The sequence below is a fragment of the Arachis stenosperma genome, chromosome 3 (genome assembly GCF_014773155.1).
Source record: "Arachis stenosperma cultivar V10309 chromosome 3, arast.V10309.gnm1.PFL2, whole genome shotgun sequence".
Taxonomy (NCBI): domain Eukaryota; kingdom Viridiplantae; phylum Streptophyta; class Magnoliopsida; order Fabales; family Fabaceae; genus Arachis; species Arachis stenosperma.
Genome location: NC_080379.1, coordinates 42,696,135 through 42,768,223, shown reverse-complemented (window position 1 = coordinate 42,768,223; position 72,089 = coordinate 42,696,135). Strand labels below are relative to the sequence as shown.

The window sequence follows — 72,089 nt, the reverse complement described above, 5'->3', positions numbered from 1 at the left end:
ACGATCACCAAGCAATGTCGCAAAGAGAAGACGCGAAAGGGCAGAACACAGGTAAAAACAGAAAAGTGAGAAAGAAAAAGGGAAGTTACAGAAAAGAGAAAAAACTGTTTTTGTGTGTAAAAGTTCAAAATAAAAGAAAAGAAACGGGGCATTGAAAACCAATTAATGAGGGCATTAAAACCCTCGTGCATTCCCAAGGCAAGGACGCTAAAAAGCGTGCACTCTCAGAGGAAACAAAACGTTCTGCATTCAAAAAACTCTACAAGGATAAAATTGATAAAATGCTCGAGTTCGGCTTCACCTGAGAAGGTTCGAAGTCCTAAAACTAAGACTCAACCTAAAGACCAAGCTCGAGCAGGGGCACTGTTCATACCCTGGGTCAAAGCTGTCTGACCCGGGATGTTCCACAGACAAAGCGACCGACCTCTTCAGGTCAGGATGACCCGACCTATCCTTCAAGAGCTCGGCCAAGTCATAGAAAAGCCCAATAAAGGGCCCAAACAGAGGAACACGTCTCGAATCCAAGGGCAGCCCAAGCCCGTAGAGATAAAGGCGGTTCCCTTGAAGATAAGAAGACCTCATTCAAAGATAAGATAAGATAAGATAAGATAACTATCTTATCTCCGGAAAGGTCACTCCCCACCATTATAAATACACTGGGGCACCCAGGTATAACTCATACTCTAATTTTACTAAATACCTACTTAATACCCTTGCTAACTTAAGCATCGGAGTCCCTTGTAGGTACCCCCACCCTCCGGGGGCGAAGGAATTAGCATCACCATCAAGTCCAACAAATTGGATACAACCGTTCCGACCAGCACGGAAGATCTCATCCGAGATCAACCTATAGTTTTAGGTAACCCTCGGAACAACGGCCCTCAAGTGTTCTGCATGCTCTTCTTCAGTCTTGGAATACATCAGTATGTCATCAATGAAGACAACCACGAATTTATCCAGAAACGGATGGAAAACTCTATTCATATAGTCCATAAATACTGCAGGAGTGTTTGTCAACCCAAAAGATATTACAGTGTACTCGTAATGACCGTAACGAGTTCGGAAAGCGGTCTTAGGGATGTCCTCTTCTCTTACCCTTATTTGGTGATAACCGAATCGTAAATCAATCTTCGAGAAAACTCTAGCTCTTTGTAACTGATCCATGAGGTCGTCAATCCTTGACAGTGGGTACTTATTCTTTATTGTGACCTTGTTCAGTTGTCTGTAATCCACACAAAGCCGCATACTCCCATCTTTCTTCTTCACCAATAACACCGGTGCTCCTCATGGAGAAACACTTGGTCGGATAAAGTTCTTATCCAATAGATCCTCTAATTGAGATTTTAGCTCGGTCATCTCTAGCGGTGACATCCTATAAGGAGCAATCGAGATTGGCCCTGTTCTCGGCACCAACTCAATCGCAAATTCAACCTCTCGCCTAGAAGGGAATTCCTCTATGTCATCAGGAAATACTTCAGGAAACTCACATACAACCGGGATTTGTTCCAAGTTTTGATCATCACCCGAGACACCCGCGGTTAACAACATAATACCCTGACATTCGGCCCCAAAACAATTCACCATCACAGAATTCAAGTAATAGTTACTCACCACAACCAGCCCTTCTGTATCTTCCAGCATAAGGTACGCTAATTTCGCAGAACAGTCGAGTAGAACATGGTTCTTAGATAACCAGTCCAACCCTAAGATAAGATCAAGACCGATCATCGACAAACAAATTAAATCGTGTACAAAGTCACGCTTCTTGAACCTAAATGAAACTTGCGGACATCCTAGCCTAGTTATCATGGCTTCATGGGTCGCATTATACACCTCAAATTGTAGCCCAAAACCATAATCTTTAATCCTAACTCACTAGCCTTTTCAAATACAATGAATGAATGTGATGCTCCAGAATCAAATAAGGCATTTAAAATCTGACCAGCCATTTCACATTTACCTCGGATAAGTGCCTCTGATCCCTCGGCACCCACAGCTGAAGTAGTAAACAGAGAGTTGGAGGTTTTATGCCCCGACTTGCCACATGAGTAGCACAAACCCAATCCAGCCTTGTACGGAACACCAGGATGGTAACTCCCACATCTAGTGCAAGCCTGCTCATTCAGAGGTTGCTTCCCAAATCTTCTCCCTGAAGCATTGTTATTGTTGTTGTTGTTGTTATTGGGCCTTCTGAAGCTATTCTAACCCTGAGTCCTCTGTGGTGCAAAACCTCCCCGCTTGAAGGGTAGGCCTCTAGGAGCAAAACGCTTTCCTCGGTTCAGTGGGAATGATCCCCTTTGGCTTCCTCTTTCTACAGCTGTCTTCTACACACACTCTTCGGCGACTCTGCTCTTGTTTACTAACTCAGAGAAAGTCCTGATCTCCATAGGCCATACTGAGCTGTAGATATCGCTTCGGAGCCCTCCTTCATATTTGATGCATTTCCACTCCTCGAAGTTCTTCGAAGCTCCTTGACACATGCGGGAGAATCTGAACAGCTCCTCAAACTTGTCTGTGTACTCAGATACAGACATAGTTCCCTGCTTCAGCTGCAGCAGCTCAAGTTCCGTTGCTGTCAGGGCGGAGTTTGGAAAGTACTTCTTGTAGAATTCCTCCTGGAAGGCATCCCAGGTGATAGGGTCATCACCCTGTTGTATGAGACGTCGGGTTCCCTACCACCAATGCGACGCTTCTCCAGTGAGCAGATAAGTAGCAAACTCGACGCACTACTCTTTAGGTACCAATTGTGCTTGCAGTGCTCGTTCCATAGCTTGAAACTAAGTATCGGCCTCAATCGGATTGGTGGTTCCCTTGAATTTTGGCAGATTAACCTTTAAGAAGGTTCCCAACATCATCTAACCTTGAGTCCAGTTTCTGCCATTTTCCCCATTATTATGGTTGTTCATTTGCTGTCCAAGTGCCTCAGCAGTGGCCTGCATAGCAGCAGCCATGTTTTGTAGTGCAGCCATGAAGTTCACCGGATCATTCGGATTGGTTTTCGGCCCATGGGTGCCGGTACGTCCTCTCCTACGGCCTCGATCGAGTACACAAGGCGCCATCTGGTTCCTATACACACCAAACAATCGATATCAAGTTGACCAGTCTCAATATCGGAAGTCTAGTGCTTAAAGTTCCAAATGCATGATCATAAACGTTTATGCCAGTTATATCAATTAGATATCCTAATAGCACATAAACACAAACACAGAGAATGCACAGAAGCATAATCAGTCTATCCCTCAGGCTTTACTGGAACGAACTACTCTGATACCATAACGTAACACCCTACCACACAGAGTCTTATGCTTAAGTCATAAAACAGAGGTGGCGAGGTATTACGACCTCTAAAAGCAAAATTTAGTATGTATAGTAGTGTGAAAAATGTTTATAACTAGAAGCCTTTGAAGAAAAAGGGGTAAATCAAAACCGATAAATCGAAAAGTGCAACATTCCGATTGATAACGTAAACGAACAGTTAAAGAGTAAGCTAAAGCGAATAGATATACAAAAGAGTGCCAAAATACATATATCAAGACTCGGGACTCGACTTGCGAAGATAACTGGTCCGAGCATACAGTATATAACATATATAGTAAGGAAATCCCAAAAGACAACCAGAAAGACAATATACAAATTCTGTTTCTCCAAAATAACCTCTAAGAGGAATCAATACAAAATATATATATAGTGGAGAATGTGAGTATCTAAGCAAAATCCATCAATCAAAATAAAATCCCAAGATACTAAGGATCTTCGCCATAATAGAAACCTCCAGAGTGCCTCAGCGAGGAGCCTCACTTCCTGCATCTGAAAATCACAAAATTCACATGGGTGAGAACTAGAGGTTCTCAGCATGGTAATAGTGCCCAAATATCTAACACGTAATGTCCTGGAAAAGCCGAAGACAATCCTAGAACTTCCAGATATAATTAAAGCGTATAAACAGGCTAAACCATGAGAAATGTAAATAGGCAACTATCTTATGGATCTTCAGACTAACTAAGTATCCCCTTTCCAAATCCTGCAAACCTCCCAACTGCCAACAGTAATTAAGATGCAAACACAAGTATAACAAATAAAGAAATGCACAAGTAGGAAGCAGATAAGGCAATTAGGCAATTAGCAAGTAATGATGCAATCAATTAGGCATTCCAAACAAATCACATATAATGCATATGATACATGCCTGTCCTAGTCGTTGATGAGTCTCATCTGTCGGTTATAAAGCCAACCCGACAAGTCCTGGTAGCTAACCATTGGACTGTCCCTCTGTCGTGCATCCCCAACTTGAGTTATCCACAACATAACATCATATATACATATATATACAACATCCTCACTGGTGTATATTTACGGGGGCGAGCTCATCCGGAACTTTCACAATGTCCGACCACACTTACGACATAGGGTCAGCAGAGTATCGAGTCTCCACCAAGAGCACGTGGTGGCTAGCCACTGCTTTCACCCAGGGAGACTCGTATCTCAGATAAGTGGAGTACAACAATCACAATAATCAACAGTTTAGCATATATGCATATAAATCACATCCATATATTATCATTCATCTCAGCCATCCGGCTTACAATTCATAATTCGTAATCAGCCATAATCATCATTACACACCACCATTCGGCTCATTTTCATACTCAGCCATTTGGCTCATATCATATACAGCACTCCACCATCCTCCTCAACAACTCGTATCATCATCATTCATCATATTCATCATAACATCTCCTTTCTTCACCCACAAGTTACCCTCTCCCCTAGCTTACTCTCATTCGCTAAGCATTCTATATCAATTTAAGATCTAAGGGATAAAACTGGAGGTTTATAAGTGTGAAATAACACCTCAGAAGGTTACGAGCTTGTTGGGAATGTGAAAGAATTGAAAACAAAAGCTTTAGAAAAGAACTGGGTCTCGTGCGTACGCACAGGGGTGTGCATGCGCATGCACAGGAGCATTTTTAAAAGTGTGCGTACGCACAAGTCTGTGCGTACACACAGAAAGCAAAATCTCCATAGTTGAGTGTGCGCACAAGGTGTGCTAGCGCCACCAACAGCATGCCATTCCCAACGTGTGCGTGCGCACAAGCCTATGCGTACGCACAGCTCGAAATCCTTCATTGGTTGTGTGTGCGCACAGGGCGTGCTTGCGCTCCCATCAATAGCCCTGCCCCTGCATGTGCGTACGCACAAGACCGTGCTTGCACATAGGTCCAATTTTCCGCGGGGTGTGCGTGCGCACACAAACCAGAAATCACAAATTCGGCAGAATTTGCAGAATTTAGATTTCTGGCCCAAACTTCCAATGATCATATCTCCTTCCACAAAATTCAAATTTCAACCAAATTTAAACCATTTTAAAGCTTATGAAATTATCTTTCAATTGATTATAAAAATTATCAAATTCCGAAAACAATAGCTCAAGATATGATCCGTTGAAGTTCATCAAAATTCTATTTTTACCACAACTCATAAACTTCCCGTTTTCAAACCATACTCTTACCATTCCTTACCAAATCAACCCAAAACTCAACCATTTCAATCATCAATCATTTCCAAACCTTTTTCAATCATCAATCCCTAATTCCATCATATTTAGCAAAATTCTCAATTTAACAAGTTTCATATCATAATCAACATTTCACATCTCAATCTCCAACAAATATTCAATTCATCAATCACCTTATATACATATATACGCATATCAATATTACACTTCTGTCATGATCATCAACAAGAGCCTTAACCCATATCATCAACTAAGCATATAATTCCTATCACACACAATATTACATGCTTTACTAACTATTACAACCACTCACAATCATTTCCACCATCATTCATATATTTTCAACTCAACCAAATTATCCAACAACCACATCAACAATTCCAAAGCACTATCCTAGGGTTACTAGCCTATGTTTTCACAACCACATTACATTTTAGATGCAAAAAACCAAAATCATACCTTGGCCGATTCCCGCTCAACTCGGAACACTCTCAAATTCAACTTCCAAAGTTTCCAAACTCCACCAACAGATTTCCAAGCTTGGGGTTCCACACCAAAGCTTTCCAAAATCACCAATCAAACTCCAAAACACACATATATAATGCCTAAGCCACAATATCACATCAAAATTCAACACTTTCACTAGGATTTGAATTCTCTTACCTTACCCATGGATCAAGGGAGCAAGAACAAGCCTTCCCTTCAAATTAATTTGATCCTATAACACAAAGAAGTTCAAAATCTCAATATTTGTGTCCATGAAACTCGAAACTAAGGGCTGAGAATTGAAGGATAAAACTCAAAATCTCAACATTTTAATTTTATGGATTAATTAGCCATTAATTAACCGAATTTTACATGGCGCATCGATCCAAAATCAAAGAGAAGAAATTTCAGTATCACAATATGCACCACAAGCTGAGAATGTCATTTTTTTCTATTTTAAAAGAAATAAAAACCTATTTCATACAAGAATTTATTACATCTCAATCCCTCAAACTTTTCATTCATATAACTGTTAAAGTAACCTTGTTACAGGTCGTAGAAGAAAACTCCAATGGAAACACTACACCATTTAGGGAGAAGCATCAGATTATTAGGCAACCAGCTCCATGTTTCATACCTCCACCCATACCAGGACCGGGGCCAACCTTATAGTTCAAATCTCAACCTTTCCAAGCACCGAACCTGATGCTTCACACCTCACAGCTCCAACCAAATGACTCAATAACTGGGAAGGCAACTCCAGGAACCACTCATGATGCGATTTCTCAAGAGACATTGGCTGCTGCAACTTCAACTACTGCATCAAAACTTTTGAAATTTGTGCCAACACCTGGCTTCAGGCCTCCTAAACAAGAGTGACAGTGCTAATAGGGATTTAGAAACAAATTACTGTTGTTTTGGTGTTTTGACACTTTAGTTGGAAGTGATTCAATGATTCCAAGAAATGTCTTACTGTTGTTTTGGTATTTTGGTATTTACAAATGTGTAACTGTTATTTAGGGCCATGTTACCTCTGCAATGATATTATGACTGTGAACAAATGAATTACATGTTTGTTGACAATATGAATATAATGGTATGAATTGCTATGCTTGTAAGGTTTACTTAAATCCATGTTACATGTACAAATATTTGCTGCACTAATTTGCATTAAATTCAGGTAACAAACTTTAAACAGTGATAATAATAATTCATCTTCATTTAATTTTCACAATGTTTACATATGCAATTTCATCCTGTCACACAATTCTTGGATACCCTAAAATTATTCATTAAGTTGCATATATAGTTGTCCTAAATAAACAGGCAACCATAATCCCACCAAAAACTGCAAAAATATTACAACCTAACCCAACTTTCACCCATTTTTTTCTTGCTCTTTTCCAATTGATTTTCTAATCCAATCAACCTAATTTCTAGCTCTTCCACTTTTTCATCCACCGCATCACTTAGGCCTTCAAATCGATGCTGGCTATGCGGTAATACCTCCTTTGATATTGTCTTCAAAGCATACTCATTAAACGAAGAAACATAATCATCTAGCCATACAAAGAATAAGCAATGAACTTCTGCAGTCTACATTTAAACAAATTCAAAAGGTTAAAATCATGAACATACTTTGAAGTAAGTATAGAACTTAACACAATCAACACATAACTGTCTATGAACATACCTTGAAGTTAGAGCAATGTAAGAATAACCTATCTGAATTATTTTTGGTCCCAGACATGAACAGAATAGCATGAGACCCGCAATAGCATTTTGGGGAGAGCCATCTCTTCTTCCTTCTACCTCCAACGCTCTCATTAGAGTTCATGCTACAACTCAAACTATCGCCTCCAGCTCGCAGGTTGGAGGATGAGTAACGTTCTCTACTCCCAACCATGGTACTCTAGGATTTCGTTATTATTGTTCAGAATACGAATAGTTTATGGAGAGGTTGGGGAACCAGAGGATGAAGTTAACGTTTCCTCCCTCTTTAACCCAAAAACGACGCCGTTTTTGAATGTGACAGGGGGACAAATCGACCCCTGTCCATTAACCCTAATCCACGCTGGAATTTAACTCTGGACTAACTGCCAGATCAGCATCGATAAGTGCCACATCAGACTTTTTCGTCAATTATGAACGGAGGATACAAGGGAGGGGGCGTGATGGATTATTTTATGTAGGGACAGAGACTGGTGTGGGTGACTTTTTTGGTGAGGGGTCGCCTTGTCATAATTTAAAATGGACAGAAACCAAATTGAGTATTTACTCTCCGTAATTATATTGAGCTAAAATTGTGAGCTTCAAAATTCAGCTCTTGTTCTTGTGCATGCAGAGCTTAATACTTTAGAATAATTCACTACATTATTAGACAATATTATTCATTAATCGAGGTATATTTTAAGATGATTTATGCAATTATAGTAACTCCATCCTTAAAAGAGTGTTATCATTTATGGTTGTTCTGAGAGCTTGTAACCTTTTTCGCTTAGTGATATTATTATACTCATTAGTGTGTGGATAAATTATAGGATTCAATTTCACTTCTTTTCACGCTCAAAAGAAAATGATGAGAAAATGTGAAATGGTCAATCCTAAAACAAATACCGGATTTTCTGATGTGAGTATGTGACCAAGAAACGGAAGCATCCACAGGATCTTTGTATTCAATCAATTTCATTATGATCGGCATTGACAAGGGTTGTTTGAAACATTTGCAATGGGATACTCAAAAAATGTAAAGATAAAACAAAGTTTGATTGATCTACACTCAACCATTTTCAACTCCATCATCTAAATATAACGTACATATTTATAAGATTTTCAGGTACAAATGAGTACTACAAAATAAGCATCTCATTCTATTATTCTGTATACTACATGATATACAGAATCAAAGTCACACCAAGAAAACCTGTAGCTTTTAGTTTTATTAGCAACATCTTTTGTTGTTGGAAACATTGAAACAACAACACATGCAACTTGTGCAGCACAGAAACGTTGGATTTATCAACAACTATCCCCTGATAATGATGCAGTGGAAAAGTCTGTTGTGGATCTTGGAGGAGATGACATGGTTGGTTTTGGTGGCATTTCCATAGAATCCATGCTACCTTCCAACATGTCAATCACTCTGCTTATGGTTGGCCTTTGAGAGGGAATTGTCTGAATGCACCACAAACCCACCATAATCATTTTCTTCGCCAACTCATTTTCTTCTGTGCTCATCACCCCATCAAGCCCCAAGTCACTCCCAACCTCAAGCTTCTTGTAAATCACCAATTGTGGAAAGTATATCTCGCTCGACCGACTCGCTTCAACATTCGCATTCTTCTGCCCTCCAACCATTTCTAGCAGCATCATTCCGTAGCTATAAACATCAGATTTATGAGACACACCTCCGAAACTCTTGTTGCACATCTCCGGAGCCACATATCCAACTGTGCCTCTAGCATATGACATTGACATAAGGCTCTCATCCTTTGTGCCGAGCTTAGCTAGTCCAAAATCTGATATCTTTGGACGATAATTTTCGTCCAAGAGAATATTATGAGGCTTAATATCAAAATGCACAATCTTAGTGTTGCATCCTTTGTGCAAGTACTCCAATCCTTTAGCTATCCCGATTGCAATCTGGTACAACTTGTCCCAACTCAGGGCCGGAGTGCTTTGATCGGCCTTTTTGTGAACAAATTTTTCGAGAGAACCATTAGGCATGAATTCATAAATAAGAGCTTTTCTGCTTCCTTCGAGGCAAAATCCGACAAGAGTGACAACATTAACATGAGATGTTTTGCTAATGCTGGCAACTTCATTGACGAATTCTTCGCCGTTATTCCTTTTGGAGTCATTGAGCATCTTTACAGCCACAGAGGAACCATTGGGTAATTTTCCCTTGTAAACAGAACCATAACCTCCTTCTCCGAGTTTGACTTTGAAGGAGTTGGTCATTTTCTTCACGTCAGAGAAATTATATCTTTTAATACCAAGTGGACCTTGGCTTTCTAGAAAGGCTTCTATATTTCGATCATGCTTATTCATCAATCCTAATTGATTCTTTATGAACTTCCACACCTTAGCTTTATTGCGGCATATGATCACAGCAATCAGAGGTAGTCCAATTCCAGTTCCTAGGAAACCTGTCAGTATAATTCAGCATCAGCAAATCTAATTACAAACTTGATTCATATTATTAGGTAACAAATTTGTTTGAAAAAAATTGTACCTAAAACTAGCTTCAAGACTTTGTGCTTCGAACTACCTGCCAAGAGGGGGGAAAATTAATCATAATTAGATGAGTAGTGTGGAGAAGTGATTGTCAAATGGGAAAATATTTCACTTTTTGAGTTTTACAAGTTTAGATATAAAAAAGTAGAGAATGTTACAGCTACTTTCCTTAAAAAGAAATATTCAATGCCAAATAATGCATGCGTTACACGATATCTGCTTATAGTATCCGTCACACCACAGCATCATGTAGGATGCATTAAATTACGGAGAAAGGTAGAAACAAGTCAACAAATGTGGGGAACTAGGAGACAATTTAGACATGTTAAATTTGTTCCTATGTGACAATGTCAATCATCTTTATTATTTTAATATCTCTTTCACTAATTAAACTAATTGGCAATGTTTACCCCATCAGATTTATTATTTCACAGCTGCAGAGAGTATGCATTTTTATAAACACGGCAAATAGGGGCATTGTTAGGTGGGAACGTCTTTAAGTCAACTTTAATACGCTAGAAAAAAGGTATGTGCTATAATTTAAGAGTATCTTAAGGAGCAATCATTGCAATGGAGAATTGGAGATCCCATTTATATGTAACCAAATCCATTCTGTTCTCATGACACACATGCTATATTAATTTAATTAGTACAGTAGAGAGGTTAGACACCTAAGTCAATGTGAACACAAGAAAATTAGTCATAGTTGGTTTTTCGATTCTAGTAGTGATGATGCTCTTTTGTTTTTAGCTTTTGGTATAAAATAAGATTATAATATAGGGAATAAAAAGACCATTTGATAATTGGATTTTATTTATTATTATTGTTAGTTAGATGAATTTTGACTCTCTTTCTGTTGTTTTTGGACTACGATTGGCATAACTCCGATCCCATTGCATTCCTCTTCACACATTTGAACTTAATCCAAAGGCTAATTGAGAAGTCCCTTAAAAATAATTATTATTAAAAATCAAGATAATTATACATTTGTGTTGTAGAGTTTAGATAAATGTTTTTTTTTTAATTTTTATAATATTTTTAATCAAATAAATTAAGTTCTAATTTGCTATGAATTTGTATTTTATTTAAGAATTTATTAATGGTTAATAAATTATTTTTATAATTCATATACAAGACTAAAATTATTTAAATTTCTAATATTTATTTAAGCTGATAAGTAAACTCATTGCTAATTCATCCAAACTTAGATAAACTTAAATGGTAAATTTGCAAGAGAAAATTAAAAGACAACATACTTTTATGAGAAGAACAAGCAGAAGCATGAGTTCCAGTGGGGCAATAACATGAAAACTGAGAGGAATCAGTTTCGTTATTGGTGCCACATACTCCTCCAGATTCCGTGCATGTTTTGCACTTTGAAGACAAGTCTGCATCATATTGCACATCAAACCCTTCATCCAATGCTCCCTTGAGATTATTCCCTACAGAACCTGAAACTTGCACTTGAACACTAACCCCACAGTTCCGAAACTGCTGAGCCTGAGTTCCATTGACAGCATAGAAACCACGTTTGCTGCTATCATTCTGGCACGTAAAATTGTTGGTGTAATGATCCCCAGATGGACAATCGTAGAATATAGTGATATTGTGAAGAGTGTTTGGGAGAAAATGAAAGGGACTTCCATTGAGAGAAGTGTTGGTGAGGTTGGAAGAACAGCGATCATAGACAAAGTCTGTTCTGACGAGTCTCATGGTACTCTGAGTTTGGTTTATGGCAAGTACATGGAACTTTTGCAAACCAATTTGAAGTGAAGTAGTGTTGTTGGTGCAAGTGAGTTTGAAACCATTGGTTCCACAAAACTGGGGTCTGTTCCCTCCCCAGAAAGGGTAGGATGCGTTGGTGATGCGTGTTCCGCAGCTGAATGGTTTGCTGCAAATGGAGTATGAGGTGTCATTGTTTTCAGAGTAGGATTGCTGCAGAGTTGTAAAGAAGAAGAAAAAGAAAACAAGAATGGTGTTACTCATGATTCTAGGCAGAGAATGAAACAAGGTTATGGAGATGGAGGAGCTCTTATTAGTTATTATTACTGTTGAGGAGCTCTTATTAATAATAATGACTCGGAGAAGCTAATAAAGAGAGTTTCTTAGTTGTTTCAGGGAATAGAGGAAAACAACAAATTAATCACGCGAAAATTTTGGACTTGGACTTTGGCTAGACTTTTCTTGGAAGCGGCGGGGCTACTACATAATATTTTATAGAAAAATCATTAAAAATTTTATTAGTTTAAAATTTCTTTAGTCCATACCGTTTAAATTTTATTCATTTAAATATCTAAAATATATAAGTAAATTGGGTTGAATTAATAATTAGTTTATTAATTTATTTAAATAAGTATCAAAAATTTAAATTCTATTTTATATATAAAATAATTAATTACGACGATTAACAATAAATTTTTAAATAAAATTTTAATTCTCGATAAATTAATTTTTCACACGTTAGATTGGGGAGATATTGTGAAAAAAAAAATCTAAAGCATGTATAATATTATATATTGTGTAGACTAAAGTGATTAGTGATAAGCATGTTCATTTGAAAATTCTAGGAGGAAAGATAAGAGAGCGATAGATTCAAGTTTGGTTAAACAAGATCGATGGCATAGTGCTGAAATGAAACCCATGATTCAAGACTTTTTGGACGTAAAAGGAGTAACTTGAAAGTGAAATTTCATGGGAGCCAGGTTTACCAAGACTATTATACTAAACGTTTTTATATTTTTAAATATTAATAATTAAAAATAATAAATTCTGATAATTTTTTGACATTTCTCTCCTTAAATTAAAATAGTAGAATAATTTATGTATAATAAAAAAAATCTAATGATGATTAAATTCTCTTTCTATTACTTTATTAAATTTTTTTTATTTTAAAAGATTTAAATTCATTAAAAAATAATAAAAATAATATAAATTAACAATTTAGTATTATTTCAAAATTTAAAATTATTTTAATATTTAAATTATTTGTAGAATATGACTAACATAATTTATTTATTAATCTGTTTGTGACATATATATATATAAAATAAAGATTGCTATTTATATTTTGATAATGTCATTCTATTTTTAAAAAAAACTTATGTAAACATATAATATGTAACACCCTCATTATCAGAATGCCACACTTTCGACTGCGTCACTTTGGTAGCAAGATGTATTACGACGACTTCATATACTTAATAATAAAATATGAGTCCTTAACTTAAAACCATGTTGCTGTTTTATTTGAAAAACCGGAAAAAAAAAATACTTCTACAATAAAACAAACAAGCATATACATAAACAAAACTCCTTACCCAAGTAACTTGTACATATTATATACATACAAATTATACAACTCCATCCTATCCCTCTTACATAATTATAATATTAATGGCGAGGGAAGAATAAATAATAACTGAACTAATACATCCATATCACATAAGCTAAACTTAAAAAATTTTCATAAGCTTCTTCGTCGTTTTTTGAAAAGAAAATCTGTAGAGGAGTGAGAACATCGTCTTCGAAAGAGTTCTCAGTAGAGGATTTTTAAGAATTATCGTAAGAAGATATTATAGTTAAAAACTATTTTCAAAACATAATGATTATCAATTTGTTATTCAAATCTAAAATTTGAATAACGGCGACGAAGGCGCGACAACGGCTCCAATAGTAGCTCCCTCACGAGCTCTCTCTCTCTCTCTGTCCGATCTCTCTCTCTCTCTCATCGTCGGTATTGGTGGCAGCAGCGGGACGGATTTGACGGCGAGGCATGGTGGCGCGACGGCGACACTCTTCCTCCCTCCTCCTCTCTCCTTCCGTCCTGTTCTCCCTTTTCTCCCCCTGCTCTTTCCCATTCTCTCTTCTCCCTTTCTTTCTTCAACATCTCTATGTGTGTGTGGATGGTGTTACGCGTGTGTATATGGAGAAAGATGGGATGTGGCGGTGGTGAGACGATGGCTAGGGGTTAATGGGTTCAATTTGGGGATTACGATTTTGTGTATGAAGTTGGAAATTTTGGGTAATTTAGTAATTTTAATAAAATTAAAAGGTAATATAGTAATTGAAAACTAATTTTGAATCCAATAGTAATATTTATACAATTATCATTTAATCATCAATTTACAAATTATTTTTAACTCAATATTTTAATTCAATATTTGGAGATAATCAAATTAGTTTTCTTTAAATTATAAAATAGAGCTAAAAATCTATTATTGAAATTAAAGCATATAAAATTTTTATTATCATTCAATTACTAAAACTTTAAATTATATATAAGAAATTGCTTAATTGATATATAAAATTTCTTATAAATATAATTTCAATTAATATAATAAATTATAAATAAATTTCTTATTTAATTTTTATAAATCCGAGATCTTACATCCTACTCCACTTATAAAAATTTTCGTCTTCAAGAATTGTTATAAAAAAATAAGTTCAAACTTAAATAAAAAAAAAAAAACAGAATCTATGAATAGAAGTATAGGTATTGTCAAAGATGAATATTCAAAAAGGTCAAGTAAGCAATCGAATTCACAGGCAAACAAAGGTATACAAAAACAAATAATAGGTATGGTTGGAAAACATTCAAAACAAAGAATTATAAAGAAAACAATGAAGAAAGAGACGGCACAAGTTCGCTTGGCACGAATAAAAATTACACGTCAAACCGAAACTAACTCCATAACTTCTTACGCTTCCAAATCCCGTAATTCACATTACCTATTACTTCTATTTCGTCCATGACAACCCATTAGTATTCCCATATACATAAATCATTAGTATTAAGTTGGCTATACCTAATATTATGAAGTATAGAATGATAGACTAACAGCGTTAATCATCAGACAGTCATACATATAAAACTCAAACTCTTGTTATCAGAACAAATCATAAAACATGACAGACTCTTAGAATATGTAGTGAAGCATAATCTGTCCATTTTTTAGGCTCTCAACAAATTACTCACGCAAAAGAATTTGGACTTAGACTATGGGTAGAGTTTTCTTGGAAGCGGGGGCTACTATATAATATTTTATAAAAAAATTATTAAAAATTTTATTTATTTAAAATTTTTTTAGTCTATATCGTTTAAATTTTATTCATTTAAATATCTAAAGTATATAAGTAATTTGATTTATTGGTTTAGTCTATTTAAATAAGTATTAAGAGTTTAAATTCTATTTTATATACGAAATAATTAATTAACTAACGACAAATTTTTGAATAAAATTTTAATCACAACAAATTAATTTTTTATTTATATAGAGTTGGGAAATACCGTAAAAAAAAATAAAAAATATCTAAAACATATATATTGTATGTGTAGACTAAAGTGATTAGTGATAAGCGTGTTCATTTGAAAATTCTAGGAGGAGAAGATAAGAGATAGATAGATTCATGTTTGATTAAACAAGAGCGATGGCATATTGCTGAAATGAAACCCACGATTCAAGACTTTTTGGACGTAAAAGGAGTAGCTTGAAAGTGAAATTTCATGAGAGCCAGATTTACCAAGACTATTATATATACTCATAGTTATGAGAACGGGTTACTTAACTATTGGTTCAATTAGTGCGTGATTGATTTATTTGATTAATTCAATTATAATTAAAAAAATATTAAATTATATAAATAAAATTAAAATAATAACTTAAAATTTAAAATATAAAATTTTTACAAACATTAATAATTTAATATTAATTTTTAAATATAACCAATGATTAAAAAAATAATAAAATAATCTCTATAGTATAAAATATGTTCTCAATTTAAATGATGATCAAAAAACACGGTCGATAAATTAAGTCTAAGAAATGGTTTCAAATTTAGCATCAATATCTTCAGCAACCAATTTATTTACCTAAGTGAGTTTTTAAACAACACAACAACAACTATCAAAGTATTCAATTCAACGTTATCCAACAATAAAATTCAAATATTTAACTCAAACATTATCCAACAACAAAAAATTATTTCAAGTTATCCAACAAAATATTCAACTCAAACATTATTCACTTATCCAGCAACAAAAAAATTATCTCAGGTTCAGCAACAACTCTAAACTCTAAAGATTAACCAGATTTAATAACAATTTTAACTCAAATTTTCTCAAGTTCAAGTTCAAGTGTTTAATAGCAATTCTAAGTTTTTAACTCAAATTTTTTCAAGTTCAACAACACTAAAATCAAATATAACAGCAATATTAACTAGATTTAATAACAATTCTAAGTTTCTAATTCAAATTCTCTTCAGTTTAACAACTCTAAAATCAAATACAACAGTAACAAGTCAATAACCACCAGATTTAACAACTATTTTAGTGAAAAAAATAGAATAAAATTTTATAATTTTTAACTCTTAACTTGCGTTGGTTGAATCCGAAAAAATTAAGTCTATCAGCTTTTATCATTGTGTATGCATTAACTAAAAATTATTGAAAAAACCTACGTGATTGTAACAACATAGGATAATCCTGTGCTCTCATCTAAGCATGATAACTAAAGAGTTGTTTATATTTTTAAGGTTTTATCAATCTTTCTATTTGAGATTCATGTTGAGATAAAAAGGCATTGTATGTTTTAGTTATATTTAAATTTAGTTTTATATAAGAATAAATTCGTTTTTCAAATTTTATACAAGTGGATGGATAATTTTTTTATATACTTTATGAATTTGTGCTCTTTTGGTCATTCTATTAGTAGATCTATTTTGTGATAGTTTTTTATTTTTTTATAGTGTGACCTAATTAAGTGTTACGGCCTGGCCCAAAGAACCAACGGGTCGACCCGACCCGAGCTCCATCCGGCCCGGCTCCGCATCCTTCAAACGACCCGGACACGTGTCCTGTGCGGCTCACACACGGCTACGGGACAGTGTCCTAGAGAACATGGGCCTGTCCCCATGAGGGGCCCACTACTGACAAGTATATAAAGGGAAGATTGGCTCTTCCCCCGAGGTACGTCACCTTTTCCATATCGTTTTCCCCCGCCTGCACACTAGCTGACTAGAGCGTCGGAGTGTCTTTGCAGGTGGCACCCCCCATTTTCCCTTCACAACGGGAGCTCGGCTACGTGGCAAATCCGGGCTTAGCGCAACCGCAACCGAGGCATCCTCCCCCCATCTCATAACAACCCGATCTGTCCGGTAACCGACACAGAACATTGGCGCCGTCTGTGGGGACGATCAATGGATGTTGTGCTGGGTCCCGGAGACCAAGGCCGGGGAGCCGGGGCAGAAGGGGCGGCATTTGTCGCCTCACAGAGAGGGCGACGAGGGTCCCCCCGACAACACACCGAACAACACACGAGAACCCGACCCTTCGGAGGAACGGGCGGCGATAGCGCCATAATAATGCAAGAGCTACGTTACAGGGTTCAAAACCTGGAGCGGCAATTGGCTGACCAGGAACGTGGCGAACGAGTTACCGATCCCAGCTACACCCCATCCTCCGAAAGCCAGGAAAGAGACTCTTACCGAAGCCGTCCGCGGCATGCCCCCGCATCCAGAACGGAAGCGGAGAGCACCCGGGAAGAGTCCCCGATTCCGAGGAGGCGGAATGATACGATAATATATTCCCGAGGCAAGGAGACGCGCCGCACGTCGCGAGGCCGCGAAGACGGGAGGTCCAACAGGACACGACAACCTGTGATAATGGGCACCACCCCGTTCCACCACTCCATCCTCGAGGTCCGGCTGCCGAAGCACTTCGACAAGCCGACGGACATGAGGTACGATGGGACTCAAGACCCCCTAGAACACCTCACTGCCTTTGAGGCAAGGATGAATCTAGAGGGAGTAGGGGACGAGGTGAGGTGCCGAGCTTTTCCGGTGACCCTTGCGGGACCCGCGATCAGATGGTTCAACGGCTTACCTCAGGGATCCATCCGCGGTTTCACGGACATCAGTCGTGCATTCCTCGCCCAGTTTACAACCCGAATAGCAAAGGCAAAACACCCGATAAACCTTCTGGGGGTAACCCAGAGACAGGGAGAGTCGACCAGAAAATACCTGGATCGGTTCAACGACGAGTGCCTGGAAATCGACGGCCTAACCGATTCGGTGGCCAGCCTTTGTCTGACGAACGGCCTTCTTAACGAAAACTTTCGCAAACACCTCACCACGAAACCAGTCTGGACGATGCACGAGATCCAGACGGTAGCTAAAGAATACATAAACGATGAGGAAGTCAGCCGAGTCGTGGCTGCCAATAAACGGCAGTCTGGCTACCCCCAATCTCGACAACCTGGCAATGGAGAGAGGCTGAAAGAACAAGTCAGGGAGGAGGCACCAAACAAGGCTCCCAGGTCATTTCCCCGGGTCGGGAAATTCGCCAATTACACGCCACTCACTCTCCCCATCATGGAAGTTTATCAGCAAATAGCCGAGAAGGGGATCCTGCCGAAGCCCCGACCACTCAAGGACCGTACGGGAGGAAACAAGAACCTCTATTGCGACTATCACAAAGGTTACGGTCACCAAACGCAGGACTGCTTTGACCTAAAAGATGCACTGGAACAAGCGATAAGGGAAGGCAAGCTAGCAGAATTCTCCCATCTCATCAGAGAGCCGAGGAGACGCCATCGCGACCATGACGAAGAAGCCAAAACCCGTTCAGCGAAGCGGCGACAAGAGCCAGAAGATAGGGACCACGGCCTCACGGTGATAAACGTGGTAACAGCCAAAAACACCGCGCCGAAGTCCCGATCGACGCACAAGAAAGATGCTAAGGTCTTGGCGGTTTCCTCCTCGTTGGCGCGAAACTCTAAGAAGCCTCCGTCCATTTCTTTCGACCCGGAGGACAAATGGTTCGACGACGCCCCGGAAAACCCCCCCATGGTCATCACGGCCAGAGTGGGAACCGGCCTCGTCAAACGCATCCTTGTCGACACAGGGGCTGATTCAAACATCATGTTCCGCAACGTGTTCGATGCACTAGGGCTGAGGGACGCCGATCTGACGACCCATCAACACGGGGTCATTGGGCTAGGCGACAACTTCATCAAACCTGACGGGGTAATATCCCTACCGATCTCGGTAGGACAAACCCAAGGTCGAAGGTCGACAATGGCCGAGTTCGTGATCCTCCGAGATTCCACCGCCTATAACATCATCTTGGGTAGGAAGACGATAAACGATGTTGAAGCGGTAATCAACACAAAGCTGCTAGTCATGAAGTTCGTTACCGATGAAGGATCTATAGGGTCCATAAGAAGGGATCTCGAGACGGCGGTCGCTTGCGACAATGCCAGCCTCTCCCTGAGAAAGAAATCAAAAGAGGAGTCTGGTGTGTTCCTGGCTGACCTGGACGCCAGGGTGGACGACAAACCTAGACCGGAACCAGAAGGGGACCTGGAAAAGTTCAGAATCGGTGACACGGAGGAGAAATTCACGTTCATTAACAAGAACCTCCCGCAAGAGTTAAAGGAGCCCTTGATCGAGATGATAAGGACCAACAGGGACTTGTTTGCCTGGACGCCTGCCGATATGCCGGGTATAGACCCGAAAATCATGTCGCACCACCTGGCCGTCAGGCCGGGAACACGCCCGGTAACACAACGCAGAAGGAAGATGTCGACAGAAAGGGCAGAGGAAGTGGCCAGGCAGACGGCCAGCCTCCTTGAAGCAGGTTTCATACGAGAAATAGACTACTCGACGTGGCTCTCAAATGTTGTTCTAGTGAAAAAGCACAACGGCAAATGGAGAATGTGTGTAGACTACTCTGACCTTAACAAGGCATGCCCAAAGGATTGTTTCCCCCTCCCCAACATAGACGCGCTCGTCGACGCTGCGGCGGGCTACCGTTACCTGAGCTTCATGGACGCATACTCCGGGTATAACCAGATACCGATGCACCGTCCAGACGAAGACAAAACGGCGTTCATAACGCCAGGAGGAACCTTCTGTTATAAGGTGATGCCATTCGGCCTAAAAAATGCAGGAGCGACATACCAGAGGCTGATGAGCAAAATATTCCGGGATCTTATAGGCAAAACGGTGGAAGTCTACATCGACGATGTCCTCGCGAAAACAACGCGATTAGACGACCTCCTGGAGGATCTGGAGAACGTATTCGCATCTCTCCGGCAAAACGGCATGAGGTTGAACCCCCTCAAATGTGCCTTCGCCATGGAAGCTGGCAAGTTCCTAGGATTTATGATAACTCAGAGAGGGGTAGAGGCCAACCCGGAGAAGTGCCAAGCGGTACTCCAGATGAAGAGCCCAGGTTGCATTAAGGACGTCCAAAGATTGGCGGGGCGGCTGACCTCGTTATCCCGGTTTCTCGGAGCATCGGCAGCAAAGGCCTTGCCATTCTTTAACCTCATGAAAAAGGGGATGGTGTTTGAGTGGACACCTGCATGTGAGGAAGCCTTTCAACACTTCAAGGAAATCCTGGCGGCACCACCTGTGCTGGGGAAGCCAAAGGACGGAGAGCCGCTATACCTGTACCTCGCCATAACAGGAGAAGCCCTGGCCGCAGTTCTGGTGCGGGAAGAAGGAAGGGCTCAACAGCCGGTCTATTTCATAAGCAGAGCCCTGCAAGGGGCAGAATTAAGGTACAGCAAGCTAGAAAAGCTAGCTCTGGCGCTCTTGACCTCCTCACGAAGGTTAAAGCAATACTTCCAAAGTCACCAGGTTGTCGTGAGAACGGACCAAGGGATCCGACAAGTGCTTCAAAAACCCGACCTAGCGGGGAGAATGATGACTTGGTCCATTGAACTCTCCCAATACGACATACGGTACGAACCCCGGCAAGCCATCAAGACACAGGCGATGGCAGATTTTCTGGTGGAGGTAACCGGGGACCCAACCGAAGAAGCGAGCACACGGTGGAAGCTCCATGTGGACGGAGCTTCCAACCAGACGTTTGGAGGCGTCGGGATCATCCTGGAAAGCCCGGTGAGAGTCGTATACGAACAGTCGATCAGGTTCAAATTCCCCGTTTCGAACAACCAGGCAGAATACGAAGCTCTTATAGGGGGCTTGACCCTAGCAGCAGAAGTCGGGGCAACAAGGCTAGAAATATGCAGCGACTCTCAGGTCATCACCTCCCAGGTAAACGGGAGCTACCAAGCCAAAGACCCGCTATTGCAAAAGTACTTGGAAAAAGTCAAAAGCTTAAGCCAAAAATTTGAGGAGGTCACGGTCCACCACGTGCCTAGAGAAAGGAACACACGGGCAGACCTCCTATCAAAGTTGGCCAGCACTAAACCGGGAGAAGGTAACCGATCTCTTATCCAAGGTATGGCGAGAGAGCCGGCAGTCACCCTGCACATGACAAGACTGAGCCCTTCATGGCTAGACCCCATCACTGGTTTCCTGAAAAACGGCAAACTCCCTGACGACGAGAAGGACGCGGCGAAACTGAGAAGGGAAGCAGCCAGTTACGCCGTCATCCAGGGACAGCTGTTTAGAAAAGGGCTCAACCAACCCCTATTAAAGTGCTTACACCCCGACCAAACGGACTACGTCCTCAGGGAAGTCCATGAAGGCTGTTGCGGACACCACATAGGAGGCAAGGCCCTGGCAAGAAAATTAGTTCGAGCCAGATATTATTGGCCGTCAATGATGGCAGACTCCAAAGAGTTCGTCATAAAATGCGTCAAGTGCCAAGAAAATGCCAATTTTCACAGGGCACCGGCCTCCGAGTTAAGCTTGTTAACGTCCTCCCGGCCATTCTCTCAATGGGGAATCGACCTCTTGGGACCCTTCCCTGTTGGTCCCGGGCAGGTCAAGTACCTCATAGTTGCCATTGACTACTACACCAAATGGATAGAAGCTGAACCACTAGCTAGCATATCCTCATCCAATTGCAGGAAGTTCTTGTGGAGGCAGGTAATAACGCGATTCGGGATCCCGGAAGTCGTCATCTCGAACAATGGCACGCAATTTACCGACAAAAAGTTCACGGAATTCCTCACCGGCCTGGGTATAAGACAGAGATTCTCCTCCGTGGAACACCCCCAGACAAATGGACAGGTGGAGTCCGCGAACAAGATCATCCTTTTAGGGCTGAAAAAGCGTTTGGATAATAAAAAGGGCGCTTGGGCCGACGAGCTAGCCTCGGTACTTTGGTCCTACCGAACAACCGAACAATCCTCCACTAAAGAGACCCCCTTCTGGCTAACATACGGGTTGGATGCGGTAATACCCGTAGAGATCGGGGAGCCGAGCCCCCGGCTACTTTTGAAGGGAGTAGAGGAAGCCGTGGAAAAGGACTTGATAGATGAAGTCAGAGAAATGGCCCATTTGACAGAAACCGCACTGAAACAAAGAATGGCCCTACGCTACAACACCAAAGTGCTCAAAAGGGAGTTCGGACCAAACGACCTCGTCCTGAGACGAAACGACATCGGCCCACCGACCCCTGGAGCAGGCAAGCTGGCGGCAAACTGGGAAGGCCCCTATAGAATCAAAAAAGAGATGGGTAGGGGCGCGTTCAAGTTGGAAAGGCTCGATGGTAAAGAAATCCCAAGGACATGGAACGCGAACAACTTGAGAAGGTTCTACTCCTAACATATGGAGCGACACGCCGGCCAACTAAGCTAAGTGGTTAAATTGTGGATTTGAAATTTCCAGTATAACCTATGAGTCCTTTATGCGATTACCGAATAAGATATACTTGTGCAAATTTTCTCTCGTGTATTGTTCCCTTTCCTTTTTCCCAGACAAATCACCCCATCACAACCCGACAACGATGCGCGGCCCCGGGACTGATCACCCCGGGAGCCCGTCTACTATCGCGGTAAAAAACGGCCACGCAAAGGCCACGACCTGCTAATATAAGCGACGGCTATAAACCAATAACGGTTAATAGAGACGATAACACGACCAGATGAATAAGAAAAAGTTAATTACATTAAAGCGGACAAACGACTAAGAAGTCAAATTGTTCACAAGCCAAAACAAAACGGCCACACTACAAAATTTTAATCATAAAGTTCATTTCTTGGGGACGTCAACAATCTTGCCGTCCTTAATGACCTTGAAAACACTAATTGCCGACGTGTCGAACTCGGGGGCAACAATTTTAACTTGAGCTTTGAGGGCCTCCTCGGTCGCCAAAATCGCACCCTTCCCTTGTTTGACGACGTCTTTATACTTTGCCTTCCATGTTGCCAGTTCGGCCTCCACGGCCTGCTTCTCTTTCTCGACTTCGGCCACTCGCTTCTGCGCCGCGCCGACCTGACTCTCCAAAGCCATTTCACGCTCGACCAGACGTGCAACCGTCGCGTCCGACTCCTCCAGTTTTTTCTCAGCAGTAGTGGCCTTCTGTTCGGCAGTAGTAGCCTTCTGTTCGGCAGCAGTAGCTTTCTTCTCAGCGGCGTCAAGCTTTTCCTGAGATTGGGTCAATTGCTCACGAAGGGTCTCAACTTCACTTTTTAGCCCATTATTGGCCTTCCCGGCAGACTCCAACCTCCTGCGGAGGGACTCCATCCCAGACAACTCGAACTCGGCCTTCCGGGCTATCACCGCGCCACGCAGGAGGGTACGGTACATCCACCTCGCCTGCCCGGCAAGGGATGACTCATGAAAGTACTCTTCAGTACCGGGAATTAGCTGGGAGTCTATAAAGTTCCCGGCGTCAAAGTTCCTCTCCATGACGGTAAGGACCCCCTCAGGACTAGACGACGCCTTCCTCTTCCTCTTGAAGCTGGGGACTTCCTCCACCTCTTCATCGGCATCCGGTTTAGGTGTGGAATCCCCAGTGCCGATCACCTCACGAAAAGGGGAAGCATGGACCGCCTTGTCGCCTTCAATCACGGCACCTTGAGCCGAGGTGCCGATCTCGTCGGCTGCAGCCCTCTGCTCGGGAGCAGCCTTGTCCTCCGGAGGAGCAGCAGGACCCTCAGTGGCGGACTTCTCGTTACCCTCCTCTTCATCACTACCACATAGGAAGGTTTGGAACAAGTCAGGAAGACCCGTTACTTCGGCAGACATTCCCACTGCAAAAAAGAGAAAGGGAAAGAGATGGGGAAGTCGGTTAGTCGCAACAAACTATTAATAAAAGCAAGAAAAAACAAGACGGAATGAGCAGAGGCTTCTCACAAATATAGGTACGACCGGCCTCCCGATCACCCATAAGAAGGTGAGGGTTCACATGATTCCGCCCGAAGACCGCCATCAACACGTCGGCGATCTTTCTATCCACCGCCGACATGTCCTTATAGGTTACCTTAACGAAAGCATTGGATCCCGCCCCGAAACTCCAATAGGTCGGGATAAGCCGTACCCCCTCTAATGACAACCAAAAGGGATGACGACCTTTGACAGGACGGACCTTGAAATATTTGTCCTTAAACCCATGGTAGGAGTCCTCAAACAAACCAAAAATCCTCCGACCCTGGGCAGATCGGAAGGACATGAACCCCTTTTTATGTTTCCCTTCCTTTGAAGGGTTTGTAAGGTTGAAGAAGAAAAGAAAAACACTCACGGACACCGGCAGCTCGAGGTATTCACAAACCATCTCGAAACAGCGGATCGAGGCCCAACTGTTCGGATGCAACTGTGACGGCGCCACGGAAATTCGACTTAGAAGCGCCATTTGGAAGGCCGAGAGCGGAATACGAACTCCGACTTGGGTGAACATGGACTTGTAGAACCAAATCCAGTCGGCAACTCGTGGGTGTTGGAAGTTGATCTCATACAATCGTTCGTGAGGAGCCGGGACAAAAACGTCATAATTGGCTTCCTCATCAGTCCCTCCGCACAAGTACTCGGCTTGTCGGAACTCGGTGAGCTCCTCCTCGCCCATTTGATTAGGCGAGTCCTTCACGTCGGAAACGACCCAAGCATAGGGATCGTACGCCGCAGGAGAAGGGGAAGCCCGGGAAACCGTGCGAGCCATACCTACATGGGGGGACCATCCAGTCAGTCTAAGAGATCGGTTGCTCAGGCCGAATACAAACACTACCCGCACGACTTCCCGACTAAGGCCCAAAAAGGATTAAAACACGAAAGGACCAAGAAAAACCTACCCTGGAATGGTACTTTCCCCCCTGACACATCTAACCGCCATTAAAAGGCTACGCAACAACAACGAAAAACAAACAGCAAACATGCAAGAACAATGCATAAAAGGGAGAATAGTTCGAAAATTACCTGAATTAGCAGAAGAAGGATGGAGCAGTTGGTAATGGAAGATGCGAAGGGAGAGACGCGCAGGGGTACTACAAAGAGATGTTGAGGTTTGGGAGCACGAAGAAGGTGGAAAAAGGGGGGATATGAAAGAAAGAAAGGAGTACCAAAACTGGCTGTTTAAAAAACTACCTTCTAGGAAGCGCGAAACATCAGAGGGCAGAATGGTCTTTTCAGTCAGGGTTTTTCACCCCATTATGAGCATTTAATGCTCGGCACTAGAAACGATGCGACGAAACGGTTGCTTGTGCAACCAAAGGACACACGCGTTGGGGGCATTCCCCCCCACGAACAGCCGACCAGACGAACCCGAATGAGAGGTGAGACGACGCGCCATTGATAGCTCCCACGACTACCATTGGCGCGTGGGGGCACTGTTATGGCCTGGCCCAAAGAACCAACGGGTCGACCCGACCCGAGCTCCACCCGGCCCGGCTCCGCATCCTTCAAACGACCCGGACACGTGTCCTGTGCGGCTCACACACGGCTACGGGACAGTGTCCTAGAGAATATGGGCCTGTCCCCATGAGGGGCCCACTACTGACAAGTATATAAAGGGAAGATTGGCTCTTCCCCCGAGGTACGTCACCTTTTCCATATCGTTTTCCCCCGCCTGCACACTAGCTGACTAGAGCGTCGGAGTGTCTTTGCAGGTGGCACCCCCCATTTTCCCTTCACAACGGGAGCTCGGCTACGTGGCAAATCCGGGCTTAGCGCAACCGCAATCGAGGCATCCTCCCCCCATCTCATAACAACCCGATCTGTCCGGTAACCGACACAGAACATTAAGTATCCGATGTTGTTTATATTAGGTTATTCAATTAAGTAGTTGTCATATAACTATATAACATACGTACGTTCATATTTAACATTCTCGTATTATAATTGGTCTCGACTTTTCACTAATAGAAGATTCTTCTTTAAGTTTTTAATAATTATGGTAGACAAACTAATTAAATTTAAGTTTGGTTTTAGATGGAGAAATTTTACTGCTGCCTACAAGTTGCAACCAGGGATGTTTGCATATTTTAAGGGGATATAAATTAGGAAACATTTCAAGTGCACTAGGGAGTACTGGTGCACCAGTTATTTTAACCGTTGATTTTAATTAATATATATTATATATATTTTTTATAATTCAGATCAACGGTTAAAACAACTGGTACACCGGTACTCCCGGTGCACTTGAAATGCTTCCTATAAATTAAACATATATTCATTTGAGACAAAGGTTGATATACTCAGAAATGTTATATAGTGTTCAATAACTCATCTTTTTACGTTCTTAAAAACAATGTAGGTATCTCACTCATATTCTGAAATAAAATGGAGTTAATAAAATTAGACCCTGAAAACTTCAGTACAATGTAATGGATGATACAAAAACAAAGAAATATGAAAAATAATAGATAGAAGTATAAATCATATCAAAGTTAAACTCAAGCTACAAGAATGGTATTTGAGATCGGCTAATCATAATATTCGACGAAATAACTGATACTCTAAGAGGACTAATAAATAAATGAGATGTGTGTGGGGGGTGGGGGGGAGATGAAAGGGTAGAAAGGACAAAAACTGGGTGTGCCTTAAGGATATAGGATGAATGTGTATATATAAAAGGATACATATTGCTGTATTAGTCGAAATTATATAAATATATTAAATTATATAAATTAGATAAATAAAAATTTGTTTCAGCATAATAAAATGATCAATAGCGGTATCTATATCTGCATGCTTGTAATAGTTTAAAAGATGAATAAAGACAAAAAAAAAAGCAAAATTAGAGTGTTTATAAGTCGGGTGAAACTGGATTTGTTCTGATTCAAACTCAATTCTAAATATATATTGGGTCTATTTTTTAGACCATAATTTAATTTTAAATCCAATAAAACCTAAATATTTTCGAGCCACAATTATACTAGATTTAAATTAAATCTTTAAAATTTTAACAATAATTTATAACAAAACTTATTTTATATATAAAGAAACTTAATTTATGATACACTTATTTATAAAGAAGAAATTTGTTACTGAAAAGTTGATATCTATATTCAAATTTGAATTTGTTTATAAATTCTAATTTATATGTTTTTTTATTTATTTTTTAATTCAACAAGTGTGATTAAAAATAAAATAATAAATTTATAATTAATATAACATAATATTAAAATTAATTTAAAACATATATATATATATATATATGTTTTTTAGTTTTCTTAGGGTGCACATGAACCGGGTGAAGTTGGATTTGCCTTGATCCGAACTCAATTCAAAATAATGACTGAATCTATTTTTGAGATTCTTGTCCGACTCTCGACTCGGTGAAATCACACCAAATTAATTCTTAAAATATTTGGAATTAGACCGAATTTTCGGATCGAGTCAAACCATATACACCCCTAAACAGAATCTTGTGTTTGAACAAAAAAATATATCAATATACAATACAGTAATGACGATAAATGAAGAGTGTGATTGAATCATTAGAACAAATAGAAAAAGAATAATGTTAGGGAACCAAAAGGATATTAGCCAAAAATCAGTCAAATATCTTTGGGTGAATCTAAAATCTCTACGAGTTAATATATATGAATGTTTCTTCTGTTAAGTATCAGAATGTTTCTTTTTCATACTAAATAGATGTTCTTTTATATATTTTTCGAATTTTTTTATATTGCAAATATGAATGTCTCTATTTTTTTAAGAATTTCATATTTTTTTAAATTTTATAGATATTTAATTATTTTTACTAAAATATAACTGGATATTTCTTTTGTTAAGTATTAGGATGTTTTTTTCATATTAAATGAATATTTTTTTTATATTTCTGTAATTGTGTAGTTTGCAGTCTTTTTAATCATCAAAACGGCACCTAATATCCTAAAACGCAGAGAGCAACATCCTGATGATGCTGCTACCGTGCGACTACTGTGAAAGCCATTGGCAATCCAAACTTCACATGATCACCTGCATCATAATACCCTTCAACCAAGTCCACCTTCAAAAGCAAGAACATATATACTTCAATTTTCAACTTTGGGAATTATCACAAACACCTAGAAATCTAGAACTAGAAATTGGCGTAACTAACTAACCCCTTGTTTTAGACCATAGTGATGCCGGAATGGTGACGCCAAGAGACGCACTGGTTGTAAGGAATTCTTCCTCCGTCGCCTCCTCCCTCCACGCCCGCCACCGCCTCCATGGCTTCTCCGGCTGTCCCCCCGCCTTCGAAATCGCCGCCGCCTTAGGGATTGAGCTCAAGTTCAACTCCAACTGCAACGGCGGCTCTGATAACACATCTGGTTCACGAAATGGAAGCGGTTCTTGTCGACGGTGGCAAATTCGACGAGACAGATGTCGGTGATAGAAGAAGAGTGGGTTATGTTGGAGAGGCGAAGAGGGCCTGACGGTGAGAGAAAGAGGTCTGTATGTGTGATTGTTGGAGGTATGTAGGTTAATGTGAGAGAGAAGAGGAAAGTTTTTATAGGTTTTAATTAGGTTTACTTAATCAAATTTAAATTTTTTAAATTTTGAATTTAAAAAATTTTAAAATTAATTATTAATATAAATTAATGTGATTTTGTTTAGTTTTTTGCTGATAATCTCTTGGTTCCATATACTTTTTCACAAAAAAAAATGTTAGAAGAGAGAAGATAGAATTAAATAAAAATTAATGAAGATATTGAAAGAAGAGCAAAACAAAGAGGATGGAAAAAGAAACTGAAAAAAAAAGCATATATTATCATGAGAAAAAAAGATCACTATATGAACTTTCACTGTGAATTACTCTCGTTGAAGATGAGTAGGAATTCTATTACTAAAATCTTCTTTTACACTATGTTTGGATCAATAGAAATGAGAAGAAAAAAAATATAAGGAAAAAAAATTGATGGAAAATGAAGTTTTTCTTTGATTGGATGAGCATAGAAAATGGATGGAAAAGGAAAACAAGTGAAGTCCACGTCTAAGTTTTCTTTCCAAACCTGGGAAGAAAATCACCGAAAGTTTTAAAATAAAGGTAAAATTACTACTATGCCCACTGTTAAAATGCAAAACAAAATTGATAACATTTAATTGAAAATAAAAAAAATTAATTTAAAAAAATAGTATTGTTAATAATGATAATACATTAAAATTTTAAAATACAATTAGAATCACTTTTTTTTATTAAAAAAATAATTTAAATACTTTAATATATTATAATTTACATATAATATAAATTAGGGTATTAATATAATTTTATTTGGTTATAATTTTCTCTCTCTTTACTTTTTTTTTATTCAAATAAAAAAATTTTCCTACCTTTTTTTCATCCATTTTCTCTTCATTCAAACAATATAAAAAAAATCAATTTTTTTATTTTCTTTTCTTTTATTTTTTTTCCATTTTCTTTACTCACATTTTTTATCTTGTATTCAAACAAAGTGTTAATGAATAGATATTAGATATTTAAAATCTTTCTCTTAGTGCCACTTCACATATTGAACTGCGTCCATGTCTCGCATTTTATGTTATAATCTTATTAGATTAGATTTAATTTGTTTTAAGACAATTTATTTTTTCTGTTTTGGTATACATTGAAGTTAATTTTAAAATACTCCTGGATCTCAAAATCAAAATTTAAAAATCTTAGAGCATTTTTAATATTAATTCTGATTTCAATTTTTATTTTGGATTCTATAATAATATTTGTACTAATATATGTCATAAATAATAATTTAAAATTAAAAATAAAATTTATTCTTCTAATATTTAATCTTAATTTAGTTAAAATTTTATATTATTTATAATTATTTTATCAATATAATCGTACGAATGACAAAATTTTATTAATTTTTCATTAAGATGATATTATATCTCTAAAATTATACCAATTTTATTTTATAAATCAATTTTAATATAAATTTTAATTTTAAATCAATTCACTTCTTAAAAATATCAAAAATAATACTCTAAAAATCCTCAATTGAAAATACTCTTAACTATATCTGTTATGGGTTTAAATGTTAATAAGCAATGTCATTAAAAAGATCAGGAAGAAGGACAATTGCAACATGACAAATTAAATACTGGTTCATAATCAAGAGTCAAAACTTAGACTTAGACTATCACTGATGCTGGACACAAGTCAGTTTATCCTTTTGCTTGGGCTTGGGTTAGAGAGGGAGTGCAACACTGGCCCAATAAGGGCAGGTTGAAGTGTTGAACCACCCAAGCTAGTCCAACTAAACCTAGACACTAGTTTTTTTATGGGTTTCAAAACTTCTTACTGGTTACTACTGAATTGCTAAAGAAGTTGCATATATACAGTAGGTAGGGGTCCAAAGTCAAATATCAATTGGGCCACTCAGAATCAGAAGTTGAAGCTCCAGTCTTTGAGAAGCCGTAAGCCATGGCATTCAGTTCCCAGTCTGGCAACTCATTATTATGGCTATGGCTACTGCTTGGCACATAGCCAAAATACTTGCTTTCATCATATTCAAGTGTAGCTGCTGCTGCTTCATGGTTGTTTGCAAATTGCTCCCCTCCTATTTCAGTCATATACATTGATTAAATCAGTTTGAATCCATGAAAGACTTATCTAATTGTAAAATGCCAGGTCATCAACATACCTTGTGTTAACAAAGCAACGTTATCATTCAAAACGGCTTGATCAATTTCCTCCAACTCGTTCCATCTGCTATATGCTTCGCTCACCATTTTCTCTAAATACCCCTGCAGGCGAATTATAGGATCAAATCAAAGTCCAAGAATAAATTAAAACACTTTCTTGATAATATATATAATTAATTAATTAGATAGATATGCATACCCTATTGTAGGTGTTTAGGTCTCGGCCTTGCAGGATTTGGCCATTGATATCAGCTCTAATCAACTGGCATATAGGACTCAGATAGATGGTATAATTAGCATGACTGTACATATACACTTTGTTGCCCATTTTACATGTCTTTGCATGCTTTATTGTCGCTTCCCACATTTTCTCCGACATCCCAATCCCTAATATCTGATCGTACACATAATACTACTCATTAATTCATCCATGTAAATATTAATTTGACAATAATGAATATTGTTATACCTTTCTAAGCATTTGAGGATCAACAACGGATAACTTGAGGAATTCTTGGACTGTATTAATCCCCTCCGCTGAGAGTTTTTTGTGGAAAGCTCCGTCTTTCCCGATCTTTTCTAGGCGCCACACTTGGTCCTCCAACATTGGTGGGTGATGCTTTTTGTACACTAACACAAGAATTATATTAGCACACAAATTCTTTTTGAGAAGGGAAATAGAAAGAGGATGGAGTAAGAACTCACATTCACCACGGTGATCCTTAACTATGAAGGCTTGAGTGATGCCTTCACGAATTCTGATAGCACCTTGTTGGTTGGGAGCAACCCTGACAGCAACTCTGAACTTTCTGCTACGGATCCAGCTAGAGTTATCGGTAAACTCAATCTCCCCATTCATGGGTGCAATGCCATCCCTCATGGTGAGGTTCAATTCTCCGCTAAGCAAGGGCCTCTTCCCTGTTCTCTCCTTCACTATATGCCTGTTAAACTGCTCGCTGCTCCACCACGATTCTTCGCCGGGAAAATCACCATCAAGAACCACCAGCTCTAGCTTTATGGGATAGGGAAGGCTTGTTCGAACCATTTGATCATTGTTGGTTTTGTCAACAAGAATCACTTGCATGGGGTTCCCTTGTGCGTCGAGTATTCTGCTTGAGGTGAATATGGGCAGGGAAAGTTCGTTTGTGAACATGAGTTGCAACTTCGGTGGTTGCTCCGATGATGACGATGATGCCGCTTCAATTCTCAGTGAAGGAGAACGCGTGTAGTTACTTCCATGACGGTGTCTTATTATGACTCTTTCCACCTCTTCATTTACCACTTTTCTTAGCAAAGGTTCCAACCCTGACAACAGGTTCTGCATGTTTTTCACCCTTACTGCTTCCCCTATTATCCTGTGCCAACAATTAACAATTACTAATTATTAATTAACTTCACTTCATCAAACATGTTATTCAATTCAATCTAATAAATAAATAAATAAACATACGAAGCAAGAGAAGGCCTATTCGGTCTCATGCGTTTGTCGCTTGCCTCTTCTGCATCTCTATCAGAATCATCAAACAACCGTTTAGCCGCCATTGATGACGATTATTATTATTATTTCTTCTCAACACCAGGAATATATATAAATATACTGGAGAGAATTAGAGACAGATTGCAGTGATGTATGTGGGGAAATATTGGAATGGAAGAGAATAGATGAAGCAATAAGGTGTATGTGTGGATGAGAACTGAAAGAGAGAGTTTGAGTATATTTCTATATATACCGGACAGAATTATTGTGAAATAGTAGAAGCAGGTTCTTGGAATATCGGAGGAAATAGCGAAGAAAATTAGCTACCTAGAATGCGTATCCGTCCTACCATGTAAAAAGACTTTGACTCTAACACTCGCTTCAAAAGTCAACCTCAAATATTTTCCTATTACTATATGTATGTATGTGTATATGAGAAATTAAAAATCATCAAGTAAGCTAGGCAAATCATGAAAGGTTGGTAAAAGTGTAGGACCCAGAGAGTTATAAGGATTGAAATTGAACTGGCACCAGCATTCACATAATCACATGTAATCTGATACCATCAGATTCATAGCAGATTATTGCTTGCTAAAAGTGAAAAGTGGCCGCCGATACCGTCAATAATCATCCCTTATATCTTTATGCATGGAGTGAGAGGTACCATCACCAAAAGAGGATTAATCTTTTGATTCGGAGCACTAATTGTGATCAAGTCAAGTGTACGTGTTAGTTATTTGATGTGATGACTTATAAGTTATGTTTGTTTTCTTACGAGAAAATGACATTTATTTACAAGATATTTTCTTTTTATAATCAATTCTTATAAAATTAAAATAATATATTTTTTAATTTATTCGATCAAAATATCCTTGCCTAGTTATTATAGGTATATATATAAATTAGTAGTAATTATTTGGTTGATTTAAATAATAATAATGTAAAATATATATTCATTATTGTAATAAAAGTTATTTACTTTTAATATTTCATCACATAATATAAAATATTTTAACTTGTTATAAAAGTACTTCACTTAAAATCTTTATATATTTGATGATTAATAATTGATAAAATATTAAAAACAAATATTACTGTTTAAATCAGAAAAATAATTATATGTTTTATGTTATATTTAAATCAACCAATTAATAATAATAAATATGTATTATTATTATTATTATCAAACAATTATCACTAATTTATATATAATTATATTATAATAATTATTGAAAGATATTTAGGTCAAGTAAATTAAAAGTAGGTTAGTCATTTTAATTTTGCAAAAGAAACGAACATATATTCTTTAAATAGAAAAGAGGAAATGTTGTTTAAACATCTCGTATAAAAACACAATTGTGGTCTTTTTTTATATTTATTTCACATCTAATAAAGCATACAATGATCTTTTTAGTTGCATACCATGTAAAACAAAACGATAATAAGCAGTTTATTTATTTATTTTTTAAATGTTTGATAATAAAAAATTAATAAAAAATAACAAAATCTATTTTATTTAATATTTGTTAATTATTATAATTTATATTATTTAATATTGTAATAATTAATAAATATTAAATAAAATAAATTTTGATTTTTTTTGTCATCTTAATATTATTATTATTTTTTTACTTTGTAATAACTAATAAGCAGAGAGTAGCACCAAAGTACGACGGCAAATACAAGGAGAAAGATTATAAAAATTGTTTTTACTGCCTTATGTATAATCTAGTAAATTTCCTAAAATTTGCTTTCTTTTATATATGTTTTTGCGTTTACCAGTTTAGTCAAACCACATGCTTCTAGGAAGGATCCAATGCGCGTTTGTTCTCAACAATACGCTGTTCGAGCTCATTTTACCGACGATTATTCTCGTGTTGCTATGAAGATAATTACATTGTACTAACTTAAAGGTGGATTTTTTTTAATTATTTAAGACACATTAATTAATAATGGAATATAAATAATACAGTAGATATATACTTCTATTCAAATAAAGTCTTCATTCTTTTATTCATACATTTGTCAGAGAAATAATTCAATCCGAAACAAAGTATATGTGTAAAATAAACACAATAAAAAATATTAAATTTTAAGCATTAAATTTTTATAAATTATTTTCAGTAGATATATCTATTGAATGTGTTACATTTTTACAAATTATTAAATTTTCAGTAGATATGTTTATTAAATGTGTTACATTTTTATAAATTATTAAATTTATTAAATATAAATTAAAAGTTAATATAAAAAAAGAATATTAATAGATTATAATAGATATAGAATATACTATTTTTAATATAGAATATACTAGACGTTATTAATACATAAATAAATAAGTAATTAAATATTTTTTAATATATAATATTTTAAATAAAAAATATAATATTTTATTTTTAAATAATAAATATAAAATATATAAATATAAAAAATATTTTATTTATTAAGATCAATTATCATGTAATAAAATTTTTTGAATATTAAAAATTATATTAAAATAATATTTTAAACTTCAAAATAAAAATATTTATAAACTGATTTTTCAATTTTCTTATGATTAATGATTCTTCTTGTTGATTTTTTTTATTAAATTTTTATAGCTGAAAAATTTTAATTAAGTAATTATAGTATAAAAATGTGTTAATTCTTAATTTCATCGATGGATACAAAAATATCACAATAAATATAAAAATAAAAATTGAGAATTAATAATTTTTAATTAATAATTATTAATATTAGTTTTAATTTTTTTATCAATTTACTATTTTATCGGTTAATTATTGATTAAAAATAAAATTAATTTCCTAACAAAATAGAATAAAATACTCCACTACTATTTAATATATTGCTAATATTATTCATTTGTTTTTTAATCTATTATTTTCATTTTTATTACTTTTTCTACAATATATGTTGAAGGGACTCAATAGTATTTGTCTTTTATTGTTTTTAGTAACTTAAGAAATAATATTTGTACATACTTTATGTGGCAATTTTTTAATATATCGGAGACTTTTTTGTAAAATACAAAAATATGAAATTTTTTGAAGTTTTATCAAAATATAAAGGGTAAGTTATAAAACAAAAATCAATGGGTGAAATTTTTATTTTTCTTTTCAAAATAAAAAAAAAAATTTGATGGGTATTCGTTTTAAAAAATAAAATATAAATCATGGTGAATTTTTTGTTATTTTAAATTGAAAATAATAATTTGTATTTTAATTTTTATTAAAATAAAAATTTGTTGAGTATTTATTTTAATAATAATTGTATTATATAATAACATTTATAACAAACTAATCAGTTAATAACATTTTAATATAATAATTTAATATTTGTCATAATATTAAAATAAAATTTAATTATTTTATATTTTTATGTTACAGTTTAGACTATTATTTTAATATAATTTTTTAATATTACAAAATTTATTGCATGATAATTGATCCTAATAAATAAAATATTTTTGTATTTACATATTTTATATTTATTTAAAAATAAAAGATTATATTTTTATTTAAAATATTATTTATAATAATTATTTATTTATTTATGTATTAATGTCGTCTAGTATATTCTATATTTATTATCGTCTATTAATATTCTTTTTTTATATTAGCTTTTGATTTATATTTAATAAAATTTAATAGTTTATAAAAATATGACACATCTAATAAATACAAAATTATTATGCTTATTTTAGATATATCCTTTCAAGAGATTCAATTATTATTATTTTTTCAATTGAATAATGTTATATGTACATCAAAATCAACAAATTACATATTAAAATACAAATATATATTGAAAATAAATTAAATCACACATGTATTTATATATAAATACATTGATAGTTGATTTTAGTGTCCAAATAGCATTTTTATTTCTAATTATACTAGACTTTAGGTATGTAGGACCAGAAACCTTTGATATCTGTAGATGTATGCATTGCCTACAGTAATAATGGAGAAGAACTAAAAGTGCAAAAGCGAGTGGTGTACTCGGTTGATGATGAGAAATAGTAGTAGAAAATATGGCATTGCTCCTTGGTAAATTGTTCAACGACAGAGTGGGTAGGCCACGTAGCACACGCTCAACGCGGCCCTTTCACAAAAAGGAACAAAAAGAGAGCTAACTTGATTTTGACTGACTTATTATTGCATTGAACTTATAAAAAAAATTTGTTAGTTTTAACTGTAATTTTCAGTTCAAGCGATAATGAAGAACATAACACGTCTTGTTTGTTTTATTTAAGGGGCCAGGTAGCCCCCTCATTCAATTCAACTACTCTTTTGCTTTTGGCCAATGGCCACACAACATTTTCGGCGAAAAAGGGCAGAGCCGCAGAGTGCGCATATAGTACAAAACTGATAGCGATGGTTCTTAACTCGTTATATTTATATTTATATATATATGAAAGGAAACAGAAGTGAAACTATGAGGCGCTTTCTCCGTAATAACATGTTACAATGATAATGAATTACAAATAAAAAAGGATCAAGAAGAATGGAAGTGCATTAAGCGGGGAGCAAACCTTAGCAATCTATCGAGAGAGTGAGGCATGAACTTCCTTGCAAACAAGTGGCAAACATTGGTGGTCTTGCCATTGTAGCGGCATCTGGTTCCATGCCTTAGTCTCTTCAAGAACGAAACAGTGACATCGCTTCTCATGTACCTGGATGGATGGGACCCGCCCTTTGACCAATCAACCCAAGTCAAAGTCCTGTTGGCATTCCTCCTCCAGAACTTGATGCTAACAAGAGTGGGCAAATAGTGCTCGTCGGCAATGCAGCCGCCGTACCTGCAGTGCTTCTTGAACACCGGGTAGTACTGGCGGTCCGAGACCACTTCCAGTGCCAGGGCACGGTCTATCTGGAACCACTGGGACCCCTTTCTCCACTGAGACGGCTTGATCAGTGGCCTCATCCTTTGGGAGTACCTGCCCCTCCCCACGGGCCCCGCAAGATCGTAGGCTTCCACAAATGTCTTGGATGAGTTCATGAGATACCCATAAACGGTTGAGAAGTTGAAGAGAGGGATGCACGACTCCGATACAAGAACGAAGCGTTGGTTCGACATGTCCAGCAGTGCATTTGCTAGTAGACGCCTCTCTGCATCTACCATGTTGAAGTCACCCCACCTTACCCCCTGCCATCATGTTTTCAGGATTAATTAGCATACCTTAAGCTTGTGTATTCCCCTAAGTTTCTATAATAAATACGTTACTCTGTAATAGTTATTCTTTCCTCTTTTTGCATTTTCACTTTTGTGGCTCTCAAATACAGCATCACATGCCAAAGTAGGAAGAATAATGGAATTATGAAAAATCATGTGGTTTTAGTGTGTGGAAACCGAAGAGAATGGAATTTTTTTATTTTTTCTCCAAACTATACAAATCAAAAGGAGTGGAATCAAAGAAAAGTATAGCTAATGATCAAGTGCGTGCGTGTGCTCACCTCTTGAAGCAACTAAGCAGCTCTGACGAGAAAGACAAGGGAATCAGGAGTAATTAAGTAAATGTCCTGAATAAACTTATAAGGAATAGAGGGCTTGCTAATTGCTATTTAAAGGTATGGGAGGGTTAGGTGGTATCCGCTGATGGCTTAATCTCTCACGGAATCCTCGATTAACAAGTATGCTGACCCCGAATGTTAGCCTCTGACGTACGTCGCAGATTACTATACTCTTAATAATGTACGTGTTCAACTCTAATTGGAAATTTAGGTAGCTATTAAATAAAGAACTAAGAAGTGGCTTCTAGTTCTAGGGTTCATTCGGACAGGTGCTGCCCAACATTGCTCGTTTTTAAATTTATTATAGGAAGCAATTATTTGTTATAAGATAATGACAGATGTGTAATTAATTAGACTAGTGTCCTAAAAATGGAGCCGACGTGCTTGCATTTTGCAATCAATCGTATCTTGCCCTTTGAGTACGTTGCCAGAAAACAATTAACGATGGTATTATGAATTATGATTATTATTGAATTTGATGAAGGATTATTGAATAAAGAGTATGAGGACTGACCTTGCTTGGAATTCTGCGGCCATAAAAAACGGAGGTTTTGGGGACTGAAGAAGCATTGAAAGAAGGATGGGAGTGGATGTAGATTGAATAGAAGCCTTCGTTTCCTTTGAAGAATCTCTCCCACAGTGGACCCAAATACAGAGGTCCTTTCGTCAAGAACATGAACGCTACCTTTGGCTTGATTCTGAGTGGCACTTCCCGAATCTTGGGAACCATGGAAGCTCTCCACAACAACTCATCGTCGCTCATGTCATGCATTATTGCCTCCTTTCCTGCCATCAAGAAACTCCCCAACCCATCTCTCTTGATCCCGCTTTGACTATTGTTATTGACAGAAACAGGATTATTGTTATTAGAAGGGAGAAGGAGCTGCTGCCGGTTGAGAGAGAAAGCGAGTGTGATCCCTATGATGAATCCAAAGGCCAAGAGAAGAAGATGGGAAAACAAGTTGAATAGATGGAGTTGTTGTGCACTCAAAAACAACCTCACATATGCTGCTACTGCTGCTGCAGGGGAACGACGTTCTTGCTCGTGCTGATCATGCTGCTTATTATCATTCTTCATACTTTTATTGATTGACTTTTATTATTAGCAGCAAGGAATAGAAAAAGGGATCAGAACACAGAGAAATAGGATGTTGGTGGTGGACGGGTCTACATACAAATACAATAAGTATAACCATCAGACTTGACCGGATATGAGCAAAGCAACTCATCTAGATACTTGAATTCACTTTCAAACCATAGTATTTCTACTTGACTTCACCTCCTAACCTTATTCTAATCTTCATATACAGTATCAATAAAATAATAATAGCCTTTCTTATTCACTTCCTCGGTAATCAAGCATCGTATATTTCTATTTCTAGAGTAAGAAAAATAGTTATAAATTCCGTATAAAACATGCATTAAAATCAACCCGTTAAAAGAATCTATTTACATCTATTTTAAGGCGAATGCTATAGTATTTATCACTTTTTATTTAAGTTACTAAAAAAAAGTAAATAAATAATATTTATTAAATTTTATATAATTTATTTTTTACTTTAAAAAAGAAATAAGACCATTTAGGCACTATAAAACTCATCCTATTTTAATTCATCAATGTTTTTTACAATTTTTTTTTGTCAAAATCAATGTTTTACAACTTATCCCACAATATTACTAAAGTAAAATAACAGCAAGTGATAATTTTCCTAAATCATAAACCATAAGAGTAGACCGGAAATGTTCATTATTTTGGGCCCAAAATAACTTAACATAGAGAAAAGTATTTGGGCCAGTTTCTTGATTGGGCTCTTCTATATTAAGGGCCGGCCCAATAAACTGAGTCTCCAAATTGTACTCTCACCTCCTCCGTTGTGTTCTGCAACCTCCAACTTGATCTCTTTCGTTTGGGACAAAACTGAAAAGAAAAGAAGCATCTCTGAAGTGAAAGAATTAGAGAGAAGAGAGTGTGAATCGAAGAAGCGGATGCCGGCACCATAACGAAGGATGGAATCGTAAGAGACAGTGATAAAATAGAATTGAATTTGCGATGGCGGGGTCATCGATAATGGAGAACCTGTTCCAGAGGACACTGGAGGACCTCATAAAAGGGATGAGGCTCCAGCTGATCGGCGAATCCGCCTTTATATCGAAGGCGGTTGAGGAGATCCGCCGCGAGATCAAGTCCACTGATCCCCACACGAAGTCCACCGCCCTCCACAAGCTCTGCTACCTCTCCGCCATCCACGGCCTCGACATCTCCTGGGCCGCCTTCCACGCCGTCGAGCTCATGTCCTCCTCCCGCTTCTCCCACAAGTCCGTCGGTTACCATGCCGCCGCCCTCTCCTTCCATGACGCCACCCCCGTCCTCCTCCTCACCACCAACCAGCTCCGCAAGGACCTCTCTTCCCCCAACCCCTTCGAGGCTTCTCTCGCCCTTCAAACCCTCTCTCGCATCGCCACCGTCGATCTCGCTAGGGATTTGACCCCTGAGGTATTCTCCCTTCTCTCCTCCGGTAGGGTTTTCGTTAGGAAGAAGGCGATTGCCGTCGTTTTGAGGGTTTTCGATAAGTATCCTGACGCTGTTAGGGTTTGCTTCAAGCGTTTAGTTGAGAATCTCGAGAGTTCTGATCCTCAGATTGTGAGTGCGGTTGTTGGGGTTTTCTGCGAGCTCGCTTCCAGGGATCCGCGGTCGTATCTTCCATTGGCGCCCGAGTTTTACAGGGTTTTGGTTGATTGTAAGAACAATTGGGTTTTGATCAAGGTGCTTAAGATTTTCGCGAAGTTGGCTCCTCTGGAACCAAGGTTGGCCAAGAGGATTGTTGAGCCGATTTGCGAGATTATGAGGGCGACTGGGGCAAAATCGGTGATGTTTGAGTGTGTTAGGACCGTGCTCACTAGCTTGGGTGACCATGATTCTGGAATTAAGCTGGCTGTTTCCAAGGTCAAGGAGTTGCTGGTTGATGAGGATCCCAATCTTAGGTATCTTGGGCTCCAGGCACTTTCTGTTGCATCCGAGAAGCACTTGTGGGCTGTCTTGGAGAATAAGGAATCTGTGATCAAGTCCTTGAGTGATGAGGATTCCAATATTAGGGTCGAGTCTTTGCGCCTTGTGATGGCCATGGTCTCTGAGAGCAATGTGACTGAGATCTCCGGGGTCTTGGTCAATTATGCTCTGAAATCTGACCCGGAATTCTGTAATGAGATATTGGGTTCTGTTTTGACGACTTGTTCTCGGAATGTGTATGAGATTGTTGTTGACTTCGATTGGTATGTGTCTCTTCTTGGAGAAATGGCAAGGATTCCCAGTTGCCAAGAGAGTGAGGAAATAGAGCGACAGCTTATTGATATTGGTATGAGAGTTAAGGATGCTAGGCTGCAGCTTGTCCGTGTTGCTCGTGATCTGTTGATTGACCCTGCATTTCTGGGTAATGCGTGCTTGCATAGGATATTATGCGCTGCTGCCTGGGTTGCTGGGGAGTATATTGACTTCGCCGGCAATCTGTTTGAGATCATCGATGCACTTCTGCAACCTCGAACCAATCTATTGCCTCCATCAATAAGAGCAGTTTATATCCACTCTGCTCTTAAAGTTTTGGTATTTTGCCTGGATTGTTACCTTATGCAGAATGAAGATGGTAATTTGGTTGTGGGACAGTCTGATCCGTTTATTGGAAAAAGATGCAGTGTGGCTCCTGAATCAGCAACATGTCAAAGCTCGAATCTTGAACAGCATGATGATTTGACTTTTGACCCAAGGAACACAACCGAGTCTCCTGAAGATCTTTCAGTTTTTGAGAATAATGCTGATACAGCTGTTACGCAGGGTCCTGCAATTACACACGAATATATGCTTGGCCTATTGGATCGAATTGAATTAGTCTTGGGCCCCCTAACAGCAAATCAGGATGTTGAAGTACTGGACAGAGCGTCTAACATACTTGCCTTTGTTCGGTTGGTTAAAGCAGAACTAATTGATAATGCAAGCCAGAAGGCGAACACAGCGGACAAGAAAGATACTCAAGTTTCAGCTATCATCACATTGATGCGTGATGCATTTGTTACAGACCTTGGTCCAGTCTCGGTAAGTGCGCAGGGAAGAGTTGCGGTACCAGATGGCTTGGATCTTAAAGAGAACCTTGACGACTTATCAGCACTATGTGGTGATATAGAACTGCCTTCATCAAGTTCATTTGGCATAGGAGGTCCTCAGTTCGGCACTTCTTCTGACGCAACTTCAACTGGTCTTCTAAAGAATGAAGAATCAGGGCTAGTAAATGAGTCTACATCTTTGCTTGAACACCGGAAGCGACATGGACTGTATTACCTGCCTTCAGAGAAGAATGAGATTTCTCAGTATGATTATCCTCCTGCAAATGATCCAAGGTCAAACAGTAATAGTGATGAAGCTGCAGAGCTGGCCAAGCTGACAGAGCAATCACTTGTTTTGAAGAAAAAACCGAACCAAACTAAACCCAGACCTGTGGTAGTTAAATTGGATGATGGAGATGTGGTGCCATTGCCAATCTCAAACAAGAGACCTGAGCCAAGGGATGATTCACTTTCTGGTGCTATAAAAGATATTCTGCTAGGAAGTACAACCAAGCCAAGTTCATCTCAGAGTAATCCTTCGGATAAGTCATCAAGCAAGCGCAAAGAGAAAAAGAAGCAAGTTGCAGCAGATATTCCATCTCAAATAAAGGAAAATCTGGGTGATGCAGAAGGTCCTGGCCTTGAGAATCCGGGATCCAGTAGCAAGGATCATGATTATGTTAAAGAAAGAAGAGAAAGAGGTAAAGAGAAGATTGTTGAAGGGGAAGGGCATGATCAGAAGGCAAGGAAGAAAAAGAGTAGTCACCGCCATGGTAAGCATAAAACTCGTCAAAAAGCCAATTCACCATTAAACGTGGTCTCACAAACACCCGAAATTCCAGACTTTCTTTTGTAACATTTAAGGATTTTGATTTTGATTTTGATTTATTATCCGCTGGTTTTATTGATTGAGGCTATTTACTGTATTATTTGTGCTGAGCCCTTAGGTTAGTTCTGTAGATAGATTCCTCTTTAAATTTTATCCTTTTGTCATTGCACATGATTCCTTTATACTATTTTGCTTTTCTTTCCTTTTCTTTTTGGTTCTACCAACATGTCACAGAATGAGCCTATTAACAAGTAGTTCTCAAGTTGGATGTTGTTTGGGCTCTTCTGTTTCTCTTGATACATAAGGCTACGAGGGAATTATCTTTGCTTTTCTTGTAATTTGTAAAGAACGTGCATGGTATCATTTTCTAGGAAACTAATCTGACCTCAGTCTTCAATTTAGTCCTTCTGTGAAGTTGGTTTTTTGGCCATTTTGCATCTCGAGCCTAGAATTTTGTTATAGTCGCAGGTTAGAGAAATCATGGGAGGTTTGTATTATTACACTGAAATTATTATAAGTTTATAACTATAAGATGCAATGGTGGTGTTTTCATCCTTCATTTATTCTATTGTAATTGCTTACGATTCCTTTATACTATTTTCTTTTCCTTGTTCTGTCTATGGAATTATGATAGGATGCAATGGTGTTTGTATTATTTGTTCCCTTACCTTCTAGAAAAACGTTTGGTTGCTGATGTTGGACACTACACTGAGATTAGTGGAAGGGAAACTCACGGATGAATGAGCAAACTGGAAATTATATTAAGTTTGATTCTGTTTTGATGCTAAATTATTTATCAAATGTAAAATTCATTGAAGGATATTTTAGGAATGCCCATAAGGTAAAATTCATTATAATAAGGTATACTCTGAAAGACAGTCACACTAGAGGTAAGGAATGCCCATACTATTAAAGTATACTCGTATCTTATAAATCACTCATAATATATCACATGCGATACTATAGTTATGTTAAATCAATCAGTGAAATTGGTTAGTTAACAGTGATTTGACTGCCATTAAGGTGGTAGATATGATGGGTGAGCACTTACGCTTGCATGTTTCTCACTTTCTAACCTTTAGGCTTGTACGTGATTAAAGATTAATGGGAAATATGTGTTTGCCCATTAAAGCACCAAAGTCAGGTCATGGTACAATCGTATCCAAGTTGATAGGACATTCACGATTACACGATAAAGCAAAAGGGTGTACATAAGGCCTCACTTATCACACAAGGGAGGTTATGGGTGCGTTTGTTTTATTTGTTTTTTAGCTTTTCTGGGTGGAAAAAGAAAGCGGTTTTGAAATATTTTTGTTATTAAAATCAGTTTTCAACCCTTTTTTCAATTATATAAAGATAAAATCACTTTTTAAGAATAAAAAAAATGCACCCTTAATCGCATTATTGGCAATACACTATTCAATAAAACAAACCAAAACGGTGAAATAGAGGTCCATTAAAAATTAAAATGATTGAACCCCTCGTTGAGATTGTATATTTATCTTCCTTCACTCATTAATAGACAACTTTACCTATAAAAATATAAGTGTATTATTAGTATAAAGGAGGATATCAATTGTGACATGCCTACCGTGGACCATCAGCAAACTTCTTACAAGCTAGATTCATCATATCAATCTTAGATTTTGTTGACCACAAGAGTGAAGTAGTGTGAGACTGTGAGGCATTAGCAACTTCAAGAATCAATAATATAGCCATGACAATTTAACCTGACCTGACTCATCCTCTCTCTTTCTGAATGAAGTTGATTTTTCAACGGTTGACTAAGTTTTGGGTAAATATGAGTAATATCTGATGAAAATTGTTTGGATATGAGGCAGGAATAAGTAGTGGTCATCCGACTGTATATTTATCCATACCTATTCCATACATACACAAATAAATGTTTAAGCTAGATTATTGTATTTGACGGGTTTAATTTGATGAATATAAATTTCTTTAAGATTGTTTATAATTTATAATGTGATCATTTTAATTATATTTAAAACTTACTTAACTTTTGTGTATTTTATATTTTATTTTTATAGATCATAAATTATATTCATACAAAAGAGATGCTATTAAAAAAATACACACAAAAAGTATCACATTTGGGATGTGGATAGAGCTAGAAGTGCGTCAAACTCGCTCATAAACTAACTCGAGCTCGACTTATTAATAATTTAATGAACTGAACTCATGAGCTAGTGAGACGAGTTTGAGCTTAGATTTGACCTCATAAATTAAATGAGTTGATCTTGAGTTTGGATAAATTCAGTTCATTAACTCGTGAACTTGCTGGATTATTTATATAATATTAAAAGTATAGATTAAATACATATACGATATACGTATTAATAATTTAATATATATAAAATAGTAATATATAATTTTACATATATATTAATATTCTTAATTGTTTAAAATTTTATAGTCATTTTTTATATATAATTTTGATGTAGGACATAAATAAAAAATTTATAATTGATAGATAGACAATATATTAAATTTATTTTTTTAATATTTTTTAATATATATAAGTTATAATTTATTGATATAAAATTATAGATTATGTTTCTATTATTTGAGTCAGCTCGTGAATTTTCGTTGAGTTGAACTTGAACTTACAAAATAAGCTTGATTGTTAATGAGTCGAATCGTGAGTCAAGTTTAATTTTCGTCAGTCAAATTTAAACTTAGCCTAGTTCAATTCAACTAAGCTCAACTCAGCTCACTTTCAACCTTATGTGTGGATAAAGTGAAACGAATACGAATCTATAATGTTTCGTAGTTGTGAATAGAAAAAGTAGTTAGGCTTTGTTTGGGTATAGAAAAGAAAATAAGAGGAAAGAAAAGGAGAGAAAAGAAAATAGAAGAAAAATTAGAGTTATTTGTATATTGTTTGGATGAAGAGAAAATAGATGAAAAGAAAATAGAATTTTTTTTTTATTTGGATGAAAAGAAAAGTGAAAAGAAAAAAAATTATAATAATATAAAATTACATTAAACCCTTATTTATATTATATATATAATTTATTAATGATAAAAATAAATATATAATTTTATTTATATTTACCACATTTTTTTTATTTCTATCTTATTTGTGGAGAAAAAATAATTTAATGGACCCACATTAATTTTTTTCTTTTTCTTTTATTTTCTCTTCCCATCCAAATAATAAAAAACTTATTTTTTTCATCTATTTTTTCTCCTTCTATTTTTTTTTCCCTTCAAATTCCATCAATCCAAACAATGTGTTAATGTTTGGAGTGAATACGAATATTGAAATACCCGCCCAATCTTGTCCATTGTTATTCCTAACGGGAACAACTACGAATTTCTCTAAATCTTCACAAATCACAATGACACAATCATTACCATTCCACATTTCCACTTGTAAACACGGAAGTTCCCACCTCAGTTTGGACTTTGGATATTCGGAGCATTGTATATATAATCTCCAAACAAAACACGAAGTGTGACTTTCCTTCAAGATATCCATATATTAGCTATTACTTTCCTTCTTAATCTATCATTAAGAATGCTTCTTCGTTCTCATTCTTCGGATCATAATTGTGGACTAAATTTGCTGCTCATTACATATTACCGTTTCATATATACATATACGGAAATGTTAGGTAGGTAAACATTTTGCTAAATCAAATTCACCCAAAATGCGTCTTTTCTTCTTTTTTTTTTCTTTTTTTTCTCCTTTTTTTTTTCTTTCTCCTCTCTTTTTTTTTTTTTTTTCTGATTCCTTCTCTTTTTCTGTCCATTATCATCTTCTTCTTCTTTTAATTTTTTTTCTTATTCTTATATATCTTCTTTGTTTCTTTTGTGTATTTTTAAAAATTTTATGAAAGAGAAAAAGAATAAAAAAAAATACAAGACAAAAATGATAAAAAAAAAGAAAGAAATAGAAATAGAAATGAGATCATATCTTTCCTATAGTCGTGTTTCACATGAGCTCGTTGAGGACAGTGTCATGCCCCTGAGTCAGGATCCTTTGGCCTAGGGTGGAGGTCCCATGATTGGGTTGATCCAGAATTTGATTTCCTAACGAGTCCATAACAACAATATATTTTTTTTATTTAAAGCACATAAATTTTATCACCATAAACATAGAACTCAAGTTGATTTCTATATCATACTGTAAGACAGTTTATTGTTTAGGATATAGGAATATACAATTTAACTTTTAAATTAATTTGTTTGGATAAAATTCTCTATTTTTTAAGAGAAACATAAAATACAGAAAAACTTTGTAACAATAATAATATATATAAAAGACATGCATGTTGGGAGAAAAGAAAAAAGAAGATGATGAAGAAGAAAAAGAAGAAAAAATATATTGAGAGAAAGAAAAAAAAGAAAGAAAATGATGATGATGATAATAATGAAAAAGCTAAGAAGAAATGCAGTAGTAGAAGAAGAAGAAAATTGTGTTTGAGTAGCAAAAATTTATGTTTCGTAATTTAAAAATTATGTGCTAATATGTCTCTTGAACTCATTTTAAAATAGGACAGTCATTAACTAAAATTTATGTGCTTTTTAACAAAAATTTATATGTCTTTTTCTTTGTTATTTAACTAAAACTACACACTTTAAAACAATTTATGTAGTATGTAACTAAAATTTATATGATTTTTAACAAAAATTTATGCATTTTTTTGTTATTAAACTAAAACTCTACACTCTAAAACAATTTATATATTATGTAATTAGTTTTTTTCAAACTCTTTTTTTTATCCTCCCATAATTTCTTTTGTTTCATGCTCTATGAATAAAAAAAATCAAATAACGAATAAAAAAATAAAGTGTTACAATAACACGAAAAGAAAAAGAGATAAAGAAAAAATTGCAACAATAAAAAAAAAAGAAAAAGAGAAAAAAATGCGCAAAAAAAAATACTAAAAAAGCATACCATTTATACGTATATTATGTAAATAATTTTTAAAAGTTTTAAGTTAATTTAGTCAAACTTAATTACTAAAAATATTTATACACGAGGCAGTAGCAATACTGCCAATACATATAATGTTTTAATAAAAATAGGTACTTGTTAACATAATCTAATATTTAACAATTATTTGACTGGGATTTCATTTAGATTAAATTGAAATCTGAGCCGAATCTAAGCTACAAGTATATGTGGATCAAAGTTTTAAATATCAAATTGGATGTAATAAACTTTAGATCCGGACAAATTATGAGATTGAGTCAAGTGTTGAACACCCGAAGTGGAGTGAGCATTTAGAACTTTAGAGTTTGGTTACTGTAAATGCACATTAACAAAAAGGGCAAACACTATAAAGATAGTGGGAAAAGTAGGGAATGAAAATGACCTAAACATTAATACATTTGATGTTGTTACATAAATATATGAGTGGCGATAATTAAAGTCGCATTATTTTGGATTGATTATAGAAGGAATGGATAAGGAATCTCCAACTAAAGTGGGATTACGGATTAAAAGGAAGGATCAAGGAAGTAGGGAGTAAGAGCTCAAAATGAAAATGTAACCTTAGACGTCGCATAGTGGGTCCATTTTGAATAAAGACATGTCAATATTTTACTGGTAAAATGTGTGCCAAACACATGCGCATGAATGTGTACCAATCAAATTGCTCTTTTATACAAGGATAAAATTGGTATTTTAAATTGATTAAATTAATTTTTAATTAAATTAGTCTTTTTATCAACAATTAGCAATCAACTAATTTAATTTATCTCTTCTATTATATAAAAATCAAATTTCTATACTTAATAATAAAATTGACGTAACATACTAACATATTTCTGAAAATATATTTTAATTTATTTTTTTAACTCATTAAATATAATTTATTATAATAAATTAATTATATTAATTAATTAATTTGATTAGATATTTAAATATCACATTATTTATTATCATTTATATTAATTTGATTTAGTAGTATTTTTTAATTTATTTTTAATATTTTGATAATATTTTTGGTTTATTTCTTTTAATTTATTAAACCAAATTAATTATACCAATCATATGTATTAATTAATTGATTTAATTAATTTATTAGTCATTAAAATAATAAATCTATAAATAAAATAAGCAATTGAGATATTTTTAACTAATAATTAAATCAAATCAAATTTATATATTGAGCCAAATTTAAATCATGTGAACTAAAAGACTAAACCAAAAAAGATTATTTTTTACTTATTCAAATTGAATGCAATAAATATAAATTAATTTTGTTAAATAATCATGGTCTTCTGGTCTTCTATGTTACGACCCAAATTCTAGCACGTCATGATCGTACCAAAAATAAGGTGTTATTAACCTAATTCCTTTATTATCTATTTAATATATTTAGCCTTTACGCATTAATCTATCGATAGTTTTTCTAAAAAGTTAAAACTTTTTCATCTTACAATAACAAATAATACATATTCACGTACTTAATATTAATAATATATTATAGTATTACATATAAAATCAATTACAAAACCTACCCCTCTGAATAAAACTTCAACTAACAAGGCGAGGAAAAAATAAATTTTAACAATAACTCAACTCGCAAACAATTCCTTCTATACTTTTGCAGTTTCACAATAAACTTACGTACCTATAGCTAAAAGGGGTGCAAAGAGGGAATAAGAACTGGAGAGTCTTTAGTAGAGTCGAGATAACAATTAAGTTCAGTTTATTCTTTATTATACAACAAATAAGCAATAGAACATATACAACTTCAACAAACAAAGAATAGAAAAGCAATCAACTAAAAACACACACACCTTCACAGAAATACACAACACAAAAATATGCGCAACAAAAAATGATACATGTATATCCTATGTAGGCCATGAACTCATGTGTCGATTTACATCCTACAACCCGACATTACCTAAGAACTAGTCTCAGATATGGTTTTTCAATTGTATCAGTCCTTGTATATGTATCGATGTGGTTTAAATATCACTAGTCAATGACAACAGAAAATCGTCGCAAAACTTGACGCCATAATATACATACAACAAAAACAGTTATCTTCAGTCCATAGGCATCCCAAAAATCATTTCTTAATCAGTCAATAGGTTTTTTCGAGATCCATGATCATTTAGTCCGTGGGTACTTTTCGCATTTAAACAACTAACAGTCTGTATGTAGATTTCTCTGAGATCAACGATCATTCAGTTCCTGGGTACTCTATATATGTACACCTTTAAACAATCAAAATCAATCAGTACATGGATTTTCTCGGTTTCAACAATCAATCAGTACGTGAATTTTTCCGAATTCAGTAGTTAATCAGTATGTACATTAGGAAAGCGGAACAAAATTCTCGTCCTTACCAGGCAAACCTTCAATCATTTAGTTCTCGTTTACCAATTTCTATATCTTTCTCAGTTTTCAGTTCTCAGTTAGTCTTAGCCATTCTCATTCTTAGTCATTTGTTCTTTTATATTAGTTTTGTAAAATATTATTTCAATCTACTTTCTCTACTTTTTATGGCAATTATTCTTTCATATTATTTCAATTTTTTTTAATATTTGATTAGAGTAAAAATTCTTTTTTCGTTGTTTAAAATTCTTCCTTATCTTTCACTTCTTTCAATGTGTTACATACCCTTATAATTTCTCTCATATCTTTTCTATATGTTGTATGAAGAGATCCAAAGATTTTAAGATTTGTTTTATCTTTCTTTATTTATTCTTTTACTTTCTAATATCTTTCTTCACACTTTTCTCTTGCATTTTCCTAAATATCATATGAAAGGAAAATTATAAGATTTTTAATTTAACTCTATATTTCTAACGATTTTAGAAAATCTTATTATTTTATCTTTCTTTCTTATTTGATAAAAATAATAACTCTAATAGAATATACTAATAAAAATATATATTAGTTAAATTAGTATAAGTAATAATATTAATTAAAAATTAGTAATATTTAATATTTTCATTTTAATATAAAAAACTAGTTTATAAAACTTTATTCTTAATTTTTTTAGAAATTTCGTCTTAAATCTCAAGTTTTTAAATATTTTATTTTTTAACCCAAAATTTTATAAAATCACTAATTTAACCTTATATTTCTAAAAATAACCCATAACTTTTATAAAAAATTTGATTTACTCTAAAATTTTTACTTTTTATTCAAAATACTCCCAAAACTTATATAATTACTATTTTTAACCTTGATCTTTTATTAATTTATATTTTCATACTCAATAATTTTTGTGTTGGTGACAACATTCTTTCTCAAAACTGAAATCTTTCTTTGTGATCTTTCAAAATATATATCTAATTTTTAATCTGTTTTTGAACATTTTAGTTACTGCTTTTTCACAGCTTTTAAATTAATCTCACAGTAATCAAATCTCATCAATTTTTTTCAATGTACCACATTACAACAATTCCAAAATCATCAAAACTCTCCAATTAACAGTTTTTATATGGCCAAACTAAAATTTCAAGTAAACAACAATAATTCAACAAAAACTTAATCAAATTTAAATAATAATCAATTAAACTAACATTTACTTATCACATACATATTAATTGATAAAAAATTATCAAATTCTATATCTATAGAAGAATCATAACAACCGAAGCTTCAGAAAAAGTTTTTGACCTAACAATTGAAGAAGAAAACATTGAAAATTGGCTACTCCACCTTCTCCTCACTTTAGCCAAATCATGCAAGTTTGAAAAAAAATTTTTACCATCGATTTCTCCTGAATAAAAATGACATCAACATAAAGATAAAAAAAAAATACAAACACTTTAATTAGATTAAATTTTTTATTAGAGTTATGAGCTCAAGAAATTGAGGTTGAAAGTTCAATGGTGTCATGGTTTCTTTTTTCTACCACTCACGGTCTCTCTCTTTTTACCAAAGAAGTTCGGTCATGCATGAGAGAATGATATGATGATTAATGGTGCTAAATAAGGATTATGTGTCAAAAGAGGATATGTGTCACGTATTAGAATTGCTGAGTCAATAACTCAAGATATAAATATTTTAAATGAATAATTATAAAAGCTGAATATATTAAAATACAAATATATATAAGTTACTAATATAAATGACATTAATAACATAATAATTATAAAAAATAAAGATCTATGATAAAATATTAGAAAAATAAAGTTTATTGAAGAGTATTAATATTTACTCATATTGACAGATTTTGAATTTGATAATAATATTAATAAACAAATTCTTATTTTAATTAAAACAAATAAAATAATAATAATAATAATAATAATTTTATCCTTCTAAAAAATATCTTGTTATAATAAAAATTATGTAAAAATTTTAATTAATTTAAACTCTAGTTATCATAAAAATTAATTATGTAAAATATTTTATTATAACAAATTTATATAATAATATTAATTAATTCAAATTCAAATGATAATAATAATTATAAAAATTAATTTAATTTTGCCTATTAAAATAATTTTTATTAAATAGTTCAAACTATAGAATAAATCATAATTAATTTAAATTTTAATAATCATAAAAGTAATGTAATTATTTTTTAATAAAATAATTTCTAAAAATATAAAATTCAAAGTTAATAAGATAAATCATAATTTATTCATATTTAGATTTTAAAAACTACGAGATATTACATTTTATATATAGAAGACCACACAAAATTATAAGAATTATCATTTTTATCACTTTTGATATTTTAACTTTTTTTTTTATGTATAATTTTTTTATATATAAATATGCTTAAAATGAGAAAGCATGGATGAGTATCTATTGATTATTTATTTGAAGAATACTATAACCCAAAAATGTCTTAATTTAGGCGGCATTCTATCGCTGACTATGAAAAGTTAAACCTGTAGTAATTTAGGATGACCAATGTATTTTTTATAATATTAGGTAGACGAATATTTGTTAAAATGAATATACCTATTGTAATGAATTTTTTTTGTCAATCGGTTATTTCATCAAACAAACAACATTCATGTTAAATATATTATTTTCATCAGAAATCATACATGATTGATTGATAATGTTGTGAATACTCTTGTGATAACTAAACATCGTATCATTGACTTACTTAAGTTAATTATCCTGTGATTATGCATATATAACACTATCAGATAAAAATTTATTATATTACATTTATTTTCAATAACATAAGCGAGTTTTAGGCCTAATCACAGTTGAAAATGAGGAATGTCAAAAAAATGCTAATAAAAAAACTTATAAAAATATTATGTTATTATATAATTTGAATATATTTTTCTTATCTTCAATATAGATTATTTAAATTGGCATATTTTTAAAAAAATATTATTAATTTTTTTAAATTATTAATCAAATCAATTACAATTAATTAATTAATTTAATTAAATATCAAAATATCTTACAATAATATAATTTAATTTATATAGATACATAATTTTTACAATTTTATTATTTATATAATAAATTTTATAGATAATTTTTGCAAGTTATAATTTATTTTTTTAATCTGCATATTCAACTTTTAATAATAATTTTTGTAATATATATATATATATATATATATATATATATATATATATAATGAATATTTAATTTTATAATTTTGAATCATTATATAAATATAATCAATATGATCTTATTTCTATTATTTGAACATCAATAATACAATTATGAATTTTCTTATTGTATAATTTACTTCGACAAAAAATAATAAAATTTTATTTATGAACATTTAAATTTAAGTGCTTATTATGGTTTGTCATATTATATAAATATTAAATTCTTTGATTAAACACTTATTTGATTATGATATGATATTATATATATCTTTTATAGTGGCAATTAAATTTCAATTACTACACAAATATTTTATTTTAGGTAATTATATATTTTTTGTTATTTTAAAATTATTATATATTTTTAGGATCGTTTAATAATGTTTATTTTTTAAAAAAATTGTAATTATTGGAGAGCAACTAATATTTATGATAGTCTAAAATTGAAAAAATATAAAATATAAAATATTAATGTTCTAAGGTTTCAAAGTATAAATCTTGAAATAAATATATATGATTATAGTTAATGATCATAATTGGAGGCCTTTATTCTAGTTCAAGCTTTTAAGAATATATTTGCATTACTTAATTTTTATTTTTTTATTAATTGCTATTTTTTTTGGTACATTTAACCATCATTAGTTTATATCAATTAAAATTTATAACTTGAAAAAAATAGACACGTATCCAAAAAAATGAACACAATTCTTTTAATAAAAAATTTATGTTGTTTTAGTTTTTTTTTATATCATATCTTATATTTTTACTATAATTAAAAATTTTATAAATACAACAAATTAATTGTTACCTCATTCAATGTAATATTAGAGATAAATCATTAAATGTAAATTAGTAAATAATATATAATACTTAGTTAATTATTATAATCACATTTAAAGGTATCTAAACTGTTTTTATAGAATAAAAGTGATATACTTCAAAAAATATTTGTATATAATTTACTAATAAATATATGTAATATTTACCATAATTTTTATTTTTTTAAAAAATATCATTATATTAAAGTGATACATTTTAAAGGTGTATAAATGAAAATTTAACTAAAAATAAATTTACAAGATAGAAAATGCTATTTTGTTTTAATTTTATCCTTATGCTTTAATTTACTCTTAGTGTTTTAATATGTTTTAGTTATACACCTAGGATGAACAATATTAATTATAACTAATCAATTATATTATTTGATTTGACCAAGATAAATAATAAATAAAAAATTAAATTAATTAAGTTAATTAATTTATTATTTTATATATATATGAATCATAATGTACTTTATGTATTTTAATTAATAGTTCTTAAAAAAATTATTATTTTATTTATTAATATTTTAAATTTTCTATAATATTTATATAGAACTTAATTAATAGGTTCTTTTTCATATATAATATTTTTTTAATTTTTAATAAAAATATATCTTAATTTTTATTTTTTATCTTTTATATTTTTTTATTATACTAAACTTTTTTACAATATATTTTTATCAACTATACACATTGTCTTTCCTATTTTCTTTTACCTTTTTAATTATTTTTTACCTTATTTTTAATTGTTTATTTTATTTTTACTCCTCATATATTTATTGTATTTCACTTTATCTTAGTCTCAATTTTATAGTTATCTTTCAATTATATAAAATTGAATAATTTCTTTCAAAACATGCTTAAATATATAATCTATTATATACAATCATTAAGATAAACAAACAAATATAAATTGAATATATAATTCAATTATAATTTAAACTAAAAATTGAATGAATTGTCAAAAAAATATCAACCAATTTTATTTTAAATTTTTCTATAATTTTGTTTAAAAGTAAATCTCTCTATAACCACTAACATTATCGATAAAAAAATTATAAATTTCTATAAAATAAAATAATATATATATATATATATATATATATATATATATATATATATATATATATAAAGATAAATAACATATACATAATGTCAAAGTTTTTAATCATACTATGGACAAATTTCTAAAAGAAAATTTTATGGATCAATATGTAATTTTTTAACTATTTTTTTTTTAATTTTTAGACTTATCAAGATTTAAGTTGCTATACATCATTTATTAAAGTATTACAATTCACAAGTTATAATATGTAATATTAGTTATTGTTATATATATAAAAAATGTGACTTATTTAGTGTTTATCTATTTATCTTTTATTATTAATTATTATTATAACAAGGATACATGCGACTTTATAAAAATGATATAACCTAGACTTTGGTTATATTAGAATTTACTGAGTGGTTGAAATAACTCAACGTCACGAACCAACGAATATTAGCTATAAGTATGATAAAAAAAAAAACAACTGAAATAGGTATTTACGGAGATTATTCGCGTTTTGAGATTAGACAGGGACTCATGAAATTCCACGGCCTGCCCACGTAAAATAGATGGAGACAGAGATATACCCGCCCCATAGAACCCGTTAAATCCACAAGAATATAAAATTAATAATTTATCCTAATATATATATATATATATATATATATATCAATTTCTTAAATTTAGTAACCCTAGTTCCTAACTCCAATTGGAATCCTTCTTTTTTTCTTCCAAACTCATTCTCAGCCTTGATTTTTGCGCTTTCTCTTTTTCTAACTCACTTTCTCTGCCTCTTAAGTTCGTCACTAGCTATGTCGTTTAGTATCGTCTTAAAATATTATGTTATGTTATTATATTGGAATATGTTTTTATATTTTCTTCTTTTGAAAGATTATTTTTATGGAATATGTTATGAATTATGTTAAATCAAATTGAATTAATTATTGTATGATTATTATATTATACCTTTTTGTGTTAGTTATTTTTAAAATATTTTCAAAAAATATCTATAGATACTCAAAGAAATCTGCATTTCCAAAAGAGATAATTTAATAGAAATTTGTAAAGATAGAGAGGAGATAGGGACATATTTTTTTTAAATAGAGTGAGAAATAGAAAATGGGTCTCTCATTATCATATCTAACTAGTGATGAAAATTCAATTTGGATGAATTTGAGAGAGAACACGTGGACTTTATTTGCATTGGACCTTAAGATAATGAACTTAAGTTGGATTTGAGACCATAACAATGGACTAGGTTGATCATACTTGCTTTGAGATCTTACTAGACCCAAATATATCTTGGACTAATATTTTAAATCATTATTGTAACAAGTACTATACTATTTAATATTATAACATTTAATATATATAGAAATTGAATATATTTACAAGACATTTTTTAATTCAAATTAATAAAAATTTATAATTTTAATTTTTTTTTAGTTTTGTATATTATTTACTAATATAATAAAAAATGAAAATAACAATAATTATTTATATAATTAAAATAAATAATCCTAATATATAAATATAACACTACATATATCAAGGATTATTATATATGGTAAATAATTTTTTTATTTTTTATGATGACTATTTATATAATTTATTGCATAATTTTTTTCTCTTAATATTTAATAAATTTAAGATAGAAGATATTATTTATATTATTAATATATAAAATAAGTAACTTAAGTTATCATCTAAGACAATAAGTATAATAGCGTAAATACTTACTCACTTATTAATATTAAAAAATATGTAAATAGTATAAATTAAAATTTTTTTTAATAGAAAAGTAATAATAAAAATTATCAACTAAGTTAATTACATAATTAAAAAATTATAAATAATTTTTTAAATAATAATAAAATGAGATCATTATTTTCACCTACTAGAAAATTTATAAAAAAAATTCGAACAATAAATTAACCCTCAATAAATTATACATTAATCTTGTCAAAAAAATAAATTAATACATTAGATATTATTATTATTATTATTATTATTATTATTATTTACGTACTAATATAATTAATATAAATATATATATATATATATATATATATATATATATATATATTATCAATTATTAAGCTATAATTAATTTTTAACTCAATTTTTGGTAACTAAATTTCAATGATTGAAATTATTAAATGTTGAATATTTTGTATCTAACCAATTTTATTTTTGTTATTAAACTTTAAAAAGGATGAGTTGTTGATCAATTTTAAATTTAAATTTAAATTTGAGTACGAAAATAAAAAATATTTTAAATTTTATTTCACTAACCAAAATTAATTTTAAGATAAAAAATTACATTGTACATCATATTGTAAGATAGTGTGGTCATTTGTTATTTTTTTAATGATAAATATTGTCAAATAAAATGGTGTAAAAAATTAAAAATAAATGTATTTATCAATTAAAAAAATATTAATTTATTTTTTAATAGAATAAATTATATATTAAATAACAAAAAGTTATTATTGGTTTCTTTTCAGTAATACTCAATAATGATGTTTCGTTAATGTTACCAAAAAATACTAATTAATCTGCTAATAACTTTTATAATGACATAAGCCTATAAATTTAAAAATATGAAAATTATGTCATAAAATGTGTGAAGTTTTAATAGGTAATAATGGATCATATTGTTTTGATATCAAGAATGAATACGATACCAAAATATATAATTATCTCAGGTAAATTTTAATAAAGACAAATCTCCTCCATAAGTATTGCTATCAATAAAAAATTGTTCTATTTTAAAGATAAATATTTTTTTTCCTACGAATTTTCTAACTCGACAGGTCGATGACTAATCCACTACGTATTGATGCTCTATTTATCAAGTGTCTGCCACTAGCCAATAGATTACTACACACATAAAGTAAAAATTAAACTATAAATACTTGTTTAATAAACAGACGAATGAGATAATCACTCAACCAACTAAAATTTGTTAAGATAAATACTAATTATTTTTAATATTTTTAAATTATAAAATATTTATAGTAATAATTATTATATATTTTGTTGTTTAATATTTTAATAAATTTTTTATATAATTTTATATACTATTCCATACCAAATACGAAAACATACACTAGTTATAGAACAAAAATTGAGTATCAGATATAATTGTTATCTCTACTTAATGACGAGTTTTAAAAATATTTCCTACCGTTGAATTTTGATAATATGTTAAAGTAATTCACAATTAGAAAAACCAAATTTTAGACTCTTTGTTAAAAACTGCGTTATTATTATATGTTAATTAATAAATTTATTAATTATTCTTTTTCTTAGAGTTATAAAATTCATATTTGTATTTCTATTTTAGTAACAAACATTTTTATTTATATTTATAAAATAACCAAATATATCACATAAAAATAATTATTTTACATGTGTACATAAACTTATAAATCATTTAAAATTTATAATTTATAAATAAATATTTGTCTTAAATTCATGTTTTACCACACTTTAAATGGTCTACATATTCCTTTGCAACATGTAAATTAAGAAATTATATTATATAATAAATTATAAAATGAAACAATTATAACAACTGTTTTTGAATAGCAAAGCAGTATTTTTGTATAACTCATCTATTTAGGAATAACTTTGGCTCCTTCTTGAGTAAATAAGTAATTTTTTGGTTGAATAAAAACATTCAGTGTAAAATATTAATAAAAGGTACTTTGATACTCAAATCAATATTTATAATAATTTGATATAAGACTAAAAGTCGGATTCTCAAACCTACCCCCTTTTCTCTTTTCTATTTCTTTTATAAGCACAAAAGAAAAATAATTGTTAATTAGTTATGAATAATTTATTAAAGATAAAAAATCATAACCACGTTATAACACTTAGCATCCAATTTATAAGGAACCAAATTACAGCAACCATATCAATAACTATTAGAACTATATTTTATACTATTCAAGTTTCCATTGTTTCCTGGGATTCAAATTAGTAAAGAAAAAATATTATTAAAAAAAATAGACTATAAAATTACACCACAATATACATAAAATTAAAAATGATAAAATGAGTCGAATCTGTCAGGCCAACCCGTCAAATCCGCTAAAAAAAAGGCGGGTTAGGCTAGAATTTGAATTTCCACTAAATCTATACCGTCAAATTTGTGGGTTTTGGCGGGACGGGACGGGTTGGCCCGCCGGACCAAAGATTTTTTTCTTTTGATTTTTTTTATTAAGTAAAAGAGTGATTATTACTACAAAATTAATAATTATATAATTTTCAAACATTTTTTTTATTTTTTGTTTTTATTCTTCTTTTAGTTATTAACTTTATTTATTTTATTTTATAATTTTGTATATATGCTCAAATTATGTGACTTATTTTTTAGAGTAAACTACCATTTCTACCCACGAAAGTTGAAAATGCTGACATATCTACCCTTAGAAAAAGGAAATTACCATTTGTAGCCATGAAATATGGGTTCTGCACAACAAAATTATCCAAACACTAAAAAATTACCTAAATTTTCTAAATTACCTTTATCTTTACCACCACTTTTCTAATCTCAAATTCCACCACCACCCCTTTCACCCAGCCACCCTAAATGAAAGAGTTTCTAACCCTAACCCTCTTCACCCAACCACCACCCCTGTTCCTCAAAACTCACACACGGAGACATTACACACACCCCCACCTGAGGAAGAAGAAGAGAAGAGGAGGGGGAGGGAGACCGCACTGGCAACGTAGGGACTCGCCGCTGCTATTGTATCATTGTCGCCGTTGTTGAGGGAGCACGAAGAGGAAATGCGAGCCAGAACCGAGGGAGAGCTGTCGCTACCGCCGCGCCTTGCTGCTGCCGACTCCGTCGCATTTGTCGCCGCGGAAGAAGAGAAGAGGAGGGGGAGGACTGCACTGGCAACGTGGGGACTCACCGCCGCTATCGCATCATCGTTGCCGTTGTTGAGCGAGCCCGAAAAAGAGATGCGAGCCAGAACCGAGGAAGGAGAACTATCGCCGCCGTCGCACCTTGCTGCTGTCGACTCTGTCGTGTCTGTCGCTGCCATTGATTGAGTCTGTCGCTGTTGTTGTCGCTAGTTTGGAAGGAAGAGAGCACGCAAGAGATAAAAGAAGGAGGAGAGGGCGACGGCGCCGGTGGGTGTCACTACCACCATCGTCGTCGATGTTGTTCAGTGAGGGAGGAAGAACCGTGACGAGGAAGGAGAGCAGGAGTTCGTCACTGTCACTGCCGAGTGAAAGTTTGGTTGGTTGGGGGTGGTAGAGAAGTGTGTTGCATATTCAAAGTTAGGGTTTAGGGTGGTGGTGAAGAAGAGTTTCGATGGTGGTCGGGTTTGAAATTGGAAAAGTGGCGGTGTGGAGTAAGAGGAGAGGGTCATTTGTGAATTTCAAATAATTTTTTTAGATTTGGATAGTTTTGTTAGCTAAAGTTTATGTTTTATGGGTACAAATGGTACTTTCTTTTTTTTTATGGGTAGATATATCAGCGCTTTCAAATTTCGTGGATAGAAATGATAGTTTACTCTATTTTTTAAAATAAGGATGGTTCTATTGATAAAAATTATTTTGAACAATTTTATTGAAATTAAAAATTAAAATAAAGATAGTAAAAAAAATTATATTATAATTTAACTATTTTTATTTATATTTAATATTTTAATTATTATTTTTTGGCTAATTTTAATAAATTTTATTTTAAAAAAAAAAGAGTCAAACAAATTAGCCCATTGGCCTACCAATCCACCATAAAGCGGGCGGACTAGCATTCTAAACCAACCTTAGTTGACGGTGCGGGCCTAAACGGGGCGGGACAGGTTCGGGTGGACCGGTCCGTTTTGCTAACACAACATGAAATCAGCTTATGAAAAGTGAGCCAGGACATGTGGTGTAGGGTCGCCTTGGATTACTACTTTGTCTTAGTTTGATAGTGCAGTTGGGAATAACTGCAAAGAACTTCAATGCCTAACGTAATAATTCGATTTCTAGCATGTCAAGATCGTGCTAGAAGTAAGATGTCACTAACTTATTTACCTTAAATTCTAACTATTAATTAATATATGAGTCTAAAAATTTGTCGTTAGAATGTATTCACTTGTTTTAGGATAAAGTTTTTTTAAAATGTTCAGTTAAAGAATCAGAATCATACCAACAAAGATATAATAAAAAAGTAATCAAAACACACATACATAACAACTGAGTCATATATCCTACATATATCAGTAATGTCATACAGTCATCTAGCATCATAAAACCCTCCTAGTAGTAGCTAAACGGTAACTATATATATATATGACATCTCAAACCCTGATCTGTCCAATAAATTTTTAAACTGACATCCAGGCTAGCCCAACTTCTATATACACCTACTTCCTCTAAGAATATAAAAGCAAGAGAAGGACACTCTATGTCATCAGACTCGAGGCAAGTTGAACGTCATCAAAAAGCAAAACGTTATCTGCTACTCTTCTGTATGATCCTATATCGTTGTTGGACAAAACCGACAACATTCCATCTCCTGGCTAATCTCCACCCTCTAGATGTTGCTCCTCCCAGTTAGGATCCTCCTCTAGATCCTCTTTCTCCTCTTCCAAGGTAGAGTTACTAATATTTTCATTTTTCATAAATGGGCCCGTTAGCAAACACCAACCCGAGGGCTTTACCCAGCGGTCTGTACTAGGCGATCAGCTAGCTGGAGAGGAGGCTTGGATTCCAGTAGAATCTCTGTAGGTGGTGGAAGTTCCAACATGTACATGTCGTCAGGCTTCGCCTCAGACTCAAGTACCACTTGATGCAATGGCTGAGGAGAAAAGGGATGTGTTGGCCCTCCGAGATGTAATCACGACTAAGAAAACTCATATGGATTATCTGGGTCAAAGTTTAGGGTATGCAGAAAAAGGCTGGTCATACAATATATACAAACGAAAATGAGACTCGTCCCATATTAGGTAACTACCTAGAGTAGGATCCTCGTAGGCAAAGATCTCCGGCATCTCATAGAAAAGTACTCTTGTCTCTATTTGTAAGGTGAAAAGGATAAGAGATGAGAACTTGGGAGTCCTCAATAAGGTTTAGGAGTTATATATTGAAGTTTACTAAATTATCTGTTTTTCTTACTCATTATTACTTATTAGTTAATTTCTAGCTACGAAAAATACACAACAATCTCACGGACACAGTAATACAACATTAAGCACACATACATACACACAGATCACAAAGCAAGAAATTTATGCCCAAAACAAGTACGATGCATGTCTAGCTCTATGTAGGTCATGAGTTCATGCATCGATTGACTACCCGCACTCAGCGTAACCCAGGTACAAATCCCAAATATGACTTTTCATATGCATACAATTGCATATAAGTTATACAGTAGAGCCACATACAATTGACTTCCATTTTTTTTATGCTATTACATGTGTATATCGGAAAACAATTTTCAATTTGTGGGAGTCCCCACCATTACATTTGGCACAAAGGTCCCATCAAGATTTATATTTCATATAACATTTCTCAATTTCCTTTTAACATTTCTTTTCTCAGTTATCTCTTTCAATTCTCAGTTTTCAATTTCTGTTTTGTATATATTATCTGCTCTTTTTCTTTTCTTTTCTATATCTTAATTATTCTTTTATTACTTCTCTTACCTCGCCTTAGGACTTTTATAAAGAGATCTTCTAGGTTCTAGACCTTAAAATTGTCATTATACATCTTTTTTTAAATTATTATTCTCCCCCTAATCTTTTCTCAGTTTTACCAATATGTTCCTAATTTTTACGATATTTATATTTTAATTCCTAAACTTTTACTTATTTATATTTTAGTTCCTTATCTTTTATTTATTATTATTTTACCCTTATACTTTTACACAATTATCTTTTTTATCTTCCTCTTTTGTATAATTACTTTTTTACTCCTTTACTTTTACTTAATTATTTTTTTATTCCTACACTTTTACATAATTATCTTTTTATTCCTAAGAAACCCAATTTGACCATTTTTCCCTTATATATGTTATTAAATGATCAAAATACCCTTATACCTCTAAATTACCATTTTAACCTCAATATTTTATCAAATGACCACTTTGCTCTCATTAACATTTTACTTTATTACCCCTTCTTTCTTTGGTTGAATCTTTCTCTCCCTTACCACATGATTTTCTTCTCTTTTGTCTTTCAAATCTTAACATGTTTCTTAATCTTTTATTTAATCTTTTAAGACTTCCTTGCTTTCATGTTTCCACCTTCAAATTCATATCAAAAGCAACATTAAACAAGCTTAGAACAAACTTCCTTAAAAGTGCTCAACCATTCGGCCATGGTATTTCTAAGGAACATCAAATTTTTAAGCTTGTAAACAATATATAAATATCACCAAATAATCACTTAAACATTCAATTTCAATCACCAATCATCAATTTATCAATCACACATCAAACATCTACTTTTCACACAATTAATTCAACCAAACTCTTACCTCTTTCTTAGCCCCAAACTCAGTTCTCTCTAGGAGCTTCCAATCACACTTTCTTGTCTAGTTTTCAATCAAAGATAACTTTTAATCCAAGAAACCCATGAAGGTCGAACCTTCATCAACAAAACAAGGAAGATTTTCTCACATTTCTCAAGCTGAAATTGATGATTTTTTACTCCACAAGACTTCTAGATATGATTTTCTAAGCAATAACATCAAGCTTCTTCTATGAGTTCATCATGGCCGAAACTTCAAGAAGAAAAAACTAGGATCATACATTAATTTACCTTAGAGAAATTGATATGGGGGCCTTTCCAGTTGTCGTGCTCCTTCCTTGTTCTTCATCAAAAGTTGTTATTCCATCCATCTTATATATTATTGTTCTTATTCTATACTAATTAATTCTTACGATGCCAAGATTAAGATTGATTGTGCTTTGCTTTTGTTCTTCCCTCTTTTATGTAGGAAATTTCATTGTTGGTTTCATTCTTACCGTCACTCACTCACTCGCTAATTGATCTTTGTATTTCCTTACTTTGGGAGCTGATTAATTTGCACAAGTGACTATGATTATTGAGTCTCACGGATTCACAACTCATGGATTCACAAACACAAGATTGGAAAGATAACTAAATGCTGTCGTTCCATCCTCAGATGATTTAAACAAAGTGACGAAGGGTTATAAACAAAACATATTAACCCCATGCATTTAAACTGTAACAGCCCAGGCCACCCACTAGCATGATATTGTCTGTTTTGGCACACAAGGCCTCACGGTTTTGCCTTTGACGATAAGGATGATAGCCGAAGTCCCCACACTTACTCGTCAAAACGCGTCATGCTAGGGAGAGGTATCCACACCCTTATAAGGCATGCTTCGTTCTCCTCCCCAACCGATGTGGGACCTTACAATCTACCCCCCTAAGAGAGCCCAGTGCCCTCGCTGGCACATCGATCCGGGTTTCGACTCTGATACCATCTGTAACAGCCCAGGCCACCCGTTAGCACGATATTATCCGCTTTGACACACAAGGCCTCACGGTTTTGCCTTTGACGATAGGGATGATAGTCGAAGCCCCCACACTCACTCGTCAAAATGCGTCATGCTAGGGAGAGGTATCCACACCCTTATAAGGCATGCTTTGTTTCCCTCCCCAACCGATGTGGGACCTTACAATTTAACTATTAGTACGTCATGATCGTACTAAAGATAAGGCATTACTAATCTACTTTTCCTATTTACTATTTAATATTGAGTCTTTAGTTCGATATCACGTTTCAATTTTTAAGAAAATACCAGAAAATTATTTTTTGTAATTAAAATCACACAATTATTAATAATAATAAATGCTATACAAATGAATTCAATATAAAATTTAAAGACAATACCTATCCCTCTAGACAAAATAAAAGCTAAAGCAACATGGACGAGGGAACTCTATAAAAACAACATGTATCACAATTAAATTTACTAATCGTCCACAGTTTCATACTGAATCTTCAAACCTGTCACTGAAAGGGTGGAAGATTTTGGGATGAGAACAAACCACACGTTCTCAGTAGGGAATGGGAATGCCATAAAAGTAATGAATTTAATGCAAATAATTAACTTACTTAGTAAAACTATTTTGTTAAACATTTGGAAATACTTTTATTTCTACTTCAGATAAATAATTACTTTTCTTTAAATTTCTAAACTCAAAACAGATTTTAATCACAAAATTAGTCATACTAACCATCTCTCAGCCACATAATCATATTTCAACCACAATATCTCACCTCAATACATCCGTGAACTAACAGCACAAGGGATTCAAACCAACATACAAACAAGTCAAACAGCACAATCAAAGAGAAGTAATACAATCAAACTCAACTAAATACAAATGTGCAAATAACATAATGCATGTCTATTCCTAATGCAGGCCATGAGCTCACGTGTCGGTTGCCTACCCGCTCCCGACATTACCCGGCACAAGTTCCAGATATGGCTTTCCAGATGCATACAGTGTGCTTATAAGTCGTACGGCTAGGCTGCATACAGTGTGACTTTAAGTCGTACGGCTAGGCCGCATACAGTATGACTTTCTAAATCAATAAGCATACATCTGGAAAATAGTTTTCAGTGTGTGGGCGTTCCCACTTTATATTTGGCACTAAGACCCAAACAATGTCACATTTGCTCTCCTATGGCAGAGATCCTTTAATTATCTTTCTTTTCTTTACTTTTCGTTCTTCTTCTTCTTTTCTTTCTTATCAAACCGAACTCAAAACATAACTTAAAAGCAAAATCCCTTCTCAAAAGATTGAGTTTAAAACTTCATACTTTTCTTAATAAATCGGTTTGAAAACAAAACTCTTTTCGTAATAAATCAAAATCAAGTAATATTCTTAAATTAAGTTTGTTTTTAAATAACACTTTAAATAAAGTCTTAGAGTTTTATAAAAATTTGGCAGTAATTTCTTTAAAATCTGAGTTTTGCCACCCTTCAAGGGTCCTAACCTAACCACCTTTCAAATCCTTTTCAAAATATTTTCAAGTAACAAATTATTTTCAATATTCACACCATTCAAAATATCAAATAGAATCAAATCATTTTCTTTAAAGTTAAGCCTCTTTTTATTTCAATAAAATTAGCTCGTTTCAAATCTTTTGTTTTTGAAATTAAAGAAAATTCATTTCTTCATTCAAACTTTATAAATCCCTCCGACCATACTTGTTTAACATTTAATACTAACCAAAATCACATTCTTTCGTATTTTTACCAGCCCTTCATCAGCACCTTTTCATCATCATACTAATACCAAAATTAGTTACCATCCACTTCCATAACCATAAATTCCAGCATCAAACACAGTCTCAATTCAAATCCAATTCATAAACTCAAATCACATTTTAATTTAACAAGCAACACCAAATTGACCAACACTCACAATTACAACCAATTCTCATCAATTAGACACACAAAACACGTGTAAATTATTTGCAATTACTCAATAAGTTTTTTGATATTTTTAAATTAAAAATTTGGTAATTTTAAAAACGAAACCTCCTACCTCCGTATAAAATCAAAATCAACAAAAGTTTTAAAAAATTTTTTTGACTGAACTGCTGAAGAGGAAAGCGTCAGAAATTATCTGTGCCTCCTAGAACTCCAATTGGCCAAACTCAAGAAGAAGAGGAACTATATCACCGTCAACTTTTATCGAACAAAAATAACACCAACGTATAAAAAAAATATAAACACTTTTATCTAATTAGATTTTTAGTTGAAGTTACGGATCACAAGAACTCGGACTCAAAAGAATTGAGGTTCCAAGGTTTTTTGTTCTTCTCACTCACGACTTACTCTCTCTTTTTCTTATGGTTTCGGTCATGAATAGAAGAAATGAAGAAGGTTAAGGATAATAGTGATTTGTGGTGTTTAAGGTTGCGTTAGGTGTCAAGGTTGGATATATACATATTGCATTAAAGCCACGTTTCATGATTATAAGGGAATGGTTATATGTATTAAAGGGTTACAAGCCACGTTCCCCTATATTGATGATAATGAATTATTATAAGTAAATATATATATATATATATATATATATATATATATATATATATATGTATATATGTAACAAATTTTTCTTTTTTTTTTCTTCCATGGCTTCGGCCACTTGGTTTTTTTTCTTAATAATAATAATAATAAGTTTAATTTTACTTCTTAAAGTAATTTTTTAATAAATAGTTTAAAATAATAAATATAAATTAACCATCAGTAACAGTTCAGGCCATCCTCTAATACGATATTATTCGCTTTAAAATATAATTATGTGGCTGAGAGATGGTTAGTATGACTAATTTTATAATTAAAATCTGTTTTGAGTTTAGAAATTTAAAAAAAAAGTAATTATTTATCTGAAGTAGAAATAAAAGTATTTCCAAAGGTTTAACAAAATAGTTTTACTAAGTAAGTTAATTATTTGCATTAAATTCATTATTTTTATAGCATTTCCATTCCCTATTGAGAACGTGTGGTTTGTTCTCATCCCAAAATCTTCCACCCTTTCAGTAACAGGTTTGAAGATTCAGTATGAAGTTGCAGACGATTAGTAGATTTACTTGTGATACCTGTTGTTTTTATAGAGTTCTCTCATCCCTGTTGCTTTAGCTTTTATTTTGTCCAGATGGATAGGTATTATCTTCAAATTTTATATTGAATTCCTTTGTATATTATTAATAATTGTGTGATTTTAATTACTAAAAATAATTTTCTGGTATCTATTCTATTATATAAAAATCGGATGTCTGCACTTAAGGATGAAGCTGACGTGGCATGCTTCAGAGAGTGTTTCCCGATTTGATTGTTTTAACTCATTCAATACAATTTATTGCACTAACTTAATTATATTAACTAATTGATTTGATTAGATATTTAAATATTAGTATTTGTGATGAGCAAACATTATTAAAATAATTAATTACAAAATTATTAATTTGATTTTCATTTAACAAATGTTAATTAATAATTTTGTTTTGCAGGATTTTTAATATGGGCCGAAAATAAAAGAAAAATCATTACAAGCCCAAGTGTTCTATAAGTACATTCAGCATTGATGCAAAAATATTTTAGTTGTTGTGGCTGAATTATTATTCTTGTTATTGGGCCAGATTGAGTTATTGTTACTAAAAGCCCAAATGAAAGCTTTTCTATTTGTTCAATACTTGATCCAAAAATCCATCAGGAAAGCAAATGTTACTAGTTGGGCCAAAATAAAATCTATTGCTACCAAGCCTAACATTAATGAATGTTTCCATGCTTTATCCGAATCCATGAAGCAAAGAAAAAAGCCTCAATGCTTCCAACGGATTCCATTTCACTCTTTGGAAGGATTTGAAATTTAATTCACTAGCATGGGGAACATGAAAGAGAACTTGACTTTGATTTGATGGGAATCATTATGATTAATGCTACACGCTAAACCACTAGGGAAGTAAAAGAACCTTTTCACTTGAATTGATAAACTCATTTAATTACTTTCCTTCCAAGTTGTTTATTCTCTCTCATCTCTTTCTTCTTTCTTCGGTCCTTGTCCAGGAAGCTATGGACGCTATGTTCAGCTACCAAAAAGAAAAAAAAGAAGCTGCATGCTTCAAAGCCATCAAGTTAATGATGGCAAGAAAAAGAAAACTAAAAGTATGTTGTGGCTGAGATAATCACCAAATATGGTAAGATTTGGTGAGGTAATCTCGGATCCTTCATACTCAAAAAGAAGGAAGAAGATTTGGCCAACAAGGGAGATTCTTGAAGCATGACTTGTCTTTGATTCTGCTCAACCACCACAGGAAGTAGCTAGAGTGGCGAAGTGATGGTTGAGGCAGAGATTGAAGCAGATGAAGTCATCATCATCATGAAGCATCAAGGGCCAGAAATTCATCTTGGAGAGCAAGCCAAGGATGGAGAGCTCAGATTGATGAAGAGTGATGATCAAGGAAGAACTAGAGGTAATTGCATGTTGGGTTTTGCAAGGTTATCTCTTCTCTCTCTATGTGGCCGAACCGGTTCTGTTTCTTGAAGGAGGAAGAAGTTGATTTGGGTGTTGGCTTCAAGTGTGGAAGCTTCCCTCTTCTTTAAAAAGAGAGAACAGCCACTGTTTGGAGCAAGGAGTAAGATTTGAGAGTGCAAGGCACAGAGTTCTCAGAGCTACCTGAGCTAACAGATTTCTCTTCTCCTTCAATGTTTTCTGTTTAATATTTTTCTGTTTAATTTTGTCATGTCTTGAGTCTCATGGAAAAAGGCAAACAGTGAGGTTTGTATGAAAAAGCCATAGAGCGGAAAAAGACAGAGAGTGCAAAATTAAAAGAAAAAGCCATAGATGTCTTAGAGTTCCTTTGAACATCTGTGTTGTGTTTCATGATTCTGTGGGAATCCCCTTGTAAGTTGGGTTAGCACTTTACAATTTGTAATCTGGATGATTATAGTAAAATTCCATCATTGTTGTGATGGAGACTGGATGTAGGCTGCACTACACTTAGCAGTTGAACCAGGATATATCTGGGTGTAATCTTCTCTCTCTCTTCCTACTTCAATTCTGTTTTTACTGTTCAGATGAAAAATCGAAAATGTCTCGTGTCAAGTGACGAGACAAAATGAAAATGTCTCGTGGCTAGGGACGAGCTAAAAACAGAAAAGTTTCCTCTAAGTCCAGCAAGTGTTAGCAAGTGAAAAAGGGGGCTAAGATTCAACCCTCCCTTCTCTTAGCCACTGAAACCATCAATTGGTATCAGAGCTTGGTCTCAAAGAGATCAAGCTTTGCAGCTTGGAGTAAAGATCCTCATGGCGGAAAACAGTGGCGCAAATGTGGTGTCCTATAATCTGACCGAAGGACAATCAAGCAACAGACCTCCTCTTTTCAATGGGAAAAATTATACCTATTGGAAGGAGAGGATGAAGATATTTGTACAAGCAGTAGATTACAGACTTTGGAAGATTATCCTAGAAGGACCTCAATTTCCAACTACCATAAATGCTGAAGGAGTGGTCACCCTCAAACCAGAAGCAAGATGGACTGAGAAAGATAGGAAGAAGGTAGAGTTAAATGCCAAGGCAGTAAACCTGCTCAACTGTGCTATCAGCTTTGAGGAGTACCGACGGGTATCACGATGCACAACGGCAAAGAAAATCTGGGACATGCTACAAATCACTCATGAAGGAACCACCATTGTAAAGAAGACTCGGACAGACATGTTGAACAGAGAATATGAAATATTTACAATGAAGGAAGGAGAGTCCATTGATGAACTGTTCGAACGGTTCAACACTATCATTGTTGGCTTAGATGTTCTGGGAATTACACATTCTGATTCTGTGCTCGTGAGAAGAGTGCTGAGATGTCTCACTAAAGAGTGGGAAACAAAAGCTTTAATTATTTCTGAAAGCAGCAATCTTGATTCCATGACACTTGATGATTTGAGAGAAAATCTTCTTGCTTTTGAAAACACTTATTTGAAAAAAGAATCAAAAAAGAAAGAAATTGCATTTTGTTCTGTCACTAACCCTCTGGATGATGAATCCAGTGATAACTCATTTGAAAGTGAATTTGTGTTGTTTGCCAAAAAATTCAGGAAAATGATGAAGCACAAAGGCAAAGGCGGCAGCTCAAGGAAAATGAAGAAAGACCTTAGCAAAGTGACTTGCTTCAACTGCAAGGAAATGGGGCATTACAAATCTGACTGTCCCAAGTTAAAAAGGGAAGAGAAGAAAAAAGGAGGAAAGAAGAAAGGTCTGATGGCTTCATGGGAAGACTTAGAAAATGATTCAGACAGTGATGAAGAATCTGAGACTAAGTCACAGCCTTGTCTCATGGCAGATCATGTAGATCAGGTATTTTTTCAAAACCCTGACACCGAAGACCTTCATCTCATGATAGATCACCTCTCTGAAAAAATAAGATGTTTTCTAACTGATAATCAAGATCTTGAACAACAAATTTCAATTCTTAAAGCTGAAAATGATTTTCTCAAAGAAAAACTAAGGGAGGCCGAAACTGCTTGTGATCTTGTTAAAGAAAATAAGCAGTTAAGAGCCCAAATTAGAAGCTGTGAAAGTGACCATTCTGTCCTTGCATATGTAGACTATTTTAAAAGAAATGAAGAGTTGCTTAAAGAGGTTAAAAGGCTTAAGGAAGACTTAGCCAAGTTTACACAAAGTTCTGAAAATCTTAACCAAATTTTGGCTAGTCAAAAACCTCTTTATGATAAAGCTGGATTGGGATTTTATAAAACTGATAAGAAACCATCTTTTAAAGATAAACCCTCTTCATCCAATGACACAAGGTTTCAAGATCCCACCTACTTTAACAAAACAGCAACTCCAAGATTTTGTAGATTGTGTAACCGAAGTGGTCATTTTCCAGTTCAATGTTTCTTTGGTGAAAGAATGATTGGCGATAAAGTTTACAAAGTTGTTTTTGATTACAATGATTTGGGACATAGGAGATGGTTTAACGTGAAAGGATCCAAGAAAATTTGGATACCTAAGGTCACTTGAGCTTATTGTGTAGGTATGCCTAGCATCCAAGAAGAAAGAAAATATGTGGTACATGGATAGCGGATGCTCTAGGCATATGACTGGAAAGACAACCTTCTTCATAAAGCTTGATGAATATGATGGAGGATTTGTCACTTTCGGTGATGATGCAAAAGGAAAAATAGTGGCTGTTGGGAAAGTGGGTAAAAATCTCTCATCTTGTATAAATGATGTCCTTCTTGTACATGGCTTGAAACATAACTTACTTAGT

At 34.0% G+C, this 72,089-nt stretch overlaps 5 protein-coding genes across 5 annotated transcripts; 1 reads left to right on the top strand and 4 right to left on the bottom strand.

The window, feature by feature from the left end:
• Nucleotides 1-1,284: 1,284 nt before the first annotated feature.
• On the bottom strand, nt 1,285-2,768 carry LOC130965991 (uncharacterized). Its single transcript, XM_057890737.1, has 4 exons — nt 2,742-2,768; nt 2,333-2,672; nt 1,961-2,149; nt 1,285-1,454 (listed from the first exon to the last, which is right to left on the bottom strand). The coding sequence occupies exons 1-4, from the start codon at nt 2,766-2,768 to the stop codon at nt 1,285-1,287; spliced, it is 726 nt and encodes a 241-aa protein (XP_057746720.1).
• A 5,980-nt stretch (nt 2,769-8,748) lies between these two features.
• Nucleotides 8,749-12,301, bottom strand: LOC130969644 (LEAF RUST 10 DISEASE-RESISTANCE LOCUS RECEPTOR-LIKE PROTEIN KINASE-like 2.4). The gene is made up of 3 exons (XM_057895473.1): nt 11,494-12,301; nt 10,236-10,271; nt 8,749-10,149 (listed from the first exon to the last, which is right to left on the bottom strand). The coding sequence occupies exons 1-3, from the start codon at nt 12,221-12,223 to the stop codon at nt 9,020-9,022; spliced, it is 1,896 nt and encodes a 631-aa protein (XP_057751456.1). The 5' UTR covers nt 12,224-12,301; the 3' UTR covers nt 8,749-9,019.
• An 18,141-nt stretch (nt 12,302-30,442) lies between these two features.
• LOC130967122 (protein SAR DEFICIENT 1-like) lies at nt 30,443-32,686 on the bottom strand. The gene is made up of 6 exons (XM_057891944.1): nt 32,451-32,686; nt 31,706-32,355; nt 31,470-31,630; nt 31,200-31,394; nt 31,000-31,102; nt 30,443-30,915 (listed from the first exon to the last, which is right to left on the bottom strand). Exons 1-6 carry the CDS (start codon nt 32,540-32,542, stop codon nt 30,722-30,724), a joined length of 1,395 nt encoding a protein of 464 aa, XP_057747927.1. The 5' UTR covers nt 32,543-32,686; the 3' UTR covers nt 30,443-30,721.
• Nucleotides 32,687-36,466: 3,780 nt separating this feature from the next.
• LOC130969389 (glycosyltransferase BC10-like) lies at nt 36,467-39,244 on the bottom strand. The gene is made up of 2 exons (XM_057895075.1): nt 38,505-39,244; nt 36,467-37,625 (listed from the first exon to the last, which is right to left on the bottom strand). The coding sequence occupies exons 1-2, from the start codon at nt 39,066-39,068 to the stop codon at nt 36,975-36,977; spliced, it is 1,215 nt and encodes a 404-aa protein (XP_057751058.1). The 5' UTR covers nt 39,069-39,244; the 3' UTR covers nt 36,467-36,974.
• A 631-nt stretch (nt 39,245-39,875) lies between these two features.
• LOC130968649 (AP-3 complex subunit delta) lies at nt 39,876-43,286 on the top strand. The gene has a single exon (XM_057894041.1). It carries the CDS (start codon nt 40,041-40,043, stop codon nt 42,936-42,938), a length of 2,898 nt encoding a protein of 965 aa, XP_057750024.1. The 5' UTR covers nt 39,876-40,040; the 3' UTR covers nt 42,939-43,286.
• Nucleotides 43,287-72,089: the final 28,803 nt, after the last annotated feature.

Excerpts from the sequence above, each read along its gene's own strand:
- LOC130965991 (XM_057890737.1), bottom strand. The coding sequence starts at position 2,768 with ATGGAACGAGCACTGCAAGCACAATTG. Across the intron at positions 2,673-2,741 it reads GAGCACTGCAAGCACAATTG|GGAACCCGACGTCTCATACA; the intron begins GTACCTAAAGAG and ends CATTGGTGGTAG. Across the intron at positions 1,455-1,960 it reads ATCAGAGGCACTTATCCGAG|AGGAATTCCCTTCTAGGCGA; the intron begins GTAAATGTGAAA and ends CTGATGACATAG.
- LOC130969644 (XM_057895473.1), bottom strand. The coding sequence starts at position 12,223 with ATGAGTAACACCATTCTTGTTTTCTTTTTCTTCTTCTTTACAACTCTG. Across the intron at positions 10,272-11,493 it reads TGCTTGTTCTTCTCATAAAA|GTAGTTCGAAGCACAAAGTC; the intron begins GTATGTTGTCTT and ends CCCTCTTGGCAG. Across the intron at positions 10,150-10,235 it reads AGTCTTGAAGCTAGTTTTAG|GTTTCCTAGGAACTGGAATT; the intron begins GTACAATTTTTT and ends TTATACTGACAG.
- LOC130967122 (XM_057891944.1), bottom strand. The coding sequence starts at position 32,542 with ATGGCGGCTAAACGGTTGTTTGATGATTCTGATAGAGATGCAGAAGAG. Across the intron at positions 32,356-32,450 it reads AATAGGCCTTCTCTTGCTTC|GATAATAGGGGAAGCAGTAA; the intron begins GTATGTTTATTT and ends TTGTTGGCACAG. Across the intron at positions 31,395-31,469 it reads ATCCTCAAATGCTTAGAAAG|ATATTAGGGATTGGGATGTC; the intron begins GTATAACAATAT and ends GTGTACGATCAG.
- LOC130969389 (XM_057895075.1), bottom strand. The coding sequence starts at position 39,068 with ATGAAGAATGATAATAAGCAGCATGATCAGCACGAGCAAGAACGTCGT. Across the intron at positions 37,626-38,504 it reads GCCGCAGAATTCCAAGCAAG|GGGGTAAGGTGGGGTGACTT; the intron begins GTCAGTCCTCAT and ends ACATGATGGCAG.
- LOC130968649 (XM_057894041.1), top strand. The coding sequence starts at position 40,041 with ATGGCGGGGTCATCGATAATGGAGAACCTGTTCCAGAGGACACTGGAG.